At 38.7% G+C, this 72,089-nt stretch overlaps 1 protein-coding gene and 2 gene segments (V, D, J or C); all 3 read right to left on the bottom strand.

Annotated features, from left to right (window-relative positions):
• Nucleotides 1-12,765: 12,765 nt before the first annotated feature.
• Nucleotides 12,766-13,504, bottom strand: LOC127527980 (immunoglobulin kappa variable 5-2-like). The segment is given in 2 exon segments: nt 12,766-13,085; nt 13,435-13,504. Coding segments are annotated over 2 exon segments (354 nt in total).
• A 16,477-nt stretch (nt 13,505-29,981) lies between these two features.
• LOC127527994 (immunoglobulin kappa variable 3-15-like) lies at nt 29,982-31,154 on the bottom strand. The segment is given in 2 exon segments: nt 29,982-30,286; nt 30,653-31,154. Coding segments are annotated over 2 exon segments (354 nt in total).
• Nucleotides 31,155-39,006: 7,852 nt separating this feature from the next.
• Nucleotides 39,007-58,589, bottom strand: LOC114651653 (E3 ubiquitin/ISG15 ligase TRIM25-like). Its single transcript, XM_028801488.2, has 6 exons — nt 58,072-58,589; nt 51,447-51,542; nt 49,230-49,463; nt 44,269-44,291; nt 42,968-43,125; nt 39,007-42,498 (listed from the first exon to the last, which is right to left on the bottom strand). The coding sequence occupies exons 1-6, from the start codon at nt 58,483-58,485 to the stop codon at nt 41,957-41,959; spliced, it is 1,467 nt and encodes a 488-aa protein (XP_028657321.1). The 5' UTR covers nt 58,486-58,589; the 3' UTR covers nt 39,007-41,956.
• Between the last annotated feature and the right edge of the window lie 13,500 nt (nt 58,590-72,089).

Raw genomic sequence — 72,089 nt, 5'->3', positions numbered from 1 at the left:
ATGGTGTGTGCCTTTACTACATACATCCTTTACAAGAAGAAGAACACTTGAATGACTTTGTGGTGGGTAATGGCAGCAGTGCACCCATCTGCGAATAGGCCTTACCTTAGGGCTAGAAAAATGCTAATAAAATAGCATCGTAAAGCACAGTCCTCCAAGATCTTATCTATAGAATGAAATTGGAATTGCTGATATCTGATTGGGAGCAGAGATCTACCACTGGCTAATCTGCAATAATCACATTCAAGACACATAGGAGTCAACATTTGCTGCACAGTTAAAACCTTATTGAGTCCACAATGGAATCCCAATCTAATAATAGGTTGATGTGTACAGTATATTAAAGCAGCCAGTACAATGACAATGCAACCACGTTTCCAAAGAATGGTGTCAGACTATATCTGACATGCCTACTTGGATCTGACCTCTTAAATACTTAGAATATATATTTATATCCCTAAATTAAAAGGTAATAGAATATATATTTATATCCCTAAATTAAAAGGTAACAAGGCTACTTTTTAACAAGTCTACTAATGCTTTGTCTGTGGAAATAGTTAAAAACTAAGAAATTGAGTCCTTTTTAATATACCGAAAAGCTTTTGTTTCATTTGTTATAATTATTTAATTCTGTAATATTGAACAACTAACTACCAACCTTCAACGTCTCAACTCTTTCTATAAAGACAATATTATATATTGTTGCTTCCTGACGCTGCCAAGCAGGTGTTGATGCCGCCTCTCTCACGACACAGCGGGTCGAGGTTTTTGTATGACTCTCAATCACTGTGTGAGAGGATAAGCGTTACTTTGCCAGCAGTAATAAAAGCCTGCATCCTCTGGCTGCACATTAGTGATTTTGAAGGTAAAATCGTAGTCATAGCCGGAAGCTGAAAATCGGTCAGACACCCCACTTTGTCTGGAGGTGTCATAAAACAGAGCCTCATGCCCCTGTCCGGGCACCTTGCGAAACAAGCACATGTCATTGTTTATCGCCTTGCTTGACTTACATGAGATGGTCACAGTGCTGCCAAGAAGGGGAGATAAAATGCCTGGAGACTGAGTGACCACAATATCTTGAATGGACTCTGAGGGGACAAGACAGAGGATCATAACTGGCGTTATAAACTGAGGGGTCCAACATGGCACTAAGCCTCTGAACACAGCAGAATATACCAATGTCAACGTCAATTTATTTGTAGAGCATAATTTAAACAACATCAGTAAGGCTGTAATCAAAGTGCTTTACAGTGAAAACATACAATATACATAAAAAAAATAAATACAATAAAATATAATAAAGGACAATACAACCAGCGGTAAATTGAAACAAACAAATGACTAAGAGGTCACAGAAAGCTTGAGAGTAGAAATGAGTCTTCAGTCTAGTTTTAAACAATTCAGTTGAAGGTGACTCCTTAATGTAGTGAGGTAAAGATTTCCACAGACGAGGTGCAGCAGCTGCAAAAGCCCTGTACCCCTTAGTTTTACACTTAGTACGAGGGACCATAAGAGGCACCTGACTGATAGATCTAAAGCTCTCTGGATGGCTGGTGTAAAACAAATCATTCAGAAAAATGCACAGGAGCATACCCATGTAATGATTTAAAAACAAGCAGCAACATTTTAAAATCAATTCTAAACAGGCAGCCAGTGTAAAGAGGCGAAAATTGAAGATATAGAATCAAACTTTCTTGCCCCAACCAAAAAACAGACAGCTTCATTCTGAACCAACTACAACCTGTGTATCAGGGATTTGCTGATCCCAGAATACAATGAGTTGCAGTAATCAAGCCAAAAAATAAATAAAAGCATGAGTAACTTTCTCAAGATCCTCAGGAGATAAAGAAAGCTTAACCTTGAGTAAGAGAAGAAGCTGGAAAAACAACTCTTGACCACAGAATTAATCTGTTTCTGAAAAGAGAGGTTACTGTCAAAAATAACACCAAGATTACAAACTTGAGGTTTGCAAAAATCCATGAAAAAGCCAAGAGGTTTGAAACCATTGTGAGCTTTGGCTGCAGGACCAGCTATCAGCACTTCTGTTTTATTTTGATTAAGATCGAGAAAATTGTCAGCCATCCAGGATCTTAGTTCTACAAGATAATTATGCAGCTGATACATTGCAGAGTTCACATAGAAATACAAACCTGTGTGTCATCAACCTAACAGTGAAAAGAAATATTAAACTTTCTAAAAATTGCTCAAATAGAATGAAGAATAGAGGACCCATAATGGATCCCTGGGGAGCACCACATTTAACAGGAGCTGTAGAAGAAAAAGAGGAATTGAAAGTCACTGAAAAGTGTCTACAAGTAAGATATGACCTGACCTAGTTAACAGCGGCCCCTGCAAGCCCCACCAGATGTTCAAGATGCACTTGCCACTTAGCCTAAACATTCACCAAGGCATGGCTATACCCCCTCAAGTAAACTGTGAAACATGGATGTACACAAGGGTTGTTAAAAGCATGTCATCCTCAAGGTACCCATATACCCCATATGCAGCCAACCTGACAAGCACCCTCACCTCCAGTCCAGAGAATGATGATCCCTGCAAGAGTAGTTAATGAGATCATGGTTCAGGTCCAGAGTGCTGCTCTGTGGAGAATGGGAGAGGGGTTTTAACAGATTTAATTAGCCTATGCAAATCTTTGTGTACTGTAGGAGGGTCCTGTGGAAGAAGCGTCAGCAGCGATGTCTCTCATTTCCAGGCCACAGATCACAGGGTGCACACCCAGCACCTGCTACTTTTTACACAACACATTTGGTCTTAGGATTTAAGCAAATTGTGTTCAATTTACAGTGGTACAGTGACTGACACTTTCATCCCACCGTTTCAGGGTCTTGGGTTCCAGTCTGCACTGGGTCACTGTCTGCGTGGAGTTCTGAAGTTCTCCTGCCTGTTCGCCTGTGTGGGCATCCTTTCTTTTACATTGGTGTTTTCCTCCACATGCTAAATTGCATAAATATTTATATTTAGAATTGTAGGTGGGCTGCCTGAAATAAAGAGTGATAAGGAGTGATTTGATATAAAATAGAATACTGAAAGTTTAAAGGAAGACAGGGCCAAAATTGAGGAGCTGGCGGGTGTAGGACAAATGTGTCATATAGTCTTCATGTTTTAGTGGTCCAAATCAAAACAAAAAAAGGCATGACTTGGATAACAAATCTACTTTTAAGTTTCTTCACAAAAATGGTTAAAATACTGTAATGTGAGTTGGGGTTGAACGGTCTTAAAAAAAAAATCCAGTCTTTCCTCAGCAGAAAAAAATGGAAACTTTGGCAAACCATAAAGTGAAGATAAGAAATTAAGTTTGAACTCGAAGTTGTGATTGAAGACTGAACTGTTTTTGAAACCGGACTATGTGGATATGCATGTTCTCACTGTCTCTTGGGGGCTTTTCTCTGGACACTCAGATCCCAAAGAAATGAGTGATATGTTATTTGGTGACTCTAGTGTTGACTCTGTGAGAATGTACGCTATCACAGTGGCTCCCAACCTCGGTCCTGAGGACCCACTGTAGCTGTGGGTGTTTATTCTAACCAGCTTCTGTTTTAGAATAAAACATTAGACTCCTGGGCTAATTAAGTGAACTTTTCTTTTCCCAAGTTCTGTGTTTTGGGAACAATATAGAAATTAGAAAACTAAGTTTGGTAAAAAAAAAAAAAAAAAATTAAAATGTGCCAAGCAGTTATAGTATATGGGAATAATGTGTTTGTTTTCTTCTAAGCAATATTTTCATCTTGATTTTCATTCTACTTTTCTAGGTGTTCTAATTGTTTAATTAATTCATTATTTACTAATTAGTAGGTCTGATGCTAAAGTAGTTGCAGCCTTTGATCATTCAGTGTTGTTTGCTGCTCATTTTTAATTGTCACTAATAAGATACAACAAAGGGGGAAAACTGCACAGAGAAAGAGCAAAATATAATGAAATCAACAAAAGAGACTTAAGAATTTAAATCTATAGAAAAATAGAAATATTTCTAAATATCTTATACATGTCAAAACCAGGCTGCTGTGCTTTTCTGAATGTAGAATAGAATAGAATCTTGGTGTCATTTTTGATTTCTCCCTTTCTTATTCTGCCCACATAAATCACATTAAGAAACGTTCTTACTTTCAACTTACTTTTCTAATGCTGAGAAACTCGTCCATGCTTTTATCACATCCCGCATCGATTATTGTAATTCCCTACTGGCAGGTGCCCCTTCTAATCTTATAGCACAGCTCCAGTTGATTCAAAACTCTGCTGCAAGAGTCCTTACTCGAACCAGCAGCAGCGAGCACATCACACCCATCCTGCTCCGTCTTCACTGGCTCCCTGTGTCTTACAGAATTGAATATAAAATCCTACTAATAACCTACAAAGCCTTAAATGACCTCATGCCAAACTACATCAGTGACCTCCTCCATCACTATGTGCCTGCCTGCCCACTAAGGTCCTTTGATTCTGGTAATCTTGTTGTGCCCCTCACTAATCTACACTCCATGGGTGACAGGGCCTTCAGCTGTATAGCGCCCAGACTCTGGAATGACCTACCAAAACTAATCAAGTCAGCTGACTCCATGAATTCTTTTAAAAAACAACTCAAAACTCATCTGTTCAGGAAGGCTTATATCTCTACTTGACTTTATTACCCTTCTCTCAGTTTACCTTTATGTCAAGATGCTCATGTAACCTGTGTGTGTGTGCGAGACCATCAATTATATTGTCTGTTAGGCTTTTCTCTGAATTTTCTGTCTTAATCTTTTTTATTTATTTATCTGGTTTAGTACAATGCTGTATACTGTATACCCTGCCTTTCTATCTTAAACTCTGTGAAGTGCCTTGAGCATGGGAAAGGTGCTATATAAATAAAATGAATTATTACTATTATTAAAAGACAAATAATACCAGCTAATTAAATGAGATGAGTGCTATCAGCTGTTGTCACTGATTAGGAATCTGGTTGGAACAAAAACCTGCAGCCACAGGGGGTCCCCAGGACCGAGGTAGGGAAACACTGCTCTGTCATACAGGCATGGTTTCTGCCTTGAGTTTAATACCACCAAAACAGACACTGGCCCCAAGACCATACACTGGATTAAGCAGGCCTAAAATGATGGAAGTTTTATTTCACCCAGGATGTGAAAGGTATAACCATTTAGTATGACATTTCAAGAAGTGGGGAACAAAAACTGTCTATGAAAATATGTAAAATATATATAAAAATATGTCTATGTTTACGAGAAGAGTGGGGCTCTTGGAAAAATATAAAAGGCACACGAGGTGAGGAGAACTGCAACACAACTGTAGGACATTTTCTTAGTCATCTTCTACATTCTGGGCTTGTTTGAATCCTAACACGAAGAAGAATGAGGATAACACCCTGTCATGTAAACCAGCAGTTTCAATATGAGCACTGTAATAGACAATGCACCTGTGCGGGTGTCCTGGCTGGGATGTGGCAAAGTTCCTTAACTGAATGGGAGGAATGCCCATTGGAAGCTCAAGAGGAAAGTTAGCCAGGAAGAAGATGCTAAATTTGGAACTGGGTATGCTGGCATCCTGGCAGGGTCAGATCCGGGAAAAATACCCGGCCAAGAGACCAGTTTGATAGAAGAAACAGGGGAAGACAACTAGTCTAGGCTATATGGTCCTTCAACACATTAGGTGGCAAAATACCTGTATGGACACCCACAAGGCATGAAGGGAACTGTAGCCCCGTGGGACAGCCTTGTTGGGTTCCAGGGTTGTCACCGGGGGATGCTATGAGGGTTTGTGATCCCTAATTTTGGTGAATTTTGCTTCATCCGAAAGTGCTTCTATCAGGCTATGCCCTAGCACTCCCACGTCTAAGATAAAGGGAGCTGCTCGACCTCATCCAGGCAAGCTGGAGTTGGGTGTTGAGGATGAACAAAACTCGTCTGGGAGGTGAAAAGAGAATACTTGTGCTTATGCTACTTTTGGAGCCTTTTTGTAAGGTATTGGTGCAAAAAAACCTTGTACTTTAACTGGAACTTGTGTCGGTGAGGTTGTGTCTGGTGTTTGGGGTTCTGTAATGCCCACTACTGGTCACCAGTATGTAAAGTTATATGGGCAGATTAATCCTCTAATCGTACAGTGCACCAGTTTTGGTAGTTTGGTACACTGTTTTTATCCCTGAGGGGAAATTGCCTTTTCGCATGACCTTTGGTGTTGTCCTCTTTCACGGACAATCAATTTCAAAAGAATCAAATCAACAGAAAAATGGGAGAAAAATGTGAAAAGATTGAGTATCACATGACAAGAAGAGATGTATTAGTAGCTTGTTGGACAGAATAGAATATTCTCATCAAAATTGTCCTAATATTCTAATGACATATAAACATGCAATCGGTGACAAACACAAAAAGCTGAAACCCTTGTGAGCAATGCAAAGCACATGGAAATGTGTACTTGCATGCAGTTCAAGTTATTTACCGATTAGCATTCTAGTAGAGTTTAGTTTGTGCATTAGTGACACGGAAAAAGGATTAGCTTGCTAATTTTTCACAAAAGATATGCCGTTATATACAGTAGTATCAAGTTCTATCAGGCCGGGTACATCAAGTCTTTCAGCCATTGTTGGAGTTCACTCTTCATATTGGCAGGTGTATTGACCATCCTGTGCTGTAGCACTTTGTATGAGCTAATGACAGTATGTCTGTCCATGGGGTCATCCAATAATTTGATAAGCAGAGTAAAAATGAACATAACAATCTCAGACTCATTTAATTCAGGGTTTTGGGGAGCTGGAGTCTATCCCACCACTTTTCCAGTGCAAGGCAGAGACCAACCATGGACAGCACCTAACTGATACCATCAAATTAAGATAACATGTATGTCTGACCTCTGTGCAGAAACGTCCATGTTGACAAAAAGTAAACTCATACAGACCCCAATAGCTACAGGATTCAAACCCACAACAGCTGTACATCACGTTCATAAGTACAGTTTTGTTTAATTATATAGGAATAGTCAAGTTTAGCAGTCACATTGCAATGAGCACTGAGATGAAAATTGTGATGCAGCACAAAATTTTATTTTAGTTTGCAGTCACTGCAGCATTTTCAGTCATTCAGAACAATCAGCCTGCTGTGCAGCCCGCACACTCCTACATTATTTTTTTCTGCTGTTATGGCCACAGGAAACTGCTCAGAAACTACCACACTGGAGAGCTTTCTTTAATTCTTTTGCTGATTATAAAAACTTTGACATCCGTTCCACTACCCCCTCAACTAGCAATTGCAATCTCCCTTCACTCTGTGTCCAAATTGTCTTTGTCATTGGATGATAACTTCCATTTAAAAACACACCTTGACATCAGTCTGGCTGCCTTTGAGGCCAAAAGGTTATTATGGAAGGCTGGATGTAATCTGGAACTTTAAAATTCAAAAGAAATTCTGAATTTGAATGTTAGTATTTTTCATACATTGAAGTATGTACTAAAATAAATATGAAACATACAGTGAGAAGTGACTGTTGGCTGTAGGTAGTCTGCTATATCTTTTACATCAATCAATCTGAAACACAATTAGTGGAATCCAACCGGTGGAAGGGATTCTGATTCCCAGTTCATCTTCCCAGGCTGTTGGCTAAAAATGAAATCACTGAGCTTTTAAGTGTCTCTCTGACTTTCTGACATCTGTGTTCATTACCACCATTATTATAAAGTTTCATTTTTCAAGGCCCAGTGACTTGAGAAGACAAACATCTGAGGGGTTTTTGTACGACTCTGTATCACTGTGTGAGGAGAAGCTTCATTTTGCCTGCAGTAATAAAAGCCTGCATCCTCCGGTTGAACATTTGTGATTGTGAAGGTAAAATCGTAGTCATATCCAGAGACTGAAACTCGGTCAGACACCCCACTTTGCTTGACACTGTCATAAAATAAAAGCTTGTGTGTTTGTCCAAGCGCTTTGTGATATAAGCATATGTCATCATCTACCTTGGTGTCTGTCTTGCACGAGAAGGTCACAGTGCTGCCGGGAAGAGCAGACAGAATGGCTGGCAGATTGAGTGACCACAATATCTGCACTGGAACCTGAGTGAAATAAACACAAGTGGATTAAAGAAAGAAAATTAAGAGATGGATGTCTTGTTATGTCTGAGTACGGTCACCTTGACACAAATCTGTTTCTCACAATTAAGTCCGGAAGTTGTTAGAATTCCTAGTGTTCAGTTCAGAGGATTCTTCAGAATGAAAATGTTTTACTTGATCAAATTTATCGACCTGCTCCACATTATTATTTTCAATTTGTGCCAGTGCTCATTTTGAAAAGAGCTCTATATGTGAATTTCCCATTGGGATTAATAAAGTATCTATCTATCTATCTATCTATCTATCTATCTATCTATCTATCTATCTATCTATCTATCTATCTATCTATCTATCTATCTATCTATCTATCTATCTATCTATAAATTAAACTGTTAAGCCTTGAAAACTGATTTGAAAGAGTTATTGAATTAAACATTACACTGACATGTACCCGACATACTCACCCTCAGTCCAGAGGACAAGACCCAATATAAAGAGTGCCATTAAACTCATGGTTGAAGCCGATCAATTGAATTGTGAGCTACGGCACAGTAAGGTGTAAAGAATTTAATCAGATAATGACAGGAAGTACGGTGAAATATGTAAAGTGTGATCAACGTATGTAAATATCTGAGTTGGTGCGGTCATGTGTGGATTTCAGGCTGTGTAAGAGCTAGAGGAGCGTGACAAGGAACTGTTATATTTTAACCCATTAATGTGAAATATAATATAATAATTCAATGGCACACGTTCATGGTCAGAAACAATAACCAAAATGGTTCCAAAATTGTAAACAAATAACATAAAAATTAATAATGCTATTATAAGAAAAAAAAACAAGAAAACTCATATCAAAATGAGTGCTGCAATGAATAAAACCCACATTTACAACAATATCCCTCAAAGTTCATCCCACTCTTTCTTTCATGAAGGTATGAGGGATACATCCATTATGAACTGTCTAGAGAGGCTGGCTGGTAAGAAGAGAGGAATTACATCAAATAGGCGAAACAGGATAGAAAAAGTAAATTCTTTCCATTTATAGGATCTGAATGTCAGACACAAACTCAGACTATCAATCCATGGATATGATTAGACCCAAACAAACATCTACATAAGATGTACCTTTGGATCATCTGAAATGAGGGTAATGTGAGGTATTTCAGACCACCATCACTTCAAAAAAAAAGTTTTTATTTAGGCTAAGCTAAGATACCCAGCATGACCAGATTAAACACTGTAAAGCAGATCATAGTTTTCATCACAAACAGCATAGTCGGTAGGATATAGAAGGCAGCTTAGCCGTCAGACAACTGAGGGACTACTCCACAGTCAGAAAAGACTCCTTATGACACGTTAGCTCTTGAATTTTACTCCCATAACCATCAATTGGAGGAGTTAAGAATATATGTATGAATATCTATAATTTTATTCTCTAACTGATCCTTCACTATCTACTGTACTATGCTCTCATCCTGTTGATCTGCTCATGATTTAGGTTGACTTTTTTGGATGTTTGTCTCCCTTCAGTTTATCAGTTTTCTAATGATTTTGGCATACATCTCACCTTGATGCTCTGAATTACACTCTTGTCTGTGTTATCATCAGGCCCGGTCTTAGGTATTATGGGGCCCTAGGCAAAAGGGGGGTCCAGGGGCCCCCTGAGGGGGGCGGAGCCCCCCTGGAAGCTCTGTGAAATGCGTAAAAATTAGACCAAGGAGTCGATCCGGGGCCCCCCGGATGCCGGGGCCCTAGGCGGTCGCCTACTTCGCCTATGCCTAAGGCCGGGCCTGATTGGGACAAATAATGCTGTAGTATATTTAAGTATATATGACAATTGCTCACTCGGACAATTTGTTTTGGGGGCCCCCAAGAAGGCGGGGGCCCTAAGCTATAGCTTGTGTAGCTTATACGTAAATCCTGCACTGGTTATCATCACATTTTAGAATTCTGAAATATATTTTCTCTTTATCGTTTCTTTTTCCGTAGCAGTTCTTTTCACTTTATTTAATTTATTGTTCTTTTGATTTCCTCTCTCCCGTGCTAGTTTATTGTGGGGTTCTCTCATGTGAACTGTTTGTTTTGGTCTAGTTCCACGATAGTAGCCTTTTTGTTGCTAGTGAATATATACAGTCGTGTTGTTAGTCACACGAGAGTGGCTTATGATGTCAACACATTATCAATATATGAGCGGGAACCCAAAAAAAATCCCAAAATTGTTATAAAAATGTTTATTGTAAAACATGAGGGTGGCACGGTGGCGCAGTGGGTAGCACTGCTGCCTCGCAGTTAGGACACCTGGGGACCTGGGTTCGCTTCCCGGGTCCTCCCTGTGTGGAGTTTGCATGTTCTCCCCGTGTCTGCGTGGGTTTCCTCCGGGCGCTCCGGTTTCCTCCCACAGTCCAAAGACATGATGGTTAGGTGGATTGGCGATTCTAAATTGGGCTGGGTGTGTTTGTGTGTGTCCTGCGGTGGGTTGGCACCCTGCCCGGGCTTGGTTCCTGCCTTGTGCCCTGTGTTGGCTGGGATTGGCTCCAGCAGACCCCCGTGACCCTGTGTTCGAATTCAGCGGGTTGGAAAATGGATGGATGAATGTAAAACGTGAAGCAATTCCATTTTAGGGCCATCAAAATACTCTCCTAGTGTAAAAGACTCATTCCAGTGCTTCTTTTGTTACTATGTCTAGAGCCTTGTTCGTTTTTTGGTGGATTTTCTCCACAACAGTAAAAAAAGACCTGGTGAATACAGGAGGTGTGAAGTAACAACCACATTATTTTTTACCTAAACCTCTTTTACTGACAACGTGGCATATGCAAGTGTGTCATCGTAGTACAAAGTTCAGTTTTGCACTTTTCCAGATGTTTTGTTTCCTAATGCTTCCCACTGGATACCTCAGTAGTTTAATGTGATGTCACTGATTAACAGTCTGCCCACAGAGAACAAACTCTTTACGAACAAGGCTTTCAGTGTTGAAAAACACAATCATCATTGTCTCTTGAATATCTGTCATGGTGGCTTGGAGAAAACTGCTCAAGTCACTAGCACGATTGTAGAATAAACCCCAGAAATACACGTGATTAAGCACACGATACCTAGAGGTGTATTTGATAACTGCACTTTACTGCTGTGCTGTTTACTGGTTCAGAGAATTTTTGCATCCCTTCTTAATAATAATGGCAACACACACTCTGGCCTCTAAGCTTTCAATCCCACTACTAAAACCAGCAACATCTGAGTGTAGTGAGAGCTAAGGATTTGGAGTCAGCCATAGGCTCTTTGGGTTGACGTTTTGATGTTTTTTTGCTTTTTCTTTTGAATTTCAATGCTCATTATTTTTCACATTTATTCTTTTTTGATATATCATATCATTCTTGCCTGCTTACTGGTGATCTATTCTGGTTTGCCCAAAAAGGAAGACTTCATTTCCTGATTTAAAATGAACCCTTTAGACTAGCCTGGTTCTAACTGTTTGCCTTGTAAAGCTTTATGATTGATTAGTAGTAAAAAATAATAACATTTATGTTTGTTGAAATGCACTAAAAAAAGAGCAAGCACTATATTCTGTTAATCCTTTTGTAGTTCTTCATTTGTTCATTTTCTAATCCTTTGTAGGATTGTAGGAAGCCAGTAACATCAGTCTGACTACTTTAAAGTCCAAAAGGTAATTATGGGTAACTAATTGAAATCGGGAACTTAGAAACATAAATCCAATGCTGAATTTTAATGGTAATATATTTTATAGGTAACAGCATGTAGTGAAATAAATGTGGAGCTTACTCCAAGAAATGATTTTGAGCAGTAGATGGTCTGTTGTATCTTTGTATAATTCAGAAATGCAACTGGTGGATTTCAGGTGCCGCACTGAGTCCAGGAGGGTTTCTGGTTTTTTTTTTTTTATAAATTTTATTAATTTTATTGTAATCATTCCATACAAATAGATCAATTTTTACAAAAAAAAAAAACAGGATTGAAAACAAATCAACCCCCACCCCTGAGAACTAGAGCATGGCCAGCGGACTAAACTTAGTAAAAATAAATAAATTGAAGAGTTTAATAGGCGGATACAGATAAATGGAGAAGAAAAAGAAATGGGAAGAGAATCTACTTCCTCAGTGCTTTAAGAGCGTATTCTAAAATATTATTGATTAGATCCTGCCAGGTTTTGAAAAAGTTCTGCACACATCCTCTAAGTGAGAATTTGATTTTTTCCAGTTTCAAGTAGTATAAAACATCAGTTACCCACTGACTTAAAAGAGGAGAGTTAGGATTCTTCCAGTTGAGCAAGATAAGTCTGCATGCCAATAGTGTAGTAAAGGCAATCACAGTTTGTTTGTCCTTCTCCACTTTAAGCCCATCTGGAAGAACACCAAACACAGCCGTTAATGGGTTAGAAGGGATTGTGACACCAAGGCTGTCTGAAAGGCACTTAAAAATTTTTGTCCAGAATGATGTTAATTTGGTGCAGGCCCAAAACACGTGACCCAGTGAGGCTGGGACATGATTGCAGTGTTCACAGGTTGGAAAATTCCAAAATTTAAATCATTGAAATGGTTTCCACACTAAACCACATTCTGGCCCTCTCTAGCTGGATTTCTCAAAGTGATTTTTCTGTCATTCTGGCTCCCTGGCACCTGCTATGTGTGTTTATTGCTGCCCCGCTCTCATGAAGCTGCATTTCTCAAAGCCCAGTGACTCGAGAAGACAAACATCAGAGGTTTTTGTACGACTCTTTATCACTGTGTGAGAGGAGTAGCCTCACTTTGCATGCAGTAGTAAAAGCCTGCATCCTCCGGTTGAACATTTGTGATTTTGAAGGTAAAATTAAGGTCATATCCAGAGACTGAAAATCGGTCAGACACCCCACTTTGCCTGGAGCTGTCAATAAACAAAGCCTTGTATGTTTGTCCAAGCGCTTTGTGATATAAGCACATGTCATCATCTATCTTAGCATCTGCCTTACACGAGAAGGTCACGGTGCTCCCAGGAATGGCAGACAGAATGGCTGGAGACTGAGTGACCACAATGTCCCCACTGGACCCTGAGGAAAACAGATGCATAATAATGGTATAAAACATTTAAAAAAAACGTGAAATATACTGAGCCATGGACATTGTTATGTCAGAAACAAATTACTTTGACACAAATATGTTTTTCAAAATTAAGCCCAAGAATTATTGGTGCCTCAAGTGTCTCTTCAGACATGATAACCATTGACTTGATAAAATTCATCTACCTGCTCCACATTCTTATTTACAACATGTGCTGATCCTCACTTTGAAAGGTATTACATAAACTACTCTAATAAAGTTTAGTAAATGATTTAAACAAACCATTTAATTACACGATAGACTTATGTGCCTGCCTGGACTTGCACCTCACATACTCACCCTCGGTCCAGAGGACAAGAGCCAATGTAAGAAATGTCACTGTGCTCATAGTTCAGGTTGAGCAATTTAATGGTGAGCTACAACACCGCAAATGGGAGAGAATTTAATCAGATAATGACAGGAAGTACAGTGACGCATGTAAAGTGTGATCAATGTATGCAAACATCTGAGTTGTGTGCGTTCAAGATGCGTTAAATCTAGAGGAGCATGAAAGGGAGCTGCCCTCTTTCAGACCTTTTCTTTGAACTAATAATGCCTACAGAGGCAAGAAGACCCAGGTTTTCATATTCATAACAATCAACTCTGCACACTACTGATTTCAGGGTAGCCCTGTAAGAAATATTACCAATTCAGAATCAAAATACCACACTAATCAGACTTTTGTTTTAACCTACCTATGAATATGAATATAATGGCAAGAAACACAAGTTTCACAAACACTGTGATGCCAACCAGCACTGTGAATGGACAACTGAGGGTAAACAGAAATCAGATTGTTTTATATAACATAAAATATCAACCATGCTGCCTCTCAATTTATTGCTCAAGAGCAATCTGGCTTAACACGAGAACCTGTCCCTAATTTAAGGTGTAGATTACCTCAAAGACACATATGCATACACGTACTGGCACCATTTAGAGTTGCCATTCGACTAACAGACATAGTTTAGAGGTCAGATAGGAAGACCCTGATGAGAAATGTTTAAAATGAGGAACAACAGAATAGAGATGGTTGTCTGCTTTATTACATTTATAAACATTTTAATACATTCAGTATTCCTAGTTTCTACATAGAAACTCAAAAGAATGTACAGGGTATAATCCTTGCTTTCCCTTTCCATTTTGCTTTGGATGCCCTGTAGTCTTTTATAGCCATCTTCTTGTACAAACTTACCATCAAAATACCCTATATGGCCAAAGGTTTGTGAACACCTGACCATCACATCAATATGAGCTTGTTGGACATCCCATTCCAAAACCATGGGCATTTATATGCATTCATATGAAGTTGCCACCAACTTTTGCAGTTATAAAAGCCACAAAAAGGATTTGCACATGATTTTGGAGTGTGTCTGTGGGAGTCTGTGCCTACAGATAAAACAGCTCCTTTAAAACATAAGGAGGTTTCCTTTAAGCGTTCAGCTCCTTGGTATAACTCAGAATTGCGATCTATGAAAGCAGCTGGCCGACGCCTTGAGAGAATGTCACGTAAGACTGGCCTCACTGTGCACATCCAGGCTTTCTCTGACCACCAAAGAGCTTACAGAGAAGCACTAACTTCTGCCAAGAACACCCATTATGGCAGAATAATAGAAAGTGGCCATGATAACCCAAGGGTTTTGTTCTCTGTAGTTAATAAACTACTCGAACCCGCATCTGGTCCAACTACCTCTTCTACTGAAGTCTGTGAGGAATTCCTCCACTTTTTCCGTAACAAAATTAAAAATCTAAATAATTCAACTAACATAAATACATCATCTGTTTATATCTCTCCCTGTTTTCCCACTCCATCCAGCTCCTTCTCTAAGTTCTCACCAGTCACATCTGCGTTTGTTAATAACCTGCTTTGTAAGATGAGGCCGACTACTTGTGTACTGGACCCCATCCCCACCACACTACTTAAATCCTGCCTTCATGCCATAATCCCGACTGTTACAACAATAATACACTCATCCCTTGACACTGGCTCTGTGCCGCTCACTTTTAAAATTGCTTCTGTAACCCCAATGTTAAAAAAGTCTGGCCTTGATGCTGACAATCTTAACAATTTCCGGCCTATTTTCCACTTACCTTTCCTGTCAAAAGTTCTTGAGCGTGTTGTAGCTTCCCAACTCACCAATTACCTAACCTCTAATAATTTGATGGAACCCTTTCAGTCTGGTTTCAGTGCACGGTACAGCTGTGAAACTGCTCTGCTACGGGTAACCAATGATTTGCTTATGGCAGCAGACTCTGGACAAACCAGCATATTAATTCTGTTAGACCTCAGTGCAGCATTTGACACTGCCAGACATGACATCTTACTGTCCAGAATGGATGAATATGCTGGGTATCTCTGGCACTGCCCTCCAGTGGTTCAAGTCCTATCTGACTGATAGGCAAGAGTTTGTTAGTCTTGGCAAGAGCAGATCCAGCTCAGCGCCAGTCACACAAGGAGTCCCTCAAGGCTCTGTCCTCGGTCCTCTGCTTTTCTGTATTTACATGTTTCCCCTTGGCCATATTATCCGTAGCTATGGACTGGGTTATCATTTTTATGCAGATGATACTCAGCTCTACTTCAATGTTAAAAGTGGAACTTCATCAGAGCTTTCTCAGCTCACAACCTGCCTTAGTGAAATTAAAACCTGGATGGAGCAGAACTCTTTAAAATTAAATTGCAATAAAACTGAACTCCTGCAAATTGGGACTAAAATGCAACTTAATAAAATGAGCTCCTTCCCAGTCCATCTTGGCAGTGATCTCATCAGACCTGCCTCTACTGTAAAAAATCTTGGTGTCATTTTTGATTCCTCCCTCACTTATTCCGCCCACATAAATCACATTAAGAAACTTTCTTACTTTCACCTCCGTAACATATCCCGTGTTCGCTCCTTCTTCTCCTTCTCTAATGCTGAGAAACTTGTCCATGCTTTTATCACATCCCGCATCGATTATTGTAATTCCCTACTGGCAGACGCCCCTTCTAATCTTATATCACAGCTCCAGCTTATTCAAAACTCAGCTGCGAGAGTCCTTACTCGAACCAGCAGCAGCGAGCACATCACACCCATCCTGCTCCGTCTCCACTGGCTCCCTGTGTCCTACAGAATCGAATATAAAATCCTACTAATAACCTACAAAGCTTTAAATAACCTCGCACCAAACTACATCAGTGACCTTCTCCGTCACTATGTGCCTGCCTGCCCACTAAGGTCCTCTGATTCTGGTAATCTTGTTGTGCCCCTCACTAATCTACACTCCATGGGTGACAGGGCCTTCAGCTGTATAGCGCCCAGACTCTGGAATGACCTACCAAAATTAATCAGGTCAGCTGACTCCATGAATTCTTTTAAAAAACAACTCAAAACTCATCTCTTCAGGAAGGCTTTTAGCTCTACTTGACTTTATTACCTTTCTCTCAGTTTACTTCTCTGTCAAGATGCTAATGTAACCTGTGTGTGTGTGCTAGACCATCAATTATGTTGTCTGTTTCTTTTTCAGAATTTACTGTCTTAATCTTCTTTATTTATTTATCTGGTTTGTACAATGCTATATACTGTATATTCTGCCGTTCTTTATTTATTCTGTAAGTGCCTTGAGCATGGGAAAGGCGCTATATAAATAAAATGTATTATTATTATTATTATTATTACTCAGCCAAAAGAACATTTGCATGAAAAGACCCTACAATTGGCATTTCGATTCATAGTAAAGGTGTTCAGAAGGGTTGAGGTCAGGGTTCTGAGCAGGCCAATCAAGTCCCCCCATGTCTTTATGGACCTGGCTTTTTCCACAAGGGCACAGTCAAGCTGGAACACAAAAGGCAAACTATTACCACAAAGTTGGAATTACCTAAAATGTCTTTGTATGGTATTGCATTACCCTTCACTTGAACCAAGAGGCCTAGCTCAAACCCTGATAAACAGCCCCAGACCATTATCCATCCTCCACCAAACTTTATGGGAGGCACTATGCAGTCCAGAAAGTAGCGTTCTCCAGCCATCTGCCAAACTCAGATTCATCCTTCAGACTGTTAGATAGTCAAGTGTGACTCATCACTCCAGAGGACATGTTTCCACTGCTCCAGAGTCCAATGACATGTTTTGTTTGAGAGGACTTGCATCCAAGAGTACAAGTCAGGATAGAAAGAACAAATTCTTTCCATTTGTTATATGCATATTACAAGCCCAAACTAAGAGTAACCGTCCATGCATAAGATTAGGTCCAAACAGATATCTACATATGATACCTGGAGAATGTGAAAAGAGTATGCTGTGAGAGCGTCACTGTCACTCTAAAAAACTTTAACTTAAGTTAATCAAAGACACGCTTTGTGACTAGATTGAAAATTGTCTCCTGTGTTTAGATTTTGGTAAACGGTTTCGATCTACTGTATATAAAAGAACAAAATTGCTAGGAAATGGAAGTCAACTTCTCAGTCACACATCTGAGAGATAACTCCATAGCCAGTAAAGATTCCTTATGATACCTATTCTCTGCAACTCTCTGCCTAAGTCTGCTGGTCAAGCATCAGCACATCCATTTTTTCTATCTTGAATTTTAATCCCATGGCAATCAGTTGGATTATGTGGATTTGAGAATGTAAGAGAAGTATGAATTTCCTTTAAGTGACTCTTCATTATCTACTATACTATTATCTCCTGCCATCATCCTGTTCATGGTTTTCATTGACTTTGTTGGCTATTCAGAGTTTTGGTTCCCCTTAATTTAATGTTTCAGATTATTTTATATATAACATACTTTGTAACTCTGGAATGAATTCTTGTTTGTTTTATTATAATGTTTTGAAAGTCTAATATACATTTTTTATTATTTTTATTTTTGAAGCTGTAATTGCTATTGTGTATGATTTAACTTTATTTTAACTGCGTTACTTCGGCACCATTGTTTTGTGGGTTTCTTGTGGGTACTGCCATTTTCTGTATTATTTTCCTAGTGATGGTCAATTTAGGTGTAGCAATGACATCCGTAATCAGTCACCTAATCAAGACATATGACATCCTCATGCATAGCCGTGTCTACCATCAGGGTACCTTGGGTGCAGACCCCGGGCTCCTGCTCACAATGGGGCCTTCGCATATGTGAGAAAAGACACATAATAAAGGGAAAAGGCCAAAGCAGCTCGTCATCCAGCACACGCCCAACCCCACTGCGATCCTCACTATTATTAACTTATCATATCAGTCCTAAATAATAAGCTGGTTGACTGATATGGGTGGGGCACCATCACAGGCCACCTTTATAAGATTGTACACTAAACTGGTGTGGTGCTGAGGCATTGCCCGCTGCACGGCAGCACTTGGGTCCCAATTTGAGGCGGCCCATACAGGTAGGCGCATGGAACGTCTTTTCTCTCCAACAAGATGATCATCTTCCTCTGCTGTCGGAGGAGCTGCGTAAACTCTGGATTTCAGTGGCAGCACTCTCTGAGGTGCGCAGACTGGACACTGGCCAGATCTCTGTCGGTGTTGCTGTAGTGGCTGTTGCTGTAGCGGATTGGCTTCTTCCGATGGTGTCCGATGTCACTCCTTTCAACGAGCGTATTATGAGACTCAGATTACAGCACTCCCTGGGTGCCTTATCTGTTATCTCAGTGTATGCTCTGACCGCGGTGAGTGATGTCTTGGTGAGGGAGACATTTTATTCGCAGCTTCACTCGGTGGTTGATGGGTGCCCACGAGATGATATTCCTCTGGTCATGGGTGACTTCAATGCAGCCATTGGCACTGACAGGGCTGGCTATGAGGATTGTCTCGGTCCTCATGGGTCTGGTGACCATGGTGAAAGTGGCTCCATGTTCCTTGACTTTGCAAAAGGTCAGGGGCTGCGAATCGCTGTATCCTGGTTCCAGCACCCAGAACCACATTGTTGGACTTGGTACTTCAATACTGGTGGTGCAGTGAAGGAGATTGATCACATCCTGGTGGGCAGATGTTGGAGGCTCTTGCAAAACTGCAGGGTCTACAGAAGTGCCCAGTTTGTGAATTCTGACCACAGACTTGTTGTTGCTACTCTTAGGATCCAGCTTAGGTCCAGTAGGTTACCACCTACTAGGAAAATGAGCCTGGACTTGGCCAGACTCCAAGATCAGGCTGTTTCTAATACGTTTGCACGCAGTTTGTGTGAGGAACTTGCAGATTTGGGTGCAACTGCCGATCCTAATGTGATGTGGGAGACCTTCTGTGACAAGACCCTGAAGGTTGCTGAGGGTTGGGTTGGTGTTACCAGTGTTCCCAGAAGGAGGTGTTTCATCTCGCAGGGCACCCTGGATATCATCGAGAAGAGTTGCAGCGCACGGCTCAATGGTAACTCTGGTCTGTACCTGGAACTGAGAAGGACAGCTGCAAAGGCTCTGAGGACAGATAAAGAGGCGTTTGTTAGAGAAATCTGTGAGCAAGTGACACACCATCTGTGGTCTAGCAAACCACACCCTGCTTACAGAGGAACTGAAGCATTACGCACATCTGAATCTGTTCCTCAGAGTCGCAGTCAGGGCGGCTGATGTAACAGTCCTTATGGATGACACTGCAGTTGTGACCCACTGGGCTAGCCACTTTGAGCCGTTGTTCAAAGCTCATCCTCCGGCTATGATGTTGGATATCTCTGGGTCCACGGTCCTTGAGGCTGATTTTCCAATTAGCTCTGAACCACCCAATCTCACTGAGATTGCATAAGTGGTGAACCATCTGAGGGGAGGAACAGCTGCTGGGATCTGTGGTATCCGGGGTGAACTTCTCCAAGCAGGTTGTAAGGCTGTCCTCCTGGCATTGCAAGCAATCTTTGCTTCCATTTGGGAGACTGGCATCATCCCAACTGACTGGAAAACGGGACTTGTCATCCCTATCTGGAAAGGGAAGGGTGATTGCCTGGATTGTGGCAATTACAGGGGGATAACACTGCTCTCGGTGTCTGGTAAGGTCCTTGCTAGGGTTGTCCTCAATAGGATCTGTGTATCACTTGCTCACCTACCAGCGACCGGAACAGTCTGACTTTACGCCTAAGAAGTCTACCATCGACCACATACTGGCACTGAGGGTTCCCATAGAGCACAAACATGAGTATCACAGAGTTTCTTGCAGCCTTTGTCGATTTTCTTAAAGTGTTGGACTCAGTTGATCGAGCTGCCCTGTGGGACATTCTGAGGATTCGCAGGATCCCCTTGAGGTTGCTGGATGTCATGGCCAGTCTGTACACTGGTACTGTGTGTGCTGTGCAGAGTGGAGACAGAACCTCTGTGTTTTTCCCAGTTGATTCTGGGGTTCATCAGGAGTGTGTTCTTGCTCCTACTCTGTTCAATGCTTGTATGGACTGGGTGTTGGGCAAGGTCGTGGGGTCCAGCGGCTGTGGGGCATCTGTTGGTAAAGAAAGATTCACAGCTCTTGACTTTACTGACGATGCTGTGATCTTCACGGAGTCAATGGAGGCTCTGATCGGGGCACTTGAGAGACTGAGTGAGGAGTCTAAGAGTCTGGGCTTGCGAGTGTCCTGGATAAAAACCAAGATCCAGGCCTTTAATGACCTCTTGGGCACGGCCATCAGCGGCGTGTCTGTTTGCGGACAGACTGTCGACCTTGTCAAGAGGTTAACTTACCTTAGCAGTGACATTCATGTCTCTGGTGACTCTTCCAAAAGGACGAAGGTCCAAGTCTTTAAAGTCCTGGTGATTCCTGTCTTGCTATATGGTTGCGAGACATGGACACTATCCAGTGACCTGAGATGAAGACTGGACTCCTTTGGTACTGTGTCTCTCCGGAAAATCTTTGGGTACCATTGGTTTGACTTTGTGTCGAATGAGCAGTTGCTCATGGAATCCCGAATGAGGCACATTACCTGTATTGCGAGGGAGCGTCAGTTACGGCACTACGGTCATGTGGCGCATTTCCCTGAGGGTGCTCCGGCTCGTAAGATCCTCATTGTTGGGGACCCGAGTGGCTGGACCAGGCCAAGGGGTCGCTCACGTAACACCTGGCTGCAGCAGATAGAGGGTCATTTCCGGAGGGTGGGACTCCACCGTGTGTCTGCTTGGGGGGTTGCCAACCAGGATCCCGAGTTGTTTTGTTGAGTAGTGGGTGTGGTAACACAGTGTACCAGTGCATGCTCCCCAACTTGATTTGATTTGACTTGTACATTTGATGTGTTTCTGAGCCACAAGAGAAAGAAGTCAAGATGATCATTCAAAACAAGAGCCAAAATGGTGCAGTGCAAAGGAAAATGATAAAAGAAAGAGAAGCAAAAGACACCGATTTGCAGCTTAACATTGACAATTTGAAAAAGAACTTGTAATTCATAATATTGGAATGTAAATACTGCAGTTGAGATAAATGAGAACAACCTTGCAGATAGTTAGGATAAAGGTAATACTGTGACTTCTAGCAGCTTTAGAAGCAAAGTGCAGCCTGCACCAACATATATGTGAACAACAATATGAATGATGAGACCACTCACTGCTGGAGACATGACAGAACAAACAACACCAAACATGAATGAACGATTCCGTATTATGACAGTTACAGCCGCGAGTGTTTCTGTTGTTCTCACTGTGACAGACTTTGCTATAACTACCCATTTGTACCTCCTGTTCTTCTCACAGTTGAAACTTACTCTGCCCTCATTTGTGTCTACTTTTACATCCTGTAAATGTAAACGTCCAGCATTTCCCTCCTGGACTCGTCTCCAGTCTTTTTATTTTATTCATTGCAAATATGTGAACCCAAAAATGACTAGTTACGTATTTGCCCCAAGGAAGCATAGGCCTTTATAAATGTTTATTTGATGTTCTTTATCTGTGCTGTCAGAAGAGAGTTGATCTCCTGCAGATTTGATGTTACACTCATCATTTAGTTTGTTACATTTGTTGTAATACAATAATAATAATAATATCATACATTTACATGCATCTCAAGGTGTTTTCCACAGATTAATGAAACAATAGATACAGCACATTTATGTGGATTATTATCAATAATTAATACCATGATATTTTCTAATAAATGTAAGGATACTAAATACAAAATCAACCAGGTATTGTTAAGCAAAATTAATCCACTAAATTGCAAAACAAACCTTCCCTCTTATCAAAAAAAGGTTTTCTAATTAAAATAGTTATATATTAAGACTGACAATAGAACAACCAAATCTAATTAATATATATAAAAATAAATATATACTATATAAATCTACATTTTACCTAGTCATACAGTATGTGCATGGAAACCCATTGAGAACAAACAGTTTGATGTTATTAAAGTTAATGAAAAGATACAAAAGCAAATAAAACAGTCCATAGCGGTTTCCGTTGATTTAGAATTTAGATGAAGTTCTTGATTCCTGAATGTGATTGTTTCACCAGCTGACACAGAGGAGAGGTGCTGTGATATGAAATTTTGCATACAAGTTGATAAATATTTTGTATGTCTTTATTTGTAACTTAGGCAAAGCAATGTAATATTAGTGTTACATTAGTGAGAAGCATTCATGTTTACCCCCCCTTTTAGGAATGGGTCTCTTTGAATTTTACGACAGGGTTTGGGGGAACTGCCTCAAACAAGTTTGGTAAGTGTTTCTCTGCTAAAGTCTGTCTCTCAACCCCCACAGGAAAGCCAGGCTGCTTAACTGCCAATCTTTACGTTAACATACGGTTTGGAGGGCAGGTGTAAAGATGTTCTATCTCCCCATATTGAGACAGGCATGCGGCCTGTTCTGAAGAAAGCTGACCACAAATGATGTCTTAACTAGAGACATTTTAAGTAAGTAACAAGTCTGTGTGCCACCTGAAACTACGCATCACCATTTATCAGGTTGTATGGTTGCCAATATTCAAATGTACTTTGCATATTGTTATTATTTATGAATATTATCAATAATACATCATTTAAATTGTAACTTAACTCCTGCTTGTCTTTTACTACACCTAATTGCCTGAGGTTATAGATGTAGAAGGGAAGGTGGGGAGAATTGATATGGTACAATACAATGCTCTACCAAGAAAAAACAATAGGAAAATAAAAAACTCCTGCGATGAACCATAGGAGAAAAGTAAACCACTGGAGGCCCACAGTCAGAAGACAGAAAAGAGCAAATCAAATATTTAGGTCTGATGGTAATCAGTTTCTGCGTCATGAAAGTCAGAATGACAAAGATCATCTGCTCGTTCACCTTCCACTGGGTACAGTTGATACAGTTTGTATTGTCACCAGTAAAGGTTTCCAAGCCCTCCTCGTTTCCTCCAGTACCCCTGGTGACTGCAGCACAGAGCACTCTGAGCAGGTGTGGGTAGCGTTTAGCACCACCACACAGGATGGGACACAAAAAACATAAAAAAAGCAATGGATTAATGGTGGGTACTTATTAACACATCAAGGAGCTAAACTTATAATCAGACCATTATATTGTGATATAATTACTGGAAAGCCAAATTAAAAAAACAGGTTTTAGAAGTTTTATGAAATGTTCCACAGATTTAGCCATGCATATTTCTATTGGTAAATTATTCCAAATTTTAGGTGCATAAAAACAGAAAGCTGCCTCACCAGCTAACGAATAAAGGAGGAAAGTCAAGTTGACTAGATGTAAAGTTTTGGAAATTTTGTCTGACTTTAAACCCTGTAACTGATTTTTCATTAACATCCGTGTAAGTGTATGTCTGTGCGTATCGGGGTATTTTCAGAGGAGCTTTTGACCAACGACACACTGTGGCCCTCAAAGGTCTTAATCTGGCCTTGTCCTCATGCCACTGTTATAAAAGATGGCAGTGCACCCGTTCTGGTTTCCAAGCTTTGGTTCCCTCTAAGAATACCAGCAATTTCTGACTCACAAACTTTAGCATCCGAACTTTCAATCCCACTACCAAAGCCAACAACATTCAAGTATAGTGAGGGTTAAGGATTTAGAGTTAGTGTTGGGCTGTTTGGTTTGACTTTTTGATGCTTTTAGTTTTTGCTTTAAAATGCAATGCTTAATTTTCTCACATTTATTGTTGGTATTTTCCCCATTGACTGTTTACTGATAATCTCTTCTGGTGTATAGTAACAGAATAACTTCATTTTGTTTTCCTCTTCTAACAGAATTAATCCATTGCACTGACATTTTTTTAATTGATCATATTAGTTTTTCTTGGAAAGTTCTGTGATTAATTTATAAGCAATAATATCATTAAACATTTCATAGTGCACAAACAATGTAAGCACTATATTCATTCATTTTTCCAGCACTTATCCCAGTAAAACTGCTCTGGACTGAATGCAGTTCTATTGAGTCTGAAAATATCAAAAATACGCCGACTATTCAGCAGCAGATTCAGCTCTGAAATTCTGCTGTTGCCACTCCTGCTACATTTCTTATTATTATGATTTTCTGAATTTGTTTTGTGTAATATTTATTATGGCACTTATTTTTTTCCACATTATTTTATTTATATTTTATGTCGATGTTTTAGATTCTTGTTTTTATTAATAGGTGACACAATTTTGTCTTTTTTTTCTCAATCAGCAACAACTCCTATTACTAGCATGCATTACTCAGAAGCCACGTCGTTGAATGTGACAAAATTACCGCTATTAAAGTCCTCTTTAGCGAAGCTTTTGAATTTAAACAATACAAAAAAAACATACGTGTCGTCAGTGTAACTGTGAAAATTTAGGGTTCTGATCTCTGATTTCTTTGCTTTTCACCTTTCTCCTTTTTGGGTACTGACAGTGAGGATTTTTTAATGAAAAGGATCAGATGACGAGATGTTGTTGAGATTTCAAGCCAAAGTTGTCACCCAAAGCATAACCAACCTGTTGGCAAGTTCAAAACATTAATCAAAAATCAAAGATCTTAAACCCGAAAAGCAAATTCATTTAACTAGGAAATGTTTTTGTTGCAAGAACCACACATAAACATAGTTTTAATCCAATCACAGATATTGGAAAATGTATGGAACTGAAATCTATACCCTTGACACCCAATGTAATGCGCAGTGTGAGCCCAGCTATCAAGAAACCTGCACAAAACGTGTAGTGGGGCTAAAAATATTATATTCTATGTTTGGGCTGAGTGCATTTTGTTTTCATCGTTAAGTTTACTGTCCGTTATATATGTGTCACTGAATGTTGTCCCTGTAAGTGCAGAGGGGAAGGATGATGGAGAGAGACCACAGCCCAGAGATGGAAATCACCTGTTCTACACACCAGATACATCCGGGACATTTTACATTTAAAAAAGAGGAGCGAAGGCAAAAGGAGGAGGCGAGAGGCGAGAAGAGAGAGAGACACACACACACACACACTTGAACAACAAAGAGCAGAGTAGATTAGATGTCTGAGGTTTCAATAAGACAGGTTCCTCCAAGATCCTCTCTAATGATGTTCTTCTAATTATTTGCACCTGACCTGGGTCTTCACATTCTAGTCTTAGGTATTTAAGGTAGTTATAAATATAGGTGCATAATGGATTAATTTGCATTTGCTTTTATGTTTATTTAAATTATGCAAATAAGTGTAGAACAAATTGGGCATTGCCCATTCTGCTAGGCTTTTTAGTGGCACACTAGACCCGTTAAGACAGCAGATTTAACAAGGGGTGAAGAAACCTAGCTTCACCTTTCCCCAAAGTAAGTGACTGCATTCCAGTACATACCAGTCTCAACCTGTACTTCATATGATAACAAAGGTGTAGATAATTGACATCTTCGCCGAGGTCCCTTCAAACCAAAAGGTGCGAAATGGACACTCAAGTCCAAACAAAGAGCTATAATTTGACAAATGACAAACGTGATAAACAAAATAACACATCTATGAGAAGGCACTGATTTTGTAACTGGATGTGACTTTACTCAAATCGCACAAAGTTACACAGTTGCATCCAAAATTATTCAACCTTTATTGCAAATTATGTTTATTGGCAAAAATTACAAACTTTGAGCTCTTTGCAATAAACAAATCAAACAAGAACAACTCAAATAGCTCAACACAACAGATATTACAAATGTTTTTTTACACATTCAACACAAAATGCCACTTTTAATGACTACTGCAGTCTCAAAATTGTTCAACCCCTTCATGACAGGCATATTTAGTACTCAGTTGAGCACACTTTTGCTGTTATGACCTGCTGCAAAAGTGACACCAGCTTCTGACAGCATTCCTCAGGAATCTTTGCTCATTCCTCATGGACAATGGCCTCCAGCTCACTAATATTCTTGGGTTTGTGTTCTGCAACCGACCAGAGATTTTCTATGGGGTTCAAGTCAGATGAGTGTGATGACCACTCTAGAATCTTCCAGGGCTTTTTCTGAAACCAAGCCTGGATGGACTTTGAAGTATGCTTGGGGTCTTTGTCCTCTTGGAAGGGCCAGTGACGAGTGACCTTCAACTTCCTCACAGATGGCATGACATTTTCTCCTAGGATTTCTTGATACTTGATTGAATCCATCGTGCCTTCCATCCACTGAAGTGCCAGAAGAACCAAAGAAGTCCCAGAGGATCACCGAGCCACCACCATGCTTCACTGTAGACAAGGTGTTCTTTTCAGCATATGATTCCTTTTCCTCCTCCAGACATACAGCTGATCCATAGTTCCAGTTTTGTTTCATCACTCCAAAGAACAGAATCCCAAATCTTCTGTGCCTTAATTATATGGTTTTAAGCATATTGGAACCCATTTTTTCTTGTGTTTATGTTCAGTAGTGGTGTATGTCATGGAGACCTTCAGCATTTAGTATACACCTTACTATGGAAACTGAGCCCTCAGTGCCTGCTGCCACCAAGTCTTGCTGCAGACCTTTTGCAGTCACTCGAGGCTTTTTGGCCACCTGCCACCTCAGAAATCTGGTGGCAGCTGATAATAGCTTCCCCTCTCTGTCACGTCCAGGTAGTGTAGCCAGTGTTCCTTAAACTTCGAACTTGTGAACTTTGAACTGTATCTCTAGAAACATTCAGTGCCTTTGATATCTTTTTGCATCCTTTTTCTTGTTTATGCAAAGCAATGATCTTGTTTGTTAACTTTTTGGACAATTCTCTTGAGACTGCAGTAGTTATTAAAAGTGGCATTTTGTGTTGAATGTGGAGAAGCCATCTGTAACATTAGTTGTAGTTGAGCTATTTAAATTGTTCTTGTTTGATTTCTTTATTGCTGAAAGTTTGTAAATTTTGCCAATAACCTAACTTGCAATGGGAGTTGTGTAATTTTGAGTGCAACTGTACCTTCCTTCAAAAACTTTCACTCTTTGAAACGATCTTCTTCTCTCTGAAACCTAAAAGCTGATCAGCCACTTTCTATTTGTAGGCCTGAAAGGTGTGATCAGCTCTGCAAAGCCCTGTGCCAATGACTGACCCCAGTCTGAGAAGTCTTAGGGCCGGTTTATACTTCACACTCAGAACACGTACGTGCACGTATCATGGCTGCCACGCATTCCCAGTGTTCATTTGACGCATCCTTTGAGCACGTCCTTAGAAATTAATGTGACACATGCGAGAGTTGCAGTACCAGCAAAAAGTCGGGGGGTGAGGTGTGATTAAGTCGGAATGTGATGTCAGAGTCTCTGTTTACCATCTACATGTGGCAGAAAGGCACTATGCGGATCGTACGGGATCGATGTATGAATGGTTTGATGTGGCGAAGCAAAATGCTGACAGACAAATGCATTTGTGATGCATTTATATTCAAGCATCACATATTCCCCATCGTAACGACACGATAATTTAAAAAAAATCTCACATGCCATCTTCTGTTCCATATTTTTTTTTTTTTTTTGCATCCTCACAACAACATCAGAATATACGCTTATTTGATCAATACAGAAAAAAATTAAGGACACAGTGAAAAGGTCTGTTTTGTGATTAAAGTGGAAATTTTGGCTTAAATCCCGAAATGTCCACTTTAATCACATGGTTTATTTCATCATTAAAGTAGACCGTCATAAACATCATCTTAAAACCGACCCAGCTGTTAATCACTACGTGCTTCACGGGCTTCCTCCTGAACTGACAGCAGCAATTGCCACACAGAACACTTCACATTTATGATATTCCAGCTCTCTGCTCATTTAGAATCCTTAGATTTATATGCATTAAAGTATGTATATTACATTTTTACAGAGAAATTGTTAACTTTGTTTAAATAATGAATACTGTTAATAATTACACATATGGGGGCGGCACGGTTGCAAAGCAGTAGCGCTGCCGTCTCGTAGTGAGTCACGTCACCTGGAGTTTGCATGCTTTTCTGGTGGGTTTCCACAATGTGCTCCGGTAGGTTTGGGGATTTGGTGATGCTAAAATGACAGCAGTGTATGTGTGTGCTTGTATTCACCTTGCGATGAGCTGATGCTCCGTCTAGGGATTGTTTCTGCCTCGTGCCCAATGCTTGCTAAAATGGGCACATCCCTGGATTGATGGATTTAATCATTAAACATTCATCCTTTTCAGAAATATTGTGGCAAGGTGTCCTTGGAATAAATGGATGTTTCAGGCAATTCACAAAACAGCGAATCCAAACGTGTTCTCACAGTGATGATATCTCGCACTGCCACCTGGTGGAATCTTCCAGATATACGTAAAGTACGCGCACAAGTGTAAACGGTACAACGCTTGGGTAGCAGTAGCATCTGATGGAGCATGCGTCGTGTCACATGAACATATAAACCTGGTCTTAGAAGAAGCAATTACTTCAAGAAGGGAACTCCAGCATCTAAACTCTTGTGCCAGAATGAGTAATGCTCTTCCCTGTGAAGTTACAGACAGCACAGCAAAGGGCCTAACTGAGAAAAGCATAGAACACTACAAACAAAGGGCCATGATGCAAACAGAAAGAGTGCACTCCAAAGCAAGAAGACTCGTCCACCTGATCCTGGCGCAACAACAGCAACTCCACACAACAAAAGACATTAACTTTAAAGAATTGGTATCGTATATCGATGTCAGAGTATCACTAAAAAGCCAGTAAACAGCCAGCCTCTTCTGTGTTCCATGTTTGTCTGTCTCATCTGGTTTGTGTCTTGTCAATATTTACAGTTTATGCAGTTATCATATTTCTATAATCCTCATGTTTTTCAATAAATTGTATTATTCTGCTCCTTAATACAAATGTACTTCAGGTACCTTGATATAAATCTAATGGCTTGAGACCCTCGGTTACAACAGAGGAAAGTAAATAAAGTTTCAGTCATACCAAATTGCTAAAGGCAGGACTGATAATTAATTAACCAAAGTTAAATTCTCACACTTCCTACAGAAGTACAATATGTAAAGGTGACATGCTATTTCTTATATTATATAACCTTTATCTAAAGATAATGTTTAAAAGAAGATCCAATCTGGAATGTCCACATACGTTTAAAAAGAAAACGTTTTCATGAGATGCACTTTTTCACACAAATGTATTTTAGGCTATTTATTATTTCTATTTATTTAAAACAAACCAGAGTGTACATGTATAGTACAGTATGATTGCATCATTTCTATGGAACTATAAACCCTACTTTTTGAATGCAAAAGCATTTTTCTCAGTGTCATAAAATAAAAGGTAAGCCTCTTACAGATACAAGAAATCTGAAACCTGACTGAGACCATTTCTAACATATTTACATTGTGCAATAGTTTTTATTGAACTGATATATTTGTGGACTAGATCTCTAACAGCTTAACACATCAAGGAAGGCAAGAACAAATGAAAAAGTAATTAAACCTATTGTGGAACATGAAGGGGTCCTGCCCACTAAAGAGCTTTTATCAGATATAATACGCTTCACACTGATAAATGCTGAGAACATTCTGTTGTACTTCTCAAGCTGAATTTCTGAACTTCTGCTTTTCAACACATCTAGAGGGTTTTTGTATGACTTTAGATCATTGTGTACAAGGTGTAGCTTCACTCTGCTGACAGTAATAAAAGCCTGCATCCTCCGGCTGGAAATTAATAATTTGGAAGGTAAACTTGTAGTCATAGCCAGAAAATGTAAACCGGTCAGGTACGCCACTTTGTCTGGAACTATCTCCAAACAGAAGCTTGTATGTCTGTCCAGGGGCCTTGTGATACAATGACATGTCATCGTCTACCTTTGTGTCTGCCGTACATGTGATGGTCACAGTGCTGCCAGGAACAGCAGACACAATGGACGGAGACTGAGTGACCACAATGTCCCCACTGGTACCTGAAATAAAAGGAGGAAGAGTATTAGATTAAGGTGGTGGAGAGGATTGTGTTCATTATTATGTGGGATTTATTTTTTCTGAAACAGCAGATGATTCTCCAAGTTAAGTTAAAATATTTTGAGGCTTGGTCTCCACCAAACCTTGAACAAATAATCTCCGTATGACTAAATCCATCAACCTGATCCACATAAATGAATTATCTTGCCTTGATTTGTATTGTACTCATCTTCTTTTCTTTGTTAAGTGTCTTTCTTAAGTGCTATATAAAATAAAGATTGACCTGCCCTAAAGTCTAATTCAAAACTAGTCTGTAAATTATAAACTACACTGACTTGTACACCTGGACTTGCACCCAACATACTCACTCTTAGTCCAGAGGACAAGAACCAATGTAAGAAATGTCACTGCACTCATAGTTTAGGCTGGGCAAATGAATGGTGAGCTACAGCATAACAAACAGCAGAGAATTTAATCAGATAATGGCAGGAAGTACAGTGAAGCATGTAAAGTTTGATCGACACATGCAAATATCTGAGCTGTGTGCAGTCAAGTGTAGATTTCAAGCCATGTTAGAGCTAGGGGAGCATGACAAGAAACAAGAAACTGCCCCGTTTTAAAACCTTTAATTTCAAAACATTCCCTGCAACTAAACAGAACCTGAAGTCCTCGGTCAGGATTATGGGGTCTTGATGCTACTCTAGAAGCATTTGACACAAAACAGAAACCAATCCTGGACTAGGTATAAATCCATCACAGGGTCTACTCACAGAAACACACAGTTACACAATCCATTTTGAAATCACCAATTAAACTAAAAGGATATTTAATTAAATGGGTGGAAGATAATGTCCAAAATGCACATAGACAGTGACTCTGCATTGAGTCCAAATCCAGAATGCTAGATCTGTAATGTTGTAGTAATAACCATGGCACAACCCTCTTTAGACATGTGATCACCAAAATTACAAAACCTTTAAATTTCAAAAAACTCAGAGTAATATAGGCTTTACTATAAAAACGGTCGCATTAAACTCAAAACATTGGTGAGTATCTAAAGAGTTTTCAAAGCAAACCTTTATCAAGCAATGCATAATACAAAAGCACAGTGACACGAGTACACCAAATAATATTATTTTACGTTGTAATCTTGCAAACAGTCAAATTACCTTTACATAAAATAGTGAGTAAATTGTTAAAACAAATATTAATAACTCCCAAAGATGCACATACACGTATACCCTCCATCCATGACACTAAAAAAAAAGTTTAGTATAAAATGGACACTAAAATTTTTTTCAAATGTTTTTCTCCCTGAAATGTTTTTGGTGATTATGATAGACACTTTCAAGCTGAAAACAAATATAATTTTAATTTGATGTATCACATAGAAATTTGAGAAAAATTAAACTAACTTTTATTGAATTTAGTGTGTTTAATCGCTTAATGATGCCAACACATTGCATTCATTCAACTAGGCAGATTTTTTGTTTGCACTCAGCCTCTGATGCTTCTCGTTTTGGCATCCAACTATACCAGGCCAACATTAACGGATTCCATTTGCCTCAACATTGTTTTTCCATTATTGTAATGACCTGGTGAAACTTTCCACCATGTTCATCACTGACTCTATCAAGATTAGCAGGAAGAAGTCCAAATGTGAATGAAAAAAATGAATCTTGAGCAACATGCTGCACTTCATGGTTTAGTATGTTTGAAGCATGTTGTCAACCAGCTGAATGTAGTTTGGTGCTTAGTATTTGCCAAGAAGATTCTCAACAGCATCTCATAATGCCTTATATTTGATTCCCCCCCCCCAGTTCTAATAGCACATCTTTAAACTCCTTGTCATTATTGACAGGTCTGATTTGTTGACCAACAAAAACCTGTACAGCATTAAAATTCGACAAATTAACGCTATGCTGTGCCAGAGTGAATGCTGTAACTCACTTCGACCCTGCAGTTAATATACTGTATGTGGTGACTTCAGCCATGTGACTTTAGAACAAAGAATGACAAATTTAACCTGTTCCACTCAAGGAAATAACAAGCGGGACATGAGGTATTCAAATGGTAAAGATGCCTTTAAGTGTAATCTACTGGCTCCTACAGGTAAATCTGACCACAACCTGATTCATCTTATTCACAGCTACAAGTCTGTTATTAGATGGCTATCTGTTCCCACCAGATAAGTGGTAGAGAGTGTGTTGCTTTCCAAACAACAAGCCCTGGATTACTAAGGAGCTCAAAGGTCTCCTGAATGTGAAAAAGAGAGCATTCAGATCTGGTGACAAAGAGGCTCCGAAGGACATATGCTGAAGAAAACAAATCTTACAAAGCTAATACAGAAAACAAACTCACTTTGAAAAACATGGAGATGTCTGGAACTCAAGCAATCCGAGGCTCAGGTGATAGAAGAGGATGTGGACAAAGCTGACACCCTGAACCAATAGCTTTAATAGTTTCTCCCTCCCACTGACCCACTTCTTCCAATAACCATTCTTCCCCCCACACCATCTCCATTACATCAATAACTCTTACTACATGAACTGGCATGACTAGTGATGAGCTCACCTCTGACTATCAGTGTGCAGTCCGTAACTGAAGGCCAAGTAAGGAGACAACTGAGGAAGCTATACACAGAAAAAGCAGCAGGACCAGATGGAGTCAGTCCTCGCGTTCTTAAAGCCTGTGATGACCAATTTTGTGGTGCCCTCTGTCACCTGTTCAGTCTGTCTCTAAGACTCCAGAAAGTTACGCTGCTCTGGAAAACATCCTGCATTGTTCCTGTTCCAAATAAGGCAGGCACCTCTTCACCTAATGATTACAGACCAGTGATACTTATGTCTCACATCATGAAGACCTTTGAGAGACTGGTCCTGGATTATGTGAGCCCTCTAGTTGTAGACCACCTGGACCCACTGCAGTTTGCCTATTGGGCAAAGATTGGAGTGGATAATATAATTATCTATCGGCTCCACAAGACTTAATCTCACCTGGACAAAGCTGGCAGCACTGTGAGGATTATGTTTTTTGATTTCTCCTGTGCATTCAATACCATCCAGCCACCCCTGTTAAGGGGTAAATATGCAGGTTGATGAGCGTGTGGTGACCTGGACGTTGGACAATCTGTCAGGCAGACTGCAGTTTGTGAGACTCAAGGACTGTGTCTCTGATATGGATGTGAGCAACATTGGAGCACCACAACGAACAGTCCTGTCTCTTTATCTCTTCAATCTGTACACCTTAGACTACAAATATAATACCAGGTCATGGCACTGGAGGAAATTCTCAGATGATTCTGCACTTATGGGTTGTACAGGTATGGGATAAGGGTGAACTTTGTTTCTTGTGCAAAGAGAATTGTCTGCACTTCAACATCAACAAAAAAACTCTATGTCCGGTTGCAATTCAAGGAGTGGATGTAGAAGTGGTTCACTACTACAAGTACTTGGGGGTCCACATTTTTAACAGGCTGGACTGGTCTCAGCCCACATAGGAATTACAAAAGAAAGGGCAGAGTAGGCTCTTGGTCCTAAGACAACTGCATTCCTTTAATGTGAGTAAGGACATTCTTCACATCTTCTCTAACTCTGCAATGGCCAGTGCGATTTTCTGGGCGAGTAACGTCACTTCAAGAGAGGCTCACTGAAACAACAGGGTAGTTAAAATGGCAAGCTTAGTTAAAGGACACACTCTGGACCGCCTGGAGGTAGTAGTGAAGAAGAGAATTTAAACAAACCTGAGTGCCATTATGAGCAATGCTGCACATCCCCTCTCTGACCAACGAATTGTGTTAAGAAACACTTACTGGGGCTCTTTATACCAGTGGCAATATGCCTGCATAAAGGCTCACTGGGACTGTGACAGCAAAGGCAGAAGTTTTCTTTCTTTTTTTAATTTTCTTGCTTTATAGTCATTCCAGTGTGTGTTCAGACCAAAGTGTATTTGTGTATTTATTTATTCACGTACAATACTTATCTGCTTATCTACAGTACCTAATTATGTATTTATTTATTTAAAAAGTCAAAGTTCAATTTATCTAATCACATTCCAAATTTTTCAATGTGGGCACCCCATGCCACCCAGTTAAGATTCCACCTTGGGTGCCTGCCACGCCCTTGACCCTCTGCAGTTCGCATACCAGGAGAAGGTGGGAGCGGAGGATGCCATCATCTATATGCTACACCGATCACTCTCCCACTTGGACAGAGGCAGTGGTGCTGTAAGAATTAGGTTTCTGGACTTCTCTAGCGCCTTCAACACCATCCAACGTCTGCTCCTTAGCGACAAGCTCACAGAGATGGTAGTAGATTCATAACTGGTGGCATGGATCGTGGACTATCTTACACACAGTCCTCAGTATGTGCGTCTCGGGACCTGCAGGTCTGACATTGTGGTCAGAAACACAGGAGCGCCGCAGGGGACTGTACTTTCTCCGGTCCTGTTCAGCCTATATACATCGGACTTCCAATACAACTCGGAGTCCTGCCACGTGCAAAAGTTCACTGACAACACTGCTATCGTGGGCTGCATCAGGAGTGGGCAGGAGGAGTACAGGAACCTAATCAAGGACTTTGTTAAATGGTGCGACTCAAACCACCTACAACTGAACACCAGCAAAATCAAGGAGCTGGTGGTGGATTTTAGGAGGACCAGGCCCCTCATGGACCCCGTGATCATTAGAGGTGACTGTGTGCAGAGGGTGCAGACCTATAAATACCTGGGAGTGCAGCTGGATGATAAATTGGACTGGACTGCCAATACTGATTATCTATGCAAGAGAGGACAGAGCCGACTATACTTCCTTAGAAGGCTGGCGTCCTTCAACATCTGCAATAAGATGCTGCAGATGTTCTATCAGAATTGTTGTGGCAAGCGCCCTCTTCTACGCGGTGGTGTGCTGGGGAGGCTGCATGATGAAGAGGGACGCCTCACGCCTGGACAAACTGGTGAGGAAGGCAGGCTCTATTGTAGGCACAGAGCTGGACAGTTTGACATCTGTGGCAGAGCGACGGGCACTCAGCAGGCTCCTGTCAATCATGGAGAATCCACTGCATCCACTGAACAGTATCATCTCCAGACAGAGGAGCAGCTTCAGCGACAGACTGAGGAAATCGTTCCTCCCCCACACTATGCGACTCTTCAAGTCCACTCATTGTAAACATTAACATTATACAAAGTGATAGATAGATAGATAGATAGATAGATAGATAGATAGATAGATAGATAGATAGATAGATAGATACTTTATTAATCCCAATGGGAAATTCAGAAAATTATTTTATATTATTTTTAAATTATTTTATTTTATAATTATTAAATTATTAAAATTATTCAGAAAATAATGTCTGTTATACCTGCATTTTTATCACTCTTTAATAGTTTTTTATCAATATGCTGCTGCTGGAGTATGTGAATTTCCCCTTGGGATTAATAACGTATCCATCTATCTATCTATGTCGCTGATAACTGAATCTACCACTAGCAGGTGCACACAAGTCCATACAGAACCTGACAAAATCTGTCACCATGTCAGCGTATTTGTCCAGATTCTTAGGACAATCTTTAAAGACGGATCAGTCATCAAATCCAGACAGTCCTACATTTTGGATTTGTGTTCCATAGTCCAGCCCTTCACGTCCTTCACCACCAACTTAGCATGCTTTAGTGCCTGTTTGTAATCAACATTGTAATACAATTTTGTATCTAAAAAATATTTCTTTTCAGAGTATGTGGTGTATTGGTTGTGCTGCCGTCTAACACTAAGATTAGAGTTTACATCTTGGGTCCTCAGTGTGCTCCGTTTTCTCCCTACAGTCCAAAGACAAGTAGATTAGGACTGGGAACACTAAATTAGCCCTAGCAATGTGTGCATGTGACTTTGTTCGCCCTGCAATGGACTGGCATCCTGTCTTGAGAATATTCCTAACTTGTGCCATATGCTTGCTGGCATAGCACTGGATTAATTAAGCAGGCTTAGAATATGGTATGGTGATTTCTTTGTGCCTGGCACCGTTACTGGTTACTTAGCCAGACCCTTCAACCCTGTAGATTTCTCAGGTGTGCACGTGTACAGACTGAACTTTTCAAAGCCTTTAGTGACCCATTGATTCATAAGATGTGTGCACTTGCAAATTTCACTATTTTGAAGTAATTGTCATCGTCAATTACAAATCATGTGGATTACTTATACAAATAAAATTTAGAATTTAGCAAAATATATATATATATATATATATATATACAGTGGTGTGAAAAACTATTTGCCCCCTTCCTGATTTCTTATTCTTTTGCATGTTTGTCACACAAAATGTTTCTGATCATCAAACACATTTAACCATTAGTCAAATATAACACAAGTAAACACAAAATGCAGTTTGTAAATGGTGGTTTTTATTATTTAGGGAGAAAAAAAAATCCAAACCTACATGGCCCTGTGTGAAAAAGTAATTGCCCCCTGAACCTAATAACTGGTTGGGCCACCCTTAGCAGCAATAACTGCAATCAAGCGTTTGCGATAACTTGCAATGAGTCTTTTACAGCGCTCTGGAGGAATTTTGGCCCACTCATCTTTGCAAAATTGTTGTAATTCAGCTTTATTTGAGGGTTTTCTAGCATGAACCGCCTTTTTAAGGTCATGCCATAGCATCTCAATTGGATTCAGGTCAGGACTTTGACTAGGCCACTCCAAAGTCTTCATTTTGTTTTTCTTCAGCCATTCAGAGGTGGATTTGCTGGTGTGTTTTGGGTCATTGTCCTGTTGCAGCACCCAAGATCGCTTCAGCTTGAGTTGACGAACAGATGGCCGGACATTCTCCTTCAGGATTTTTTGGTAGACAGTAGAATTCATGGTTCCATCTATCACAGCAAGCCTTCCAGGTCCTGAAGCAGCAAAACAACCCCAGACCATCACACTACCACCACCATATTTTACTGTTGGTATAATGTTCTTTTTCTGAAATGCTGTGTTCCTTTTACGCCAGATGTAACGGGACATTTGCCTTCCAAAAAGTTCAACTTTTGACTCATCAGTCTACAAGGTATTTTCCCAAAAGTCTTGGCAATCATTGAGATGTTTCTTAGCAAAATTGAGACGAGCCCTAATGTTCTTTTTGCTTAACAGTGGTTTGCATCTTGGAAATCTGCCATGCAGGCCGTTTTTGCCCAGTCTCTTTCTTATGGTGGAGTCGTGAACACTGACCTTAATTGAGGCAAGTGAGGCCTGCAGTTCTTTAGACGTTGTCCTGGGGTCTTTTGTGACCTCTCGGATGAGTCGTCTCTGCGCTCTTGGGGTAATTTTGGTCGGCCGGCCACTCCTGGGAAGGTGCACCACTGTTCCATGTTTTTGCCATTTGTGGATAATGGCTCTCACTGTGGTTCGCTGGAGTCCCAAAGCTTTAGAAATGGCTTTATAACCTTTACCAGACAGATAGATCTCAATTACTTCTGTTCTCATTTGTTCCTGAATTTCTTTGGATCTTGGCATGATGTCTAGCTTTTGAGGTGCTTTTGGTCTACTTCTCTGTGTCAGGCAGCTCCTATTTAAGTGATTTCTTGATTGAAACAGGTGTGGCAGTAATCAGGCCTGGGGGTGGCTACGGAAATTGAACTCAGGTGTGATACACCACAGTTAGGTTATTTTTTAACAAGGGGGCAATTACTTTTTCACACAGGGCCATGTAGGTTTGGATTTTTTTCTCCCTAAATAATAAAAACCATCATTTAAAAACTGCATTTTGTGTTTACTTGTGTTCTATTTGACTAATGGTTAAATGTGTTTGATGATCAGAAACATTTTGTGTGACAAACATGCAAAAGAATAAGAAATCAGGAAGGGGGCAAATAGTTTTTCACACCACTGTATATATTCAATTGCATTTATGCTTTTAGCATTGAGAATTTGATGTTGAGATATGCTTTAATATTGCATCTCCCTCACTCTCCCATACAAGGTTTGCTGCAGGCATGCTCCTTCCTTGGCTGCCCACCAACACTCCGCCAGTCTTCCCGCAGCTCCTTCTGTGCAGCTTCAGTCATCTTTTCCTTGCCCCATTCACTGATTGTGCATTTATGCTAATGGCTCTGCCACCACTCACATGGTGCCACAGACAACACCAACTGCCCTCACTTTCCTTAACTCAATCAGTGAGGATCCTTCTTGGGATTGGCAGCGGCTCCGTGGATTTAAAGCAGCACAGCAGGGCTCATAAATTCTGCTAAGTACTTGATCATCTCTGTCCCTCCTTCCCAGGCCCATATAGCCCATCCAGATTTTTTTCAAATTGGAAAATTCAATGGTAGACAGTTATTACAAATATATCAGTACAAAGTCTCTTAACTAGTTTAATTTATACCATTAAACAAAAAAAAATATTTATGAATATACACTGTTGATATTTAAATCAGTGTCTATTAAGTATCCTGTAACCAGCATTTCCTAATTCTGAAAATCCTAGTTCTATTAAAGCTCAACTTTTATAAACAATCTTTTACTAAGGTTTAATACTGTAAAGTGTTTGTCCCCATTCTTCTAGCTTATTTACCACACTGGTGCGTCTACAAGCACTTGCACAACCTCTCTCTCGTTTAGATCTGGTGACATCTAGTGGAGAAAATGTGTAAAACAAAACCAAATATGCTTTCTGCATTAAAACGGGCTACATGCTGCCATTGACACACATAATGAACAAAAAGAAATCATAGTTCTGTAGTCTAGTAGTTAAACGTAAGACAGTGAAATCAATCTTTATTTAATACACTGCTATTAATGACATGCTCAATCATAAGGCACTTTATAAATCAAACAAGGTTACAAAACATTAAATACAAAACTGATAATACATTTCATTACCAAAAGATAGTGGACATTCATTCATTCATACATACATACATACCAATATCAATATCAATTTGGCATTTGTTTAATGACAGGATTATTCACCCCAAATTCTTGCACCTACCTGGCTATGTATACATTTGATCTGTGCATAAAAAAAAAAAAGAACCATTCTTCTGAATGGGGTCATGATTGTCTTAATTCACTAAACAAACAAAAGAGAGAATCACAAGAATTTTTGGAGTGTGTGTTTATGTTGCTTGGCACTAAATTTTGCAGGTTTCGACCATCCATGTTTTATGTATTTCAGCATAGTTTTTTTCAGTTGTAATACACCTTATGGATTGTTCTGTGGCAAACATCAGAGTCCATCAACAAATTCAATAAAACCCTTGACTTTCTGTACCTTGATTGTTCAGGCATCCTTTAATTCATAATAAACAGAATGTGAGCAGTAAGAACCAAACCTGTCAAGAACACGTCTTTGGGAATGAATGATATCAATCTCATTTATAGTTCGTCTAATGCCTGGAACAGCTTAGAAGATCAGCTAAAATCATACCGATGCGGAATATGAGAAATCCTGAAACAGGTTTGTTTTCTTCCTCTAGTCTGTCTTTAGTTATTAGAGCACACACACTACATGATAATGTCCACAAAGAAAATTGCACATTTACACTCAAAATTTGGAGAGTCCAGACTCCAAAGTTAGCATCTCACAGAATTTCTTACAAATAAGGTGATTTGAAAACAAACATGGCAGATGACAGACAAGTGCAACTTGCTATGATTGTGCATTATCGTGTAATGAAAAATCAAAAAGTCTTTCTTATTTGGGAGAAAGAGGCTCCCTTCTTTACTGCCATGTTTATTTATGTCCTTGCACTCGACTCTTATTGGTTATCAGTCTTTCATATCTGATATCCTAAACACACTCTATACTTTAGTCGTAAAAATTAACTGTAAATTAAACATTTACAATTAGAAATTAAAGTGCCTCTGACTGGCCTGTGATAAACCATGGAGGTAATGATAAATCGCCATGTACCTCAGATTACAAGATAACCTACAAAGATGATCACTTCAAACCTTCCTGAAGTCAGGACACCTTTTACAGTTGTCAGAAGGGTTGGTCTTGATTCAGCCCCATTACCCTGCAATACATGCCTAGCAAAAGGTGTGAGTGAACACCTAAGGAAGCATATGGCTACAACAAAATTCCTCATATAGTATATCAGCCAGTCAGCACTCACAATAATTGTGAGCTGTGCAAATATTTTAGTAACAAACGTCATCTTACCTCTATTCTACCCACATGAGATGAGTCAGTGAGCAAATGCCCATTTCACCACTGCACTCTCGAGTGATCTCCACACAAGTGAATACACACACACATACTTTTCGCACTCAATCAGTTACACTGTATGTGTAGGTATCAAAATTTAAAGCAGGTAGGCAATTACAAACAGGCTAGGGGTGTTTGTGTAACTCAGAGGAAGAATGAACAAAAATTAAGTTTAAACAGCTTTGAAGCTGGCGTTGTAGTGGGCATCACACATTCCAATGTAAGTATCAGAAAAATTAACCCTAAGGGGTTTTAGTGCACAATTGTGGAACAGATGTGTCAAAAAGGTCAACACAAGAAAGAAAGAAAAAAACCCTGATGGAAGGGGTTTATAATAGGCTACATGGAGTCTACTTAGAGTCAAACTAAAAGAAGTATATAAAGAGGTACATGAAAAGGCACATTCTGGTACACTAGAGTTAATCCAAAAGGGTTACTTTCTGTGAACAAAAAACAAGAAGGACCACCTGGCGTGGGCAAAGCAACTCAAATGCTGAACACTGAAATTAGAAAAGTTCACTTCAGTTTCTAACAGTAATATGAAAGGGCATGATTTATGAATTTAGAAAAGTTCACTTGGCCTAAAATTTCAGTTTCTAACAGTAATATGAAAGGGCATGATTTATGAATGCATTAACAAAGCAGGTGGCATAATAGTGTGGCTTGTGTTTTCGTTTTAAGGGGAAATATATTTAAGACTGAAGCCAGGAAGCACTTCTTTACACAGAATTGTGAGAATCGGGAACAAACTACTGTGTCAGGTAGCTGAAGCAGAAACTTTTGACAACCCTTACAAAGGATCTGGATGGCATACTGGGATACATTAGCTATTAGCTACACAAACAAGCCTAAAAGGCTGAGAGATCTCCTCGTTTGTCAAATTTATTTTCTTAAGAGCAAACAATGTGCGAAAGGCCACTATTGGTGAAGATAAAGGGACACATTAAAAAATATTTACTCACTCTTACGCACATTCTCTATTTTCACATGTATACTCGCGCAGTGCCTTAGGTTTTGAAAAGTCAGAAACCCCTACAGATCCCTTTTGTAAAGCACTACGTTTATTTTAAAAGTTAAAATTAAAAAACAGCTTGCTCAAACTAAACAAAATAGTACATCACTACTGGCAACACTTAAATGATTCTTTTTTTAAAGATGTATATTGATTACTTGTGTAGTCAAACAGTTTAGCTCCATACTTCGGTTCAGTATGGTTGCTTGAGCGTCAGTTGTTGGCAAAGGAAAGATTTAGATTAATGCATGAGCTTGTGAAGGATAGGAGGACATTGTAGTAATACTGAACAGCATAAATTATTTTAATGACACTATTGCAACTTGATCCTCGTACTAAAATGTTTTTTTTAAAAAGTCCTGAACTCCCCAACCTACACTTTGTGTATTTTGTTACTAATCAGTCATCATTGAAAATATTATATCAATCTGATTTCAGTTGCTAAGCACACTGAACTGTACAGTTAACATCTTATTTTAAATATTTGTCACTTGCCGAAGAGCCAGTTTGGTGCCCGCACCAAGCCAAAAACAAGGTAACAATGAAACTGTAAACTTTTCATTAAAAGTGTATAAAAGTTCCAGAGTGGATGATGCATGATAGAAAGACAAGACACCTGCATCCAAGTCCAGAAGAACCCTTATACGATGAACTGGATGTATCTGGACCGGCGTTTTCCTCTGGTTATTGTGCCACACCGCAAGTTTACCAAAAACATTGTAGAGACACCAGGAGTCAGCATTATAACCTAGAAGTGAACAATTGTCCCAACCTTTCAATGGCATTTTTTTAGTTGCAACACCTATTGCCCAGTTTCCAGCTTCTAATACTTCTACTTCCCAAGCATTGCAGCCAGATGAGAAGCTTTGGATGCATAGCACCTGCGGATGGAAGTCAAATCTCATTGGATGATCAGAATATGAATTGTTTTGTTTAGTTCCTTCTACAGTTTTATTGTTGTCCAACAGAAGCAGCTTGGGTGAACTAGTATTTGGGTCAAATGTCAGATATGGGCATCCTAGAAGAAAAGAAAAAGAATAAATATTAAGATTAACATCTACCAAAGGACCAATTGTCGCCAGTTAAGGTGATTTGGGCCTGCAACTAGGGTGCTTTAAGGCATCTGCCCTTTGTATCAGGCATGGCCTGCTAGGGGAGAACATTGTGCATTTTGAATGTTAATCTCTCAACTGGCCTGGTATTATTTTGAAATTCACAGAGAGAAACTGGAACTGCTTGCCTAATCTGTACAGCTTAGTATGTTTTACACTTGACTGTTCAGAAAAAGCAGAATATAAATAAATTCATCAAAAAGAACTTTGAATAGCAAACTTGATAAAAAAAAATTACAATTTAGGGCTTTGTAAATTGACTTCTCTGACCACAGAACAAACACAGAACAGAACAAATTCACCAAAAGAGGAAATTAGACAAACATTCTCTGTAGATAAATGCAACAGGAAGCCTTTAGAATGGTCTATGCCCACCTTGCCATTTCAGCTTTAAATTTTGTAGAATTTGATACAGTTTTTCTGTTTCTGCCTTGAAATGTTCAAAATGCTTGTCACAGAGCTGGACTGGAGTCTTCCCTTTTATTGGGGTTCCTGGGAGTATAGGAGGATCTTCCTGGATAGCTCCTGCAATTCTGTCAAAATATATAAAGCATTTAAAATAAAGTAAAAACAAAATTCAGGATGTCAGTACTGATTTTAAATATCAATATGAAGCCATTACAAAAAACAAAAAGAATACAAAGGTGAGCCAATAAGTACTTCAACCAAGTCTGCCCTAGCAAACATTCAGAAGATGATTATTATGTTCTGGAGGTGTAGAGAACCACCTCCGCCAGGAGAAAATCTAACTCTGTGCATTGATCCAGCTAGTAAAACACACACTACGTATTGAAGTCAGCATCAACATCATAAGACCTTTTGGAGCCGCCTCCTAAAATTGACATCTTGGGACCAGGGAGGCAATAGGTGTAGGTATTATCGTCTCAGTAGACATTTACGGAAGCCTTAAAAAAGTAAATGGAACAAGATTTCACACTCATCTTTGTTGGCTTTGCCTTGTGAAAAATTAGGGACTTTCTCTACTGACTTCTATATTGCTTTCAATTAAAGATACCCAAAATTACATTTTAACTAACATCTGAAATTCTGATATTCAATCGCCTTAAATATATAAAAAAAAAAAAACAGATTAGCAAGTAAAAATTAAAATTTCATGTATAAAATATAAATTACAGATAAACACTAATTTTGACTAACCAAAGTCCTAGTTATCAAAAACAGATTAAGAAACTTTCTCTTTGACATGATAGTAACTTAGGATGCCATTGCCTCATTAAAAGTTAATATAATGTGGAATACATCAATTGTTACATAAATATGGTAATTCTTATATATTTTTATACTGCATTTATTATTGGTCTCCATATTATACAGTAGAACAAACAAACAATGTTAGAGAATATTCAGAAATGTTACTGAACTCTTATTTCAGGACCACTGTGAATAAAATAAAAAACAGAAGGAAACTGAAAGAAGCATTTAAAATAAATGAATAAAGAGGAACAAACCTCATTTCTTATTAATTAAAATCATCTGCAAGATGGCTATGAGGAAATTTCAATACATTTAAAAAAATCTTCAACAGAATTATAGATATGTAAGCTAGCAGTGTGCTTAAAAAATATTGATTTAAGAAACTTCAACAAGTAATCTGCTTTTGTATGTGCAAGCTGTGTTAACTATAAGTCATCCGAGACAAAAGAGAAAATGCATACCTTTCTTCCAATGACAGGAAATTCTGAAAAATAAACAAACAAAAGTATGCATGATATATAAAAGCTTTAAAATGCAACAGAACTTATAAATGAAAGTGTTGCCATTAACATTATTTGAACATATTATTGTCCATAAGCACTTTTCCTAGTTTTTAACATTTTCAATTTTTGGTATTTAGTTAATTTAAATGTCATTAGAATCCCTCTTTTTAAATTAAAAATAAAAAACTTTAAGCACATTACTAGTTCTTGTAAACTCTATCTTATGAGTCAAGACAATTTTGATGTTCCCAATATGCTCATAAAAAATACTGTAACATAACCAACACTATAAATGTATGTCTATTGTTAAGAGAAGCAACAGAATGGAGCGGAATGTACAACAGTACTCATTCCGGCAAGGAAGCCATGCTGACAGATTACTGGCCACAGATTGTTTCAAAAGGAGCTACTCCCCCATTCTAATGAGAAATGTGGTATCTCCCAGAGTCAGTGGAAACAAGAGTGACTTGGAAGTGCTTCCCACCAGAATGGCGTGGCAACAGAAGTACTCCCAGGATTAGCCTCTTAAGGATCTCCACCTCCTCAGTCAGACGAGCCAAGGAAAGGGTTCATCTGGCAAGGAGGAAGAAGATTGTAGTTATTAGTACAATAGGAAGACTAGATGGTAGGAAAGAGGGAAATAATTATATAATTTGTTGAGAGAGTTTTGAAAAGTGTAGGTAGGTCCTAAGGGGCACAGTCTTTATTGTTTCTTTTCTCTTTTTCTATGTTGTATTTCCATTATACTTTTTGTTGTGTACTTATTTTTTGTTAATAAAGTTAGGGGGCTCTGCCCCCTGCTCACTTTACTCGCCAACTCCCGGAGGCAGGAGCTGAGCACCAACTATCTCACGACTGAGATACTCGAAGGGCGCTGGGGGGCTCCTCTGTTACAGAATGCAATTCTATTTAAAGATATGTTATACAGAATAGCATATTGGGAGCAGGAGGAAGACAGTTTGGTCCTTATTTATTAAAGATCAGTTCCTTGAGTATTTCTCTAGAACTATTTTAAATTTCTATTTTAAATACCAATGAAAAATAAAACGTAGTAAAAACTAAAAGTAAACAAGTAAAACGTAATAAAATATAATAAAAAGTTAATAAAAAATTCAATTTTTGTTAATGCCTCATCAAAAATAATATGAATTACTTTACTATCCTTTAATGTACATTCTATAAACGTGGCTTTTTTCCATTTCTGTTCACATTGTTCTGGATATTTTTGTTTATTGGACGATTCTCTTTGTTCTTGATTTTTATTATATGTGGTTCTTTTTTGTCAATTGTCCTTTTTTTGACATTCATTAGCAGCACTTGCTGCTCTTTTTCTATCGCGATCAAAAATTTGATGTTCTTGAATGGATAATTTCCTTTTCTGCCTTGGCATTATAACTGACTGTGTCGAAGGGGGAGTCAGCATCGAGTGTCACAGGGTGGTAGGGAGAGAGGAGGTGCACAGTAAGAGTAATGATTGGATGAGCGATGTAGAGGGGAGTGGTCAAGGCTGAAAAACATGGACACAACGTAACATATTTTTAATATAATAGAAATATAAATGCAAAGAATTATTATTATTATTAAAGATGGTCTTTCACTGCTTACCCAGGACGGTGTTGGTGTTTTATGTAGGAGGTCAGCTCCAGTGCACTCCTGTTTGGTTACACTATATAATAAATACTTGCACAAGTATACTATATGTACAGTCACTTCTCACCATGAGATATCTAATCACAAGGTATTATGGTGGTTGAGCCAGCACTCCTCTTTTTTCCCTTTTGCAGCAAACTTCCTGCAGTGTAAACAAACAGCAGCAAGTGCAGGCTTGTTTTAACAGTGAGCGAGAGGCAATTGGAATATTAGTCTTTACGTTAAAGAAAGTGGAGAAATAAACTGAAAAAAAAACGAACTGCAGACGTTGTCATGCAATTAGACAAACAGCAAAAAATTCATCCATCCATCCATTATCCAACCTACTATATCCTAAGTTCAGGGTCACAGGGGTCTGCTGGAGCCAATACCAGCCAACATAGGGCGTAAGGCAGGAAAAAAACCCCGGGCAGGGCGCCAGCCCACTGCAGGGAAAACATACATACAACACATCAAGCACACACTAGGGACAATTTAGTATCGCCAATGCATCTAACCTGCATGTCTTTGGACAGTGGAAGGAAACCCACACAGACATGGGGAGAACATGCAAACTCCATGCAGGGAGGACCCGGGAAGCAAACCCAGGTCTCCTAACTGCGAAGCAGCAGCGCTACCACTGCGCCACTGTGCCGCCCGCAAGAAATTCAGACCTTTTAATTTTGTTCTTTAAATTAAAACAGACACCACTTGATTCTGGACAGAGAGCTTGTTTAAAATGCAGTAGCTTACACTTGCAACTGGAAAAAGAAAAGATAAAGACGAATTTGAAATTGCTGCTTAGTAAACAATAGGCTTTATTAAAGATTTGTGCTGTGCTTATTATTTGTTGCTCTGTCATACAGTTTACGTTTTGGTAAAAAAACAAATACCACATAATTTAAATGGTAATCAATATTTATAATTACACCTCAGGAATTACAACTGTCTAGCTGATACACTGAAGAAAAAAAAAACTGTATAAATACAGTAAATGTATATTTTAACAGCAAAAAGCTGTAATGCAATTAATGATTTAAAATTATTAAAACCTATAAATGCATATTTACATTTAAGCAGTGTTTAATTGCCAACATAAATTAACAGATTGTGTGAGAATATATTTTTTGTTGCTGTTGTTTCCTTGTTTCAGATAATTACATTAGAGAAAAAAATTAAACAATATGACAGTTGTAATTATAAGAAGTATTTTATTTTGTTTTATGCCATATGTATTATGGATATTTTTGTACATATTTCATTAAAGTATGCATTTTAAGGAATTTTTAAAATTACTTTAGTATTTTATGCTCACTGAACAATAAGCCTACAGAAGTTAATTATGCTGATAAATAAATGAATAACACCAGAGGTTCAAAATTCCACACCAATTTCTCAAAATATCACTTAAATACTCTTAAAATAAGTATAACACTTTCAATCCTAGGTTTTTCCATGGTAAAAAAATCCATTAATTACCTAATTAGGAACACATTCGGCACATTAGCCTACATTCAGAAAATACGAGAAAAAAATGGGTTTTCATTGTTCACAACAATACCACACTGCATACTGTTTTCTGCTTGGCTGTGAGATTCAGCCCTGCCCTTCTTGCCTTAAACCCAGTGCTGTTGTGATAACAAAAGTGCAAGTATTTTTACTTCAATAAAAGAATTATTGTGTTGGACTATGTAACGCTAGTAACCTTTAATGTGTTATGCCAGGGATATACTTAACGTTAAACAGCACTTGAGCTTCAGGTTGCTGCTGCTATGCAAGCAGTGTACTTTCTATACTTGCGCACACACATTAAGGAAATCTGGAGGATTCCACCAGGTGTCAGTGGGTGCAACAAATCATCACGGTGAAAAAAAAATGTCTATTCTCGCTGCGCTGTGAGTTGAGGGAAGAAAGATGTTAAAAATAATAAATTACTTGCATTCTGATGCCATTGCCTAGGTGCCAAAAAAAAAAAAAGATGGCAACAGCGACACAGAATGTCAGGACAGTATGTAATACCTTTAAATGTATTGCATCATTGCGATGGGGAATATGCAATGCGTATATTGCCTATGCAAGAAATGGATACAGAAAAGCATCATGAAGACATTTGCATGTCAGCATTTAAGGCTGAGGATTTGCTTCTACACATTGAACCATTCATCAAACATCGAAACACACACTGATCATGTTGTAGTTGAAAGCCTGCCGTCACATGCGAATAGTAAACAACCATGTTGACGTCACATGCTAAAACCCACACACATGCCACCCCATATTTTTGCTGGTACTGGAACTCACATGCGTGTCACATTAATTTCTGAGGATGTGCTCAGTGGACGTGTCAACAGAATGCTAGGAACACGTGACAGCCATGATGTGTGGGTATATACTTTCTAAGTGTGAACTATAAAATGGCCGTTACCCTGAACGCTGCCACCAATCACGTCATTGTATAGCTGAAATTGATGTCTCGTTGTCAGTTCAGAGGTTTTCTGGATTCAAGCTGGGGCTACAGCTGCCAAGTCTGCACTTTTTAGCAGAACACACACCATGGTATTCCACTGAAAACTTGGAAAAAAAATGGGACCATGTCTACTTTGTCCTACACCAGTAATGTGATTTCATATACCAAAACATAAACTGGAAAGTGGGAACACACATTCACAGGCAGTAACTGTTCAGATTTTTCTTTTAATAAAAATGAGCTTCTCTTCACTCTAATCTACTGAACATTTATGTTATATATATATATATATATATATATATATAAATCTATATGCTCTAATTGTAGTAGTTTTCCTGAAACAGGTAATGAATTCTAGCATTTTTGTCCTTGTTAAAACCAAATAGAAAATGAAAGACTCAGATTTAATTAAACTACTATGTAAATATGAAGGTATTTAGAGACCTTGAACCTAAATCACAGGTAACAGGAGTTTAAAATGGAAATAATGGGTACTGTTCTATTGGAAGACATTATTAAATGATGTCTTGCATACACTTTAAAATCAACTACTTTTAACTACAGATCTGGAAAAACACACATACAGAGTGTCTCATACAAGTGGGTATTCCAATGAAATGACCTGCACTTTAATTAGACAGGAGCACAGAATCTTTCTTGATCATAAACACAGACTTAGTGCAAGCTGATGCTAAAAATAGGTTATAAAACTCCACACAGCAAACGACAACAAATTTTTTTCAATTGTAACACCATTAATTTGAAATTATCTTAAAAAAAAACTAAACCAACTGCTAATGCAGTGTGCTCTCAGACTCATTACCTGGATGGACAGAAAATGATCTTTTTCAGCCATATTGTTCTTAATGCTTTCCTGAATTGCTGTTAGTTCTTCTTTTTGCCTTCCATAATTTCTAAGCTTGGCATTGATTTTCCGCAATGTAACCTCCTCCTCAGCTATAACACATGCCTCGATCTGTTCTTTAAAATCCTCTAGCAGCTGCTGAAGTTTGTCCACACAGTTTCTCTTCTTCTGCCTCACAGCTTCAAAATACTTCTGTAAACAGTAACATTAAATTAAAACCAGGAGAAAACAGCTTACATTTTTTTTGAAAGTAGAAAAAAAGGCCCTTGTAACAGCTTCAAACAGAAATCCGTGCCTAATAAAGATTTTGTTTTTTGCTTTTCTGATCATCGATCAGTGCTTTCACTGTCATTTGTCACTTAATTATTAACAACAAAAATAACACTAATTGCATTTATACTGGGACCAGTAGGATATATGGTAGCTGCTTGAAAAACAAGAAATAAAGGTAGTAGTGAGTAACAGAGATGCACTGATACTATTCACTGTTTCTTGCTCATACTCAGTTTTAACTCAGTCTCATGGTCTTTTATTATGTGTTTCTGTGTGTCATACAATATAAATTTTGGTAAGAAACAAGTACTGCATAATTTAAATTGTAATCCACATTTACAATTACACCTCAAGAATTAAGAATGTCCAGCTGGTTCACTGGAATAAAAATATAATAAATGAATATTTTAACAGCAAAGAAACGGTAGTTCAATTAATGATAAAAAATGACTATACTTATAAGTGCATGTATACTGACAGTACATCTTAAGGAGTGTATAACTGCCAATATCAATTAATTGAATCTATGTGTGAGATACGTCTTTTTATTAGTCAAAAGGTGAAAACTATTTTTTTTTTTTTTTTTTTTAATTAAGTTTAGTTTTGGATAAGTACATTACACAAGAATGTGAATATAAGGCTTCTCCATATCTGGTTATGTAAGAGCTTAAAAGAGAAAAAAAAACAAAAAAACATGGTATCAGAATCAGCCAATCCAGTAACATGATCTTGGTATGCGGTATTGGCCATATAAAAAACCATGATTGGAACATCCCTTATATTTAAATATAGTCGATAGGTTCAAACTGCTTTCATTTTAGCTTTCAGATAGATGATTATCCAAAGTATTCATCAAAACCTAAACATTTCTTAGAAGCATATACTATTACATTACTTTTATCTAACAGAAATAATTAATTTGAAATTATGAAAGTTGTAAATATTTGCATCACGTAAAAGCCTTCAGAATGACTGACTGATTGTATTTGTCTTATACACTCAACTTAATGCCTTTGGATCATCATGACATAAATAGTGTAGGCATTTAACCTCCCCTTGCCTCCAAGAAGATATGTATATGAAGTGAAAGATCCTTGTGAAAAGCTCTATGATTTATGAAACTAAATAAATCAGTTGTGCGATTAACAGCAAGAACCCGCCTCAAATTAATTGGTTAAAAAGCAGTAGCAGAAGCATGGAGGTGGAGGGGTCCAAAGATACAATGTGTATTATATAAGGATTTGTGGCTTTGTGGCTTTACATTTCCATGGATATGATTTTTGGTATGAATGCTACAAACAGAGACAAACAGATATCTAGAGAAATATAACTTTCAATTAAACTATATGTCCTCACAGGTGGCGCACTGGTAGTGTTGTTGCTTTGCAGTAAGGAGACTGTGGAAGATTGTGGGTTCGCTTCCCGGTTCCTCCCTGTGTGGATAGTGCTTTGAGTACTGAGAAAAGCGCTATATAAATGTAATGAATTATTATTATTATTATTATTATTATTATGTGATAGAGGAAATAAGCACATTTACCCAGGTAGCCAGATGATTTTTTTTTTATAGTTTTAGGGAAACTGCTGTTCACTTTAGTGCATTAAGTGAAAAGACTGAACTCTGTACCTTAAATACCCTAAACAGAAACAATAAACAGGGAGAATGAACAAAAATTTACAAAAGCTGTATAGTGCCTCAAATAAAAATGTGTGAGATTATTTTCAAAATAAAAAGCTTTTAACTATCTATATATTATATGTAGATACGTGTATATATATATATATATATATATATATATATATATATATATATATATATATACACATACACACACACACACAGTATATAAATAAATGATACAGCTCTATAATAATTCTTGTCTGCAGCAGAATCCAACTTACCCTAACATCACCTTCGTCTTCCTGGAATTGCTGCAAATAGCTGTTACACATTTCCACTTTACTATTGATGATCTCAAGGTTCTCTGCCAACTTACACTACAATGAAGAGAAAAGACATTTAAATTGTACTGTTCTAAATAAACTGCAAATTATTCTCCAAATTATGTCTGGACTTAAGCATCTGGTAAGAAAAAGATATTGCATTCATCACTTGCATTACCACTTTCACACCATAACACCAAAATAGGTCATAATCTCACATTTTTCAGCTTAAATACTACCCCAGGTATGTGTTTAGTTTTATAAGGAAAAAAACTGTATGCTCAAAAGATGCATATGTAGCGCCTTTAAAATGGTTGCTGGTGATTTGAAAGAAGACACACACCAATATCTGGATTCTGCTGTTTATTCTGCAATAACGTCATCCAACTACAAGACAAGCAGTAACGGGCACAGTCAACACAGGCAGCGACAGGTGCTCTCTCAGTCTCCTGCAAAAGCATCATACAGCTTTTTTTTTTTTTTTACATACAGTATATACACAAATACAATAAATACAAATTTAACAATGCATATAAATAATAACAGTGATGGACAATAATTAACGTTGCAACATACCTACAAGACAAGCAGTAAGGGGCACAGTCAGCACACTCCGTGTCTCCTGTAGCAAGCCAAACAATATGCTAATGAGGTTGGATCTCCATTAAACACTTTTAAAATCCATTTCTGCAGACCAAAAGTGACGACAGAACCTCAAGACACATCAATAACCACATGATGTGATGTTTCCATGCAGTTTCAGACAGAACACACTATTTCAAAACTTGTCGGCTTAAATGAGAGACGGAGAGTATTGAGAAACGCCTTACCTGCAAAAGCGTCATCCAGCTTTTGCCAGGAGTCTGCTCTACGCTACATGTGTGTCCTATGGGTGTTTCATTAATTAAAGCCCCCCCTGCTACAACAGGCAAATAGGAACTTTTATACAAATGATGCACTGATTGGATTCACATTAAACAAAATTCACAATATATAAAACAGAAGCATTTCAGTATTAAAAAAAAAAAAAAAAAGTTTTGAGAATGTTCATGAAAATAAAACTAATTCAGCCACACATAGACAGCAGAATATGCTGTATTTTAATATGAACATGCAAATCAGTGTCAAAAATCTTCTTGATATGTCATAAAGGAAGTTGCATATAAAAATGCAAAACAGACCAAGAGTGAAAAGGGCAGAAGTCAAACAAGCAAACACAGTAAAAATGAGAGGGCAAATGAGTGACAGCTTCAGCTATATATTCAGTGGAATAAATTCCTTGGCGGGGGGTGGGGGGGTCTCAAGCAAAAAGGATTTTGCTAAATCAAAAATCAAATTCATTCAATTTCTTTAGGTAATTAGGCCACCTCTGATTTCACCTCAGTCTCACTGCACCACACTATAATCAGACAGAGGCCTGAGCGAGACAGTTTAAAGAATGATTAGGTTATGATTAGATGAGGCTACAAAAAGGACCCACATTGCTCTAATCACTAATTTGAAAAGACATAAATAATAATCTGCTCTCAGTAATACTCTATGTATGGTGATGCTGAACATAAAATGCTCATCATTAGGTATTATATATTCCAAAAGATTAGAATTTGTAGTAACTGTCACATTTATATCAAAACATACAACAGCACATTTAAATGCTGGAAATTCAATTGAAAGTTTATACATTCTCTGCATAGACCAGAATAAATCAGATGCCACTATATCATGTTGTAAGATTTTGCAGACTACTATTATTCCAAAAATTACTTTACTAGCATTTTGGCTAAACACTTTCCTTTCTCATTGGTAAATATAAAATGGTTGTAGTGCCAAACAGAAGGCTCTTGCTTTTATTTTTCAGCTTAATGATGTAGTGTTTTTATTTGCATTGACAGCTCTTTGGGCCTCATATTGAGAGCACACAGTGACAGCTTCCAAATGCAAATTCCAAACCTGCTTAATAGTTAATGAAATAATGAGGGAACTGCTCCCATCTGGCTATGGGACAGCTTGTCAATCAAATGTCCAAATATGTTTAAGATCTTAGAAATGGGAGGCTATGCAGAAGAATGGCTGTCATTCCTAAACAGCTAATATACTTTTTCGTAAAACACTTAAATTAAAGCTGAAAGTCCACAGTTCAATCATATAATTATTGCTTTATTTCATATCCATTGTTTTGGTTTACAGAGCCAAAATATTGAAAATTGTGTCACTGTCCAAATACTTACGGACCCAACTGTATATGCACCGACATCTGTTTGTGTGTAAGACCACTGGGAGAGAAGACAAAGATTTTGTGCCTTCTCTATGTAATTTTGAAATGGATCCACCAAAGAAGAAGAGATTTTCCCTGTCTGAGAACACTTCCATCTTATTTCAGCGAATAAGGTAAGATCGTTAAAACTGTTTATGTGTAATGTAAATGTAATCTGTCAAGAATTTAGCATTGTGTTGGGATCATGATGTTGCAAAGCTTCAATGGCTTGTGGAGTAGCCTCCCACCTGATACTCTTGAATGCAGGTGACCTTGTTTTGATGTATCTATGCAACTGATAGCGCAAGATCACAGGTGGGATGATAGTGCCTCTCCACTGTGTTCAGTGGGGAGGGAGTTATCAAGGAAAGGCGTAAGGAACAAGGGTTTGAGCGGGAGGCCTCTGTTACCTGGCACATGTAATATAATGATGATGTGATTGCTGTTTCAATGAATATGATAGACCATAGTAAAAAGTGACAGTTTAGCCAGTTACCTTACCAACAACCCAGTCAATGCATTCAGTACTATCATGACTGCCAAAGTTACTTTGCCTCAAAATAAATGAATCACAGGCTGACCAAGGCCACTGACCCACATTTCTCAGTCTCATCTTGGCACCACAGATCACTTGCGTGTTAGCAGAATATAACTGCTCGGTTACTAAAAGAAGCATTGTTCTTGCCAGGTATGTTTACTGAAGCTGCTATACCACATGCACTTCAGAAGCTAAATACTTTCAGACCCAGCCAGTACTTGGATGGTAGACCATCTAAGAAAACCTTGGATTGCTGCTGGAAGAGGTGTTGGCGAGGTTGAAAGGGGCACTTACCCTGTGGTCTGTGTGTGGATCCCAATGCCCCAGTGTAGTGATGGAGAAACTGTGCTGTAAAAATGGCAGTCTTTCGAATGCAATGTAAAACCGAGGTACTGACTCTCTCTGGTCCAAAAAGATCCCTGGACATCTTTCATAAAGAGCAGGGTGCATCCCAATGTCCAGACTAAATTGTTTCCATGGCCTATTCATTCTGTTTCCAATTGCCTCTCTCTCTCTCTCTCCCACAAATTAATTACCTAATAGCTAATGTGTGATTCATGTACTGGCACAAAAATGGACTGCCGTTGAATCATCCAGGTGGATGCTACACATAAGTGGTGATTGAAGTGGCTCCCACTCACTATAAAAAGCACTTTGAGTAGTAAGAAAAGCAATTATATAAAGAATTATTATTGTTAAGGTACTCTGATAACACTAGGAGAACCAGACATTTTTATGTTGGGGAAAACATGTTTTATGTTTATACACCCACATCATATGAAAACTGACGTAGCGCCTTACCAGTCACTTACAGTCATGGCCGAAATTATCGGCTCCCCTGGAATTTTCCCAGAAAATGCACCATTTCTCCCAGAAAATTGTTGCAATTACAAATGTTTTGGTATACACACGTTTATTTCCTTTATGTGCATTGGAACAACACAAAAAAACAGAGAAAAAAAAGCCAAATCTGACATCATGTCACACAGAACTCCAAAAATGGGCCGGACAAAATTATTGGCACCTTTTCAAAATTGTGGGTAAATCGTTTTATTTCAAGCATATGATGCTCGTTTGAACTCACCTGTGGCAAGAAACAGGTGCTGGCAATATAGCAATCACATCTGAAGCCTGTTAAAATGGAGAAAAGCGGACTCAACCTTTTGTTGTGTGTCTGAGTGTGCCACACTAAGCATGGAGAACAGAAAGAAGAGCAGAGAATTGTCTGAGGACTTGAGAACAAAAATTGTGGAAAAATATCAACAATCTCAAGGCTACAAGTCCATCTCCAGATATCTTCATGTTCCTTTGTCCACTGTGCGCAACATAATCAAGAAGTTCACAACACATGGCACTGTAGATAATCTCCCTGGACGTGGACGGAAGAGAAAAATTCATAAAAGACTACAACGAAGGATAGTCCAAATGGCGGATAAACAACCCCAATCAACTTCAAAACATATTCAAGCTGTTCTGCAGACTCAGGGTGCAACAGTGTCGGCTCGAACTATCCGTCGACATCTGAACGAAATGAAACGCTATGGCAGGAGAGCCAGGAGGACCCCACTGCTGACACAGAAACATAAAAAAGCCAGACTGGAGTTTGCCAAAATGCACTTGAAGCCAAAATCCTTCTCGGCGAACGTCTTGTGGACAGATGAGACCAAGGTAGAACTTTTTGGTAAAGCTCATCATTCTACTGTTTACAGAAAACGGAATGAGGCCTACGAAGAAAAGAACACTGTACCTACAGTCAAACATGGTGGAGGTTCTAAGATGTTTTGGGGATGTTGTGCTGCCTCTGGCACTGGATGCCTTGACTGTGTGCAAGGCATCATGAAATCTGAAGACTACCAAAAGATATTGGGGCACAATGTATGGCCCAGTGTCAGAAAGCTGGGTCTGCATCAGAGGTCATGGGTGTTCCAGCAGGACAAACATACCTCTAAAAGCACCCAGAAATGGTTGAAGATAAAGCACTGGAGAGTTCTGAAGTGGCCAGCAATGAGTCCGGATCTAAATCCGATTGAACACTTATGGAGAGATCTCAAAATTGCTTTTGGGAGAAGGCGCCCTTCAAATCTGAGAGACCTTGAGCAGTTTGCAAATGAAGAGTGGTCGGAAATTCCAGTTGAGAGGTGTAACAAGCTTGTTGATGGTTATAGGAAGCGCTTGATTTCAGTTATTGTTTCCAAAGGGCGTGCAACTAAATATTAAGTTGAGGGTGCCAATAATTTTGTCCGGCCCATTTTTGGAGTTCTGTGTGACATGATGTCAGATTTGGCTTTTTTTTCCTGTTTTTTTGTGTTGTTCCAATGCACATAAAGGAAATAAACATGTACACCAAAACATTTGTAATTGCAACAATTTTCTGGGAGAAATGGTGCATTTTCTGGGAAAATTCCAGGAGTGCCGATAATTTCGGCCATGACTGGAATGGCTCCCAGGATAGGGGGCATGATGAAGTGAAGCTTGTCCAAACTATTCCTGACCTGTCAGCTAGTAACAACAGGTAGCTGATATAAAAAGACAAACAACCAAAAAAGACTTTCAGAGAAAATACACAGTATTGGCCCTAGTATATACATCATATTCATCACTTTAGAGGTGCAAAATATTTGTCACATTAAAGTACATTTCAATAATGGCTTGGTTAGATGTATTATGCATATGAGCCATCATTTAGCTGGTTTGGCTGCGTTTCCTTATTTGATCATGGGAGCCGTCATTTCCCAGTTTCCCAGGCTGGTATCTCTGCAGCCTGGAGCCTCCATCCTACAGTTTCAAGTGGGTGGAGTTAACTCACTTGGCATTATTTGAGTAAGATTACCCTACCACAACCCTACCCTAATTTTAACCATAGAGTAAGTGGGCAGAGTTGTGGAGTTCTACAGCTCCACCTACTTCGAATGCCCATTGGAGCCAGCTCCACCTACTTGGCTGCAGGGATACACTAATAATTAAGTTTCATTGAAATGTTGCATACCAAAGCTTCAGAGCTGAAGTAAATATACGCATCTACCCCCATCAAGTTCTCTTTTTTAAATCAAGTCATTTACATGGAAAGTCGAGTACAGACATTACACAAGCCTGTTTTTGTACATATGCAAGCTTTACAAAGGAGGCCCCTGGTGAAAGGAAGCATATCACAGAATTGGCTTCTAGTAGTTTTGCCTGTTCCAAGTGCTACCAACAGATAGCGTACTTAGTGTTTATACGAAGCATCAAAAATAAACCTGTGTTTCACGTAGCTCCACGGCATCAGCAATACCATGGGGGAACCAACTCCCACCACCTTAAACACTCCGTGGTTTGGTTGTGATATTTTCACATTTGACTAGAGCAGCAAAATGCTACCGTAGATTGAATATTAAGCAACGCCTCATTTTTTAACAAAAATGCCAGCAAACCCTCACAATGTCAGCCTCTCCCTTTCAGATTGTTCTCTGGCACGGGAACACAGTAATACCGTACAAAAAGGAGATTATCACCTAAGCATTAGGCAATTTAAAGTACTGTATTTAAAGTGATACGGTGCCTAATTGACAGGCAACGGGTGTGCAATAATTTGATTGCTTAACTTGTGTCGTGCACGAAACTTGTACGTGCTTAGAAGAAATTGCTTTCGGTTAATACGATGTTTGCAAAAAGGTCTCTTTTTATCGTCCTTCGAATTTGCCTAATTACGTTGCAGCTAACCAATCACAAAATATAAAATGGCATACCAAAAACATCGAAATTAAAACCCGCTAGTTAGTGAGCACGGTAGCTACAACGGGTCCCATGTTTACCTGTACTTGTGCGTCTGCTTTACTGAACGGCACCATACTGTGGCCGTTGTGAATCCCTGCGACGGCGCATACAGCACAAATGCAGCTTTTGCACTCTTCGCAGTACAACTTCAGCGGATCTTCGTGCTCCGTGCAGTTGCGTCTTGACCCTTCCGCGCACTGAGTGAACGAGATTCCGTAACGCTCCACAATACTCCTAAGCTTGAAGTTGTTGCGCCCGACTGGCTTTTCTGTCGACTCCCATCCACACTCCGGGCAGCGATACGGCGGCCGCTGTACAGCCAGCGACCGATCCAGGCAAACCGCGCAGAAGTTGTGTCCGCAGGGCAGTTCGAGCGGCCGGGAAAAAAGCTCCAAACAAATCGAACAGCTCAACTCGTCCTCCAGGTGGGAATTCTGCGTAGGAACGTCCATTCTGAACGAAGTTTAAATTACTCGAGGAAAAAATGTTTACGCCAGGTTCTCAGGTATACCGTATACCGCTCTCTGCAAACTTCGGCGCTACTTCCACGTTCTTCTTCTTCTTCCAAATATTGTCAGGTTGGGATCATCTCCAATAATTCATTACTGCCATCTACTGGGCGGAGGTTTCAACATCACTTCCCTATGTATGTAACAATTTGTAAAACTTCTAGGTAGTATATTTCCGAGTCTTTAAGATACTTAAGTCTTTAAATAGACTTTTATTTTCAGTTATATTAATGACTATTTCTTTTAAATTGCAAATGGAAGACCCTTTTGAGCAAAGTTTTCAGTTAACTTTTTACCCTATCATATTTTTGGCACCAAATCAAGTAATTCTCTGTTTCTTTAATCCCACATTGTTCACATTTTTCTTTTTTAAGCCTGCCAATATAATAATAGTATTGATTCAGACCAACATGCCCAAGCCTTACTCTATTATATCATCCCCTTTCCTTCAAGAATTTCATGTATCTCTTACCGAAGGTTTTACCAGAAACATATCTTCCCTTTCCACTACTCTCCCAACTGTTTTGCCACTCTCTATAAACTAATTATACAGTTAAATTCACATTTACCAAAAGGAATCACATAGTCCGTTTTCTGTTTTATCTAAAGCTTTCTTAGCTAGTATATCTGCAATTTTATTGCCATACATTCCTTCATGTGCTGGAATCCATGCAAACTTTACAATTATATTATTCAAATTCATGCTGGTAATGATATGATTAACTTGTAATAAAAGGTCAGTTCTGTTAGATGGCTTTCCCAATTCCAAGGACTTCAATGATGATAATGAGTTTGTCAATATAATGACTCTATTAGGTTTACATCATTTACTCATTCTAAAGCAAGAATAATAGCTATCATTTCTGCTGTAAAGATTGATAATTCATCAGGTATTCTAACAGCCTTTTTTATATTCATGATTTTAACATAAAAAGCAGAATCTGCTCTATTATTTAATGGGTATTTTGACCCATCGGTATAAATTTAAATAAAATTTACATACTTTTCTTCCAAATTACTTAGTAGCTGACTTTGCCATGCAATTGCACTTATATTACTTATGTCTTCCCTTATTCTATAATCAATAATTGGTTTCACCAAATACCATGGCAGCCATATAGAAACCTATTACTTCAGGTCAAGTCAAGTTGGGGAGCATGCACTGGTACAGCACATTGCCGCACTCACCACACGATGAAACAGCTCAGGATCCTGGTTGGCAACCCCCCATGCAAACACGTGGTTCAGTCCTCCCCTCCGGAAATGACCATCTACGTGCCGCAGCCAGGTGTTACATGGACATCCCCTTGGCCAGGTCTAGCCATTCTGGTCCTCAACAATGAGGATCCTGTGATCCTGATCTCCCTTGTTCAAGCACATCACATGGCTGTAGTCCTGTAACTGACGCTCCCTCACAATGCAGGTAATGTGCCTCATTCAGGACTCTGTGAGCAACCGCTCATTCAAGACAAAGACAAACCAACAGCACCCAAGGATTCTCCGAAGACACACCCTACCAAAGGAGTCCAGTCTTCGTCTCAGGTCACTGAGTAGCATCCATGTCTCACAACCATATAGCAAGACAGGAAGCACCAGAACTCTAAAGACTTGGACCTTCGTCCTTTTGCATAGATATTGGGAGCACCACACACCCCTTTCCAGTGACCTCATGACCCCACCATGCTCTCCCAATCCGTTTACTTACTTCGTAGGAAGAGTCACCAGAGACATGAATGTTGCTACCGAGGTAAGTAAACCTCTTGACAAGGTTGACACTCTCTCCGCAGACAGACACACTGCTGATGGCTGTACCCAAGAGGTCATTAAAGGCCTGGATCTTGGTTTTTATCCAGGACACTCGCAAGCCCAGACACTCAGACTCCTCACTCAGTCTCTTGAGAGCCCGATCAGAGCCTCCACTGACTCCGTGAAGATCACAGCATCATCAGCAAAGTCACGATCAGTAAATCTTTCTTCACCAATTAATACTCCACAATACCCACAACCTTGCCAAACACCCAGTCCATGCAAGCATTGAACAGAGTAGGAGCAAGAACAAACCCCTGATGAACTCCAGAATCAACTGCGAAAAATGCAGAGGTTCTGCCTCCACTGGGCACAGCATTCACAATACCAGTGTACAGGCCAGACATGATATCCAGCAATCATGAGGGGATCCCGCAAAGTCTCAGGATGTCCCACAGGGCAGCGCGATCGACTGATTTGAATGCTTTACGAAAATCGACAGAAGCTGCAAGGAAACTCTGACAATACTTGTGTTTGTGCTCCATGAGAACCCTCAGTGCCAGGATGCAGTCAATGATACACTTCTTAGGCATAAAACCAGACTGCTCCGGTCACTGGTAGGTGAGCTAGTGATCATGGATCCTGTTGAGTGATGACACTAGCAAGGACCTTACCCAGTACCGAGACCAGTATTATTCCCTTGTAGTTGCCGCAATCCAGGCGATCACCCTTCCCTTTCCAGATAGGAATGACGAGTTCAGTTTTCCAGTCAGTTGGGATGGCATTCGTCTCCCCAATGGAAGCAAAGATTGCTTGCAATGCCAGGAGGACAGCCTTTCTACCAGCCTGGAGAAGTTCACCCTGAATACTGCAGATCCCTGCAGCCTTCCCTACCCTCAGCTGGTTCACCACCTCTGCTATCTCAATGAGATTGGGTGGTTCACAGGTAATTGGAGGATTAGCCTGAAGAACCATAGACCTGGAGATATCCAATGTCCCAGCCGGAGGATCAGCTTTAAACAGCTGCTCAAAGTAGCCAGCCCAGCAGGTCACAACTGCAGTGTCATCCGTAAGGACCATTCCATCAGCTGCCCTGACTGCGACTCTCCGAGGAACACATTCGGATGTGCGTAATGGTTCGATTCCTCTGTAAGCAGGACGTGGGCCACTAGACCATAGATGGTTTGTCACTTGCTCACAGATTTCTCTAACAAATGCCTCCTTATCTTCCCTTATAGCCCTCACATCCGTTCCCCTTAGCTCCCAGTGCAGACCGGAGTTGCCATCAATCCGTGAACTGCGACTCTGATAAACCTCTACCAGTCTCATAACTTTTCTACTAAATGAATCACATTTCATTCCCCATATTGATATTCCCAAACATCTTCTAGTATTTCTTTTGTTGAATGCCCTGGATTTTGATTTAAATACAACTTGTAATTAAGATTTTGTAAATTTCTCCTTAACCCCAATGGTATTTCTCCCATTTTTACTAATAAGGCATTAGTTAGGGTGGTAGGAAAGGCCCCTAAATATATTCTAAGTGCTTCGTACTGAATCTTATCCAATAAAGACAACAATTCAGCTGAAGCCAAACCATACAGTCTGACTTCCATAGTCCATTATAGGCCTAATCAATGATGTGTACAACATATATTCTCTTTGCCCCCCATGTTGGTCCTGATACACAGTTCATCACATTTATTATGCTCTTACTTTTCTGTACTATTTCCATAATATACTGCTTCCAAGTTAGTCTATCATCAAAAATCACTCCCACCAACTTAAAATCTTCCATTCAATAACTGAATTACTGTATATAATAAAAGATTTTTATTTAAAGAGACATTTCTTTGTGTAAAACATACTGCTATTGTTTTAGTGAGTGATAATTTAAAACCCCATCAATCTACCCACATTTCAACCTAGAAACTGTAATTTGCACTTTCTTTATGGGGAGATCAAAATTTCTTCCCCATTTCCAAATGGCACAATCATTTGCAAATAATGATATATTCACATGCAATGCTACTTAAGGTAAATCATTTATCATAAGATTAAATAAAACTGGACTTATAACAGGTGTGCCATTCTCTACTGAAACTTCTACTGAATATTCCTTACCTACTCTTGCTTTCAAACTTCAGTTTTATTGACACTCTGGTTACAGAGATTCATTACAATGAAAATCTCATTTTGAGAGTCCTCCAGCAATAAACAAGAATACACAACAATAAACAAAAACACTCATGAAAAAGAAATGCAAAAAAAAAAAAAACAGAATTAAGAGTGCTGTGTGAAAATGCAAATAAATGGTTCAATGTAAGCTCTGCAGGTATATCATCTCAAGATGACCTTCCATCCTCCAGACACAAGCTAGCCTGCAGTGCTGAGTTTAGGGGCAGTGGATGGGTTCTATTTACAAGCCAGATGGCATAAAGGAGAAAATGGTCCCTTAGCCTTGATGTTCTAGTTGCTATGCTCTTATATCATCTTTCTGATGGTAGCAGTATGAAAATAATTCATGTAGTGGGTGGGTTGTGTCCTTAATAATGTTATGGGCCCTCCTGAGTACTCTATGATTGGAAATCCCTTATCCACCAAAAAAATCCTCCCTCTCAATCCATTTTTATGCATCTTAATTAAAAGCCCATCCTTCCATACTATATCACATGCTTTATCCAAATCTAAGAATACCCCATTACCATTTCTTTATTTCCAATTGCTTTTTTAAATCTCTATCTCAGAATGTGAGCCATTGTACTTCTCTTTTTCCTAACTCCATTCTGAACGGTATCAAAAATATACTTTCCATCCAGATAAAATTGTAATCTTTTATTTACCATCCTTTGCATTAATTTACAAAAGTTTGACATTAGGGCTATCATTTTAAACGAATTTGGTGATGTTAAGCCCATCCCAGGTTTCCCTATTGGAATTATTAAAGACTTCTTTCAGGTTTTTGGTAAAATACCTTTATCCCAAGTTTTATTAAATAAATCTAAATAAATCATATATTTTAACACTTTGTCACTTGCTTGCCCAATAAATACATTGTAAATATCCAATCCTGGAGGAGAATTTTTGATGTAATTAATTCAATTAAACTAAAATCATCACTAACAGAACTTGAAGAATGTGTCCAGTCATTCAAGATATAACTATATATTTGAGTTTGCTCATTTCTAATCTTTATAACTTGCTCAGACAAATTATCATCACTAGTTACACTTCTAAATGTAGTAGCTAATACATTTGCTTTATCTTAAGTATGTCTCTACATATCCCTTGTCATTTTTAAGACACTGCACTTTTAATCCTTCTTAATTTCCACACATTTTGTTAGATTTTATTCCACACATGCTTTTGAGGGGTATGTTTATTTAAGGTTGTTTATTTAAGGTAGAACAATAATTTCTCCAATGCTCCTTTTTGTCTGTTTAATAACACTTCTACCTTTTGTGACCAACTGTTTATACTGCATAATTCTATTTCCAGTGAAACATTTTTTAGTAAAAGTATTGTTAATTTCATGTATGACATCATCACATTTTTCAGTCCACCTTGGCACCATCTTAGCTTTTCTCTTTTTGTTATTTAAAGGTATGATTGTTTTAACTGCTGCATCCGTTAAAGTGATTGCATTTTCATTAAAATGTCAATATTATCAGTAGTTTGGAGATCTCTAACAAAGTTATTACATATATGTCTAAACATAGTCCAATTTGCCTTGCCAACATTATATCTTGCATATTTACTGACTTCATGCATCTTACATTGCTTATGAATAGTAATTAGTATTGGGAAGTGATCACTACCAATTGATGACATTTTAGCAACCTCCCAATCGCACCATACTGCCCACTTGTTATTTATAAAAGTTAAGTCAAGGCAGGAAAATTAATTCCTATATACTTTAAACTGTGTTCCTCTACCATCATTTAGACAAACCAGCTGGAAGTTTTCTTATATCTTTTCCAAACATTTACCATTCTTATCTGTATTTGTACTTCCCCATAATGTATTATGCATATTAAAGTCACCACAAAGAAAAGTTGGACATCTTACGTCATTGAAGAGGCTTTCTATTTCTCCCTGTTGAAGTATATCTGCAGGTTATAAAGGTTTACAAGCAATAGTTCTCCTTCATCAATACCTATCATAATTACTATCTACTTTACCTTCTCTGTACAAAATTCCAGTTTTCACAAAAATACAACATTCTCCTCCATGTGTCACCCTGTCTCTTCTAACACTATCATACCCCTGCAAGGTGAACTGTAAATTATTTTTAAGCCATGTCTCTTGAATACACACAATATCCGACGAAACATTCATTGCTAATCTTTTAAATTCTTGACCATTAGCTATCAAACTTCTTGCATTCCATTGTACAATTTTCATTTAGCGCCTTTATTGATTAGAAGTGTGAATCAATTTATATAATTTATCAGTATAATTCTCTGTTATATTCAGGTATTTAGTTGCAGTTCTCATGATTATTTTCACCTTTTCTGACTTCTTTTCAGTTTGTGCTGTGCAAATGATAACTTCCACAATAAAAGCTAAAAAGCTCAGTTTTATTTTTTTAAATCCAACATTGGTAAGCACTTCATTTGTTATTGTACTCAGGTGTCCTGATATATTCTTTAATGTACTTTCCTGCATATTCTCCCCTGGAGCTGTTACTGTCATGTCATTTCCTCTGTAGAACATAACATTTGTTAAATGTGGAACTATTCAGTTCTTTAAGCTTTATTTGAAAGATAATAATTTAGATCAGTATGTTTTATTCAGACAATTATTAAATGTTTTAAGGTTTCACTTCAGTTATATTACCATCTAGTTTACTTCAGATTCACACAACCTTAGTGCAAAAATCTTTAGGATGTTCATAACATGCTGTGGAGATGTTTTATAGGAGAAAGGACTGACGTTAATGTGAATAGGGCATTCTATAGATAAACAGCTAAGCAAAACCCCAAGAGTGGGATATTAAGACATAACTGGGTATTAGTTTTGTATAGAGAGGTATATTTTTCTTTATAGTGTATTATATGCAAAGCATGTTTACTGAATGTTCACAAAGTTAGTCCGTAAATATAAGACTGGATATGTGCTTTCTGTTAAAATTAATTCATCCATCTATCCATCCAGTTTGTAACCCACAATTCCACTGCAGAATCCTGTCCTGGGAATTGTATGAAAGGCAGGTTGCAGTCCATCTCAGGAAACACCCACTTATATATGACCAGTTTAGAGTCATTAATTGACCTAACATAGATATGTCTGGTCTATGGTGGACAAACACTGGAGTTTCCATGCAGAAATTAAACCAAAAGTGTCTGTCCGTCTGTCTATCGATCTAAATTCATGGCTCCATTACTTTAAAGTAACAGTCGATCCACTGTACTACTCCCCTTCATAATTTTAAACAGTTCAATCATGAATCTCTTTCTGCTTGAACTGAAAAGGCTCAGCTCTATACAATTTTCCTCATAACTCATCCTCTACAGTCCTTGAATCAGCCTAGTCACACTTCTCTGGACATTTTCTACACAGAATTCTAAATGAGGACTCACCAGTGCATTATAAAGCTTAAGCATAACCCCCTTGGACTTGTACTCTACACATCAAGGAAGTGCTGCTGATAAGACTTCAATTTCAACAGTAGTGCTCTGGGATCTTAAAGAAGCTTTTAAAGACGTTGGCTTTTAACTGGAGACTTCAGTAGTTTTTGGTATGTAGCATTTAAGTTATACATGTCATAATAAGCATCTTTTATGTGTAGCACTGACATGTTTTTTGTTTGCAGACTCCATATAAGTTTATAATGCAATTTGTATGCCTAAGATAAGAATATCTTAACTCATTCTCCATATCTAATTTATTATGTAGGATGTTAGTGTTCAGACAATGGGATTTCCCCAGTTATTAAGGGATTATGAGCCTATTAATAAAGGTGTGCCAAGGTAGCAATAACGATTTTGCAGTATTTGAACAAAACTAAGTAAACAGGAACACTGGAGTTTTTCAAATGTAAATTTATTATCCTGCTATCACCACAGTCTTTTCCCTGAATTGCATCAAACTGACCAGAAAACACTGAACAAGCACAGAATAACCATTTACTTGAATAAATTCTGACTTCAGAGGAGAGGCATGTCTGCTTTGACTTTTTTCTGTGGGGCCTAGTCTGGGGTAGGGGGGTAAATGCATTTTGCACAAAGCTAATGTCCATATCACAGCTATAAAAGCCCCTTTTCACATTAGTACTGTAAATGAGACTTGGGTGTATGATTTCACCAGGGATTCCCATAAGCTCACATTCCTGTTACAAGCAGACTTTTTAAGTGCATTTCCATATAATATGTGACACACATATTGTGTCTGTTCACATGAAACAACTAAACCCCCCTGTGGACCAATTTTGTTGAAATGTGGTACACTTATTCTTCAAAGAAATTATTGAAAACAGCTCAATTTCTTGCATGTGTTTGTGTGTATGTGAGTGAGAATGGTCTTTGTGACAGACTAGTGTCATGTCCAGGCCTGCTTTCAGCCTTTTACCCAATCCTGATGAGATAGCTCTCTTAAAAAACTGATATACTGTGACTTGATTAATTACTTACTTTCTTACTTACTAAACTAATTAATTAATTAATTATGCATTCAACATTAAGCTCCTCTGAAAATGTCCTGGGGTACTGGTATAGCACAGTGGTCAGCAGTGCTTCCATACCATTATATGAGACTGGGTACAAATTTCTTTACTGGTCACTGTGTGTGTTGAGTCTGCATGTTCTCTCAACCACATCTGAAAGACATGCAGGTTAACTGAAGAGTGAGAATTAGTTTTGTGTGTGAATGTGTTTTGCAATCAAATGGTGATCTTTTAAGGATTGATTCTTGTGTTTCATCCAATGCTGCCAGGATAGGCTCTGGCTTTAGTTGACCCTATAACAAAAGAAAGAAAGAAAGAAAGAAAGAAAGAAAGAAAGAAAGAAAGAAAGAAAGAAAGAAAGAAAGACAGACAGACAGACAGACAGACAGACAGACAGACAGACAGACAGACAGACAGACAGACAGATAGATAGATAGATAGATAGATAGATAGATAGATAGATAGATAGATAGATAGATAGATAGATAGATAGATAGATTATTAATCCAGAAGGAAACTTTTATGGTTACAGCTGTAGACAAAAAGCTACAAATATGCATATAACAATAATTATAATAATCTTAAGAATGCTAGGAAGGTTCAAATACACATATTACACAAAAATATCTATAAATTAACAAAGTGTATTTACTAAGTGTAAAGTGATTACAATTGCAAACAATTATCAGTTACAATTTCACACTAATGCATTTTGCCACAGCATGTTGCACATAGCGTCTTTGTCTTTTAAGATATTGGCTAGGCCAGCTATATCATTCAGCACACAGGGAACAAGACCACCTCGGTTGAGGGGTGCTTCATTATACAGACTAATTGCTGGGAGTTGAAACAATCTCACAAAGCACTCCTTGGACCAATGCAGTTATCTCAGTCTTTTATTGAAGGTGCTTTTCTGTTTAGGGAAAACCTCATACGGGAGGTGAGAGTCATTGTCCAGGATAGTGTCCTCTGTTCTACCACTTCCTCCAGTGAGTCCAGCCTGACTGCTGACTATATTGGGATGCATTTAAGTAACCTTGATATTTTTCATTATCTAAAGCTTTGATCTTCCACTATGACTTCTAAGCTGAACTGCTGCTCTTCCTGCTTGAAGTAATAACAGCACATAAAAGGCTCAGAATGCAGCTGCCACAGTCCTGAGGTGAACCAAACATTGTCACCACATTTTTTCTCACATGGCCTATTCATAGATTATATCGCCAGCAGGTTCATAACAATGGAGTTTAAAGGGTTAATAATATTTTCTTACCATAGAAAGAAAAGCTTTCTATGAGTCATCAGCGGCGTTGTTCACAGGTGGTGTCTTAGTAAGTATACCAATGTAATAAAAAGTACGCTAATATAGCTGGTGGTATATCACTCACCACAAAATGGGCAAATTCGCCTAATTTTACTACAGACTCATGTGCCGACACAATGTTTAATCAATACTGCTCAAAACCACTAGAGCTATGAGGCAGTAGCATTAAGATCCATGTCACCATGCTGCATATAAGTAGCCATAATATACAGTCAAAGGACATGTACTGGTTAACATGGTGATGGATGGACTGGCACTCTCTCCAGGGCTATTTCCTGCTATGCATACAGTTCAACCCATAAACACTGATAAACTGAAACAAGCATGTCTGTGAACGAATGAGTGAATGTGTTCGCATTAACAATAAAATTATTCTTGATGTGGGAGCACAATTTGGCAGCTAGATGGCACCACAATGCAATTTGTTTATCCCTTACTTCTTTATGGAGAGTACAGTGAAGTATTCACTAAGTATATTATTTTCGTCCACTGTTAGTTTGAAGTATGCTTTTACTGTTTTACATTATATGTTTGTTTTGTTTGTACACTTTATGTTGCTTCTGGAGCAAAAAAATATCAGCTCAGAGATTAATAAAGACACATAACATGCAAACCCCACAACCAGATGCAGAGTTTTAACCCTAAACCGTGAATCAGTAACACCAATCATGGCACAACCATATCAACCAATTAATAAAGAACTATCTTCTTATTTATCCATCTACAAATCAGACATGATAAACTCTGTCTAGGAAGCCCAGCGTGGCTTGAAGATCTCCCTAAATGTGAACTCTCGGCCAGAGATGGGTTTATATTTTTGTAATCACACTGCTCCTTTCATTGACTTGGTCTTGAACTACCCAGTATATTATAAACACTCACACAGTATGTGCTTTACTTTCTCTTTGAAATTTGGGCAAGCACCTAGTCCGGGATGTTTTATTCAGATAGTTTAGTCAATCTTCTAAATGCTTGCTGAGAATATAGTTTCTGTTTATTTTTTATCCTTGCAGGAGTTACTGTTATTGGATGAACAGGGAAATCATTTTGTCCTGTAGAGATATCACAAATTACTATGCTAACGTTTTAGTGATGCAATACAGGTCTGAATTACACAAGCAGATGGCATCAGGAAACTGTGGACCAACAGATTCAACCATGTTATGAGTATGAGAATATACAGTACATATTATGCTTTTTTCAAAAAATCATTATGCAGGCAAAATTTTCTTGCCAAACACTCAAATATACAAAATTAAAAGTCAATAGAGGATATCATTTTTAACAAGTGGACAACAAGCTAAGTATGTTATACCATATGTGGGACATTCATGAGCCACCACACCTAATAGACAGGGGTTCAAGGGCTGTTTGGGAAGTCCCAAGCATTCTGTAGGATTTTTCGTGTACACTGTTGTATGCATGGTTTGTGTTCAGTCTTCCCAGTAGTTTTTTTGTAATGTAAGTGAAGCGTTTAGCTCTGTGGGGCTTGCCACAGAAACACAGAAGACAAAATTCACATGTTAAACTTAGAGTGGATTTGTTCAAGATAATATTCATTCAGTCTCAAGGAGATAGTGAAGAGGTAATTTATTAGAACATAACATTCTCAAATCCACATAATATAATCCAGGGTCATTTCTGTGCACAATACAGGAAGAAGCACTGGACAGGACATAAACTACAAGGCCAGAATCGCTAGTCAACCTAATCAGCACATCTTTAAGAAAATATTACAGACAGAAGGAGAAAATATAGACGCCACATGGATAATGACCAGGGGTCAGATTTATAAAACTTGCGTATGCACAAAAAGAGGCTTGAAGTGTGAGTACATAGCATTTCATGAAAACATCATGATTTATGAAAGAAAACTTGATGGGAGAATGTGTGTATATTTACTGCAACTCATCTGTACGCAACATTTCTGAGAAACTGGGAAATGATGACACCCTTGATCAAGTAGGGAAATGCAGCCAAACCAGTTAAATGTCAACTCGCGCACTCAATACGCACTTAATTTTTAATATCACCAAGCCAATACTAGAATGCGTATTGATGTGACAAACATTAAACCTTAAAAATGATAAATACAATGCACAGACTGTATTTTAGTTCCCTTTCAAGAGGGTCAATGCTGTGTATTTTCACTGAAGAACTTTTTTGGTTTATTGTCAGTTTATATAAACTAGGCTACTTCTCAAGGAACTGGCTGACAGGTTAGGAATATCTCAGCCAAGCGTCACTTCATCATGCCTGCCATGATGGAAGCCACTAACCAGTCAGTGAGGCGCTACATCCAGTTTTTGTATTGTACGGGTGCACACACTTAAAACAGCACATGTTTTTGCCAGTATAAAAAGGTAATCTGAAGCAATGTCTAGTTCTCTTTAAGTAATCAGAGCACTTATTGTTATTGCAGCAAGGGAATCTAGTGAGAATGAAGCTACTTTTGTTAACCATTAGCAGTTACATTCCATGAATGGACAAGCCATCTGTGAAGCTCAAGATAACACTGGCAAACATTGTGTCTCAGTGGCCTGCATCAACTTGTGATTAATTTATTTTGAGGCAAAGTAGTGTTGGTAGGCATGATGGTACTGTTCATGGTGCCTGGTTTGTTGATAAGGTAAACTGACTGAACATCAGTTTTTCATATGGTATGTACTATTTATAGTAACAACAATGATGTTGTTATATGTGCTACGTAATAGTGGCCTCCCGCTAAGATGCTGGCACCTGAAATCTTTCCCTGACCTCAGAACAAAGAAGAGAGGTACAATAATGCTGTGCACTATCTTGCATGTCAGTTAGGAAGCAGAGCCAGGTGTTGGGGTCTCGATGTGTCTGGCTGGAGACTGCTCTACCAGTGAATAAAGTTCTGCAGCATCCTGATTGTATATGTATAAGGTTAATTAGTATGCTCATTATGTTTCTTTTTCTGGTTGGCATCCAGGTAATATTCAAGATGTGTTCATGTATTCACATTTACAAGAGGATTGTGATTTATAAAGGCAAATTGCATAAAAAATGTATGTACGCCAGGTTTTATAAATAATTTTTTTTTTCCCATATGCATTTTCCTGTTTTTTGGTATACACATATTTTCACGCTTAAATCCAAGCAAAGGTTATAAACAAGATCCCAAAACTATGAATCCATGAAGCAGCAGCACTACCCAAGGCACTACTACCATGGTCTATTTTGTGGTGAATTTATTCTAAAACCATCCTGAGAATACATACAGGAAATATATTGTGTAACTAAACAAAGTCCTTGATTATAAGCAAAAATTGGCCTCTGTTGAACAGAAAGGTAGAAAACGTCAATCGAAGCTGCTCCTGATACTTCTGTGATTTTTTTCTATCTCAATCCCCTCCCTGTAGCCAGTTTATTTTGAGAAATTACATTTCATTTGTTAAAATGTTTACAGGCATTAGTTTGTAAAAGGTATTGAAGGAAGGATGAAGATATACTGCAACACTTTACAACAGGACTAAAAAATACAAATCTAGCTATATATCTCATAAACAGAAATCTTTGCAGAAAAGGAACAGAAAAGCATTTAGGCAAAAGAAACAAGAAGAACAGTTCAAAATAAGAACAACTAACTGTGAAACTGGCTAGAGCAAATTTCTGCATCCTCGGGGTCCTCTAGGAATTAAATAACCACAGCTTAGGAGGTATTAAAGCAACAGTATAAAGCAGACACCTCTGCTGAACAACTATGTAACTTAGCTTGATTTGATAATGAACATACAGCACATTCATACACAAATTCTCAAACCCTCTTAATCCAATTCAGGATTGCAGTTA

This window comes from Erpetoichthys calabaricus, chromosome 5, assembly GCF_900747795.2.
Source record: "Erpetoichthys calabaricus chromosome 5, fErpCal1.3, whole genome shotgun sequence".
In the NCBI taxonomy this organism is placed as follows: domain Eukaryota; kingdom Metazoa; phylum Chordata; class Cladistia; order Polypteriformes; family Polypteridae; genus Erpetoichthys; species Erpetoichthys calabaricus.
This window is presented reverse-complemented; position numbering and strand designations above follow the sequence as displayed.

Coding starts and splice junctions, on each gene's coding strand:
- LOC114651653 (XM_028801488.2), bottom strand. CDS start 58,485: ATGGACGTTCCTACGCAGAATTCCCACCTGGAGGACGAGTTGAGCTGT. Junction 49,464..51,446: donor AAGACGAAGGTGATGTTAGG/GTAAGTTGGATT, acceptor TACTGTTTACAG/AAGTATTTTGAAGCTGTGAG. Junction 43,126..44,268: donor TTCCTGTCATTGGAAGAAAG/GTATGCATTTTC, acceptor ATATTTTGACAG/AATTGCAGGAGCTATCCAGG.